This window comes from Cavia porcellus, unplaced genomic scaffold (genome assembly GCF_034190915.1).
Source record: "Cavia porcellus strain 051 isolate PalLab524CR breed Dunkin Hartley unplaced genomic scaffold, mCavPor4.1 scaffold_9, whole genome shotgun sequence".
NCBI classification, from domain to species: Eukaryota; Metazoa; Chordata; class Mammalia; order Rodentia; family Caviidae; genus Cavia; species Cavia porcellus.
In genome coordinates, this window is record NW_026947492.1 from 91,894,888 (window position 1) to 91,966,976 (window position 72,089).

General features: G+C 40.1%; 1 pseudogene; it reads right to left on the reverse strand.

Annotated features, from left to right (window-relative positions):
- Positions 1-5,759: 5,759 nt before the first annotated feature.
- Positions 5,760-37,862, reverse strand: LOC100730496 (glyceraldehyde-3-phosphate dehydrogenase-like; annotated as a pseudogene).
- Between the last annotated feature and the right edge of the window lie 34,227 nt (positions 37,863-72,089).

Below are 72,089 nucleotides of genomic sequence, written 5' to 3' on the forward strand. Positions count from 1 at the left end.
GCACTGCCCATGTGACCAAGGTTGGGAATGGGCTATTCATGGTTCAGTCTTTCTCATGAACATTTGCTATCTGTCTTGCAGGAGAAGATTCTCAACGTTGAGAAAATAAATAAGCTAAGCCACTATGTCCTGCATTCCCTGAGGATAGGCAGGCAGAATTTGCAGCGCCCCATGGCTGAACACTCCTTGGCCCCACCCTCTGCATCCTGACTTTATTAGGAAGGTTTCATACACTGAAAAGATGAAAACCATCCCAGTGGAGCATGTGACTAGGATACTGGACACATGTGTAACTACCTGGACATGGGGCTGTTTCAACCCAACTCAGAATAGCTTGGGACTTAGAAGGGATGGAGAAGAGGTGGAGACAACTAAGCAAACAGCTCTTTAGCTTACTCTCCTTTCTTTTAGCAAGATCTCTACCTCATCCCCAATGCAAGCCCTCTCAGTACACTGTCTACTCTCTCGCCCCAGAAAACAAAGGTCCTACAAGAAATGCAGGTGCCCCAGGTGGCAGCGAATAAATATAATCTCCAACCTGAGGAATATTTTGAGATCTGGTTCCACTTGACAGAGTGGCCGGATGAGAATGAAAGGTGAGGACCAGGCAGGAATTGTGGGAAAGCCCAGCCTGGGGGGATTCTTTCTGGATGACAATTGCACAGAGCCCATAGCTATGGCTCCACTGCTGTCCACAGGCCCTGTTGCACAATTACTGCTGCCTGTGGCAGCAGGACTTAGAATGCTGGGCAGGCACGGGTAGAAAGCCATGAATCAGGGCTCTTGAGAAGCTCACAAATACTTCTCTGTACTGCAGCTACCATGTGTCCTGCCTTTGGGAGCCCGGACGCTAGCAGGCCAGTAACACACTGGAAACCAAAAAACAGATCATAAACCTCAGAAGCAACCCACTGACTGGGCCAGCAGGGGCAGTTGGCCTCAACACTCCTTGACATCTGGGCTATATGTGCCCTGGACATAGAGAGCTGGTGTTCATTTCCAGCTTCATCCTGACCAGCCTTGAGCAGAACAAGTCATCTCACTATTCTGTTCCTCAAGGCCAAATTGTGGTAAATCCCATTTGCCTTTCCAATGCCTTTTTTTCTTATGTACTGTTATCTATAGCTGCTCTATGCTTCTGTAGTTCCTTAGTGTTTTATTTAATATAGACATGGTACACATTGTGTTTTACTTTGTGAATTTTTTCACTGTAGGTCATATTAGCAGGCCATTACCTATGAATATTTCATTCCCTGCTATTTTATGTGAGAGTCTATCTGTCTCCTATCCATCTATACCACAGTCATGATATACCTTCATGATCTGAGGCTATTTTATATCCTGAAAGAAAGCCCATTGTGTGGAGCATCCTTTGCTGTGGTTCCAGATACTCTGTGATGTTTCATCAGAGAGGTTTCATGAACCAAATCTGATGTTTGTCTGACTCTGTTCTACAGATGCCTGCATGGGTTCCAGTCTCTCAGCTGCCTTTTCAGTGTTTCCCGGTTCCTGACATTTTATCACTACAGATTGGTTAAATTCTTCAAGAACACAACCCAGATTTCCACTGCCAAACAATATCATCAAAGAAAAAGCATAAATAATAATTATTATGCTAGACCAAACATTTATCACACCCTATCAAGCCTGAAGAAAAAATATTTGCAAATTTATTTTAGGAAGCACACTGCCTTAGTACCTAAGCCAGACAATGGTGAATGGCAAAATTTAAAGCCAGTATCCCCCACAATCATACATGCAAAAATCCTAAACACAATACCAACAAGATAAGCCTCACAATGTAGTACCAGGATGATCTACATGATCATGTGGAGTTTAACCCTGTGATGCAGTGATATCTGAATACATTCACAGGAAAGATGAGCAACAAATTAAAGGAAAAAAGGAATACACACCACATGATCATCTCAACCAGTGCAGAAGGAACATGTCATATCATTAAGTATCCTTAATCCTTAAGGTAGACACATACTCTAAACATCTTTGTCATGGAAATGTAAGTTAGTGCAGTAAAGGTCATTATCACAGCCCACAGCTGGTATCACACTAATGGGGAAAAGCTGAAGGCCTGTAACTTAAAGTGAGAAAAAGGTAAAGATACTCACCCTCACCACTGCTACTCAATGTAGTACCATGAAATGCAAGTTGGAACAATGAGGCAAGAAGAAGAAAAGTCAACCAGAAGATAGGCTGTCACTCTTTCCAGACACACTCAAAAGCTATCAGAGCAGACTGAGTAGCAGGACACAAGCAATATACAATAGTAGCATGTCTTTACACATGCAATGAAGAAAAAGTCAAGATTGCAATCTCACTTCTGAGCCAAAAAAAATAAAAGAAAGCCTTTCCAGAAGGATTTTTCCTGGATTCAGGAGCCACTGTGGCTTCAGGGTTTGTACAGAGCAAGCCATGCCACACAGAGTGCAACCACAATGCAGAATGCACCTGTCAAGGAAAGCAGGCAGGCAGGCAGGCAGGGAGGATACAAAGCAGTGGGAGACATATCCTACATACTTAACCTACTGTCCACTGTGGACAGTCTACTTTTTGGTGCCTCTTTCAGGGTATTGTGGTCACCACAATATTTAAATCTCTGAGCCTCATGTTTACTGGGCTCTTTCTGTCCAAGAGCCTGAAAGTCAAGTGCAAACACATTCCCTGTCTTGGTAGGAGGTTCTCCACCCTACAAGCTAGTGGGAAGTTTACATTTTGGTTTTCTTTTCTGTTTTTTTGTTGTGTTTCTTCTTTTCATGTAGGGAGAGAGGATGATAGGGTAAACAAGAACCTTGAGACCAGTAATTTCCAAAGTGGCCCTTGTCCAGTGCTGACATCAGAACAGGTACTGACGGGACCATTTCTCTATTCCTATGGACCGCCCCAGCCTCCTTGACCCTGATGAGGAGGCAGTGTGTGCTGCTTTGTTCATTCTGGGCTCACCTTGCCCTGTTTTAATCACCATGTCTTCACAGAAATACAGCACCTGACTTTCACACTTAAAAGAGGACAAATTGGCATTGGCCCACAGTTTCAGAAGTTCAGCCCATGATTGGCTGGCTCCAAGGCAGAAACAGAAGGGCAAGAGGATGTGGCCTGGACGAAAGCTACTCAGGTCACAGTGGATAGGAAGCTCTGACAGAAAGGAGAGCCAGGGATGGAGCTTCTTCCTTCCAAGTCCCAACCCCAGTGAACTGAGATCAGACCAGGCTCACCTCTCCTCACATCACACATTGTGCATAAATTCACTGGTGTCTGAAATAAAGTGCTGATCCTAGATGAAGTCATGAATAAATCCCATTTAGTGCATCACTGGGAGATAAACACATTCATGAGTAAATGATACAAATGCAAAAATCTGGAGACTCGACCTGCTAATCACAAAACCGTGCTGGTATGAGGCAAGGAGTGATACCAAAAGCAGGTCACCCCTAGGTCCCCTGAGAGGCAGCACTCTTGGTAAACATCCCCAAGTTTTACCAGGGAGGGTCTCAGTCAACAGAAGCAGCCCTCAGGTCCTCATCTATTGGATCATTTAGCTGATGATGAACAAATGACCCCAACCTAATGACTATCCAAGTTACCTCTCGAAATTTCTCACTGAAAATGAAAAATGAGTGCTTCTCTTTGCAATGGTGACTTAAGTGAGCTAAAACAGATTTACTGAATTTAAAACATACTGGTAAATAAGAGCAGAGAACTGCCCATTGGCTTACTTGGTGAAAAGCCCTAGGTTTGGCATGTTATACTCACATCATTTAACTCACTTACTTGTGAAAGATGGTGTATAACTTGACCCTTTGTGTTTTGTCTGTCTGTCATCTTCACATGACAGATAAGGAAACAAGGTTTTAAGGATGTAGTGACCTTGTTCCAATACCAAGGCAGGGGACCAAGCTAAGGATCATTAGATTCTAAAGCCTGCTGACCATTTTGCTGGCCTGCCACAGGCACTGGGACATGGGGAAGTACCGAACATGTTGCCACCAAGGCATCCCTAACCTCCTCCCTAAAGCTGATGTGGAGAAGATTGAAATTGGTGGAGCAAAGCCTAGCAGCAAAGCACAGCCACTCTGGAACCTCCAATCAGCACTCCTGGAAATAATGACTGAGTGACGAAAAAATTAAAATGTGGAACTTCAGGGCTCAGGAGGGAGAGAAAAACTGGAAACTACAGTAGAATTGGAGAAAAGGAGTACAATGCAGAGGAAAGAATGAAGCAGTCTGCAAAGATCACCCTGGCTTCTGGTGGGGGGACCTATCTACTCATACAAAGTGAGCCCAGAGAAAGTTGGCAGACCCAGGGAGACACAGTGCACCAGGCGTGCAGTACTAGTCCAGGGCTGGTAGCTCTGCAGTGTGAACCAGCAAGGACATACAGGTCCCAACCAGGAGAATAGCCAGCAGTGTCCCATGGCCCTGTCTCCCAGCACAGGAGTCTACACAAGGATCCCTGGGGGCACAGGGCATCCCACGGCTTTCACAATGCCTCTTCTACACATTGATCAGCCATGCCTAGTCCCCAGGCCCCTGCTCTTTGATTGGGCCCAGCCACTCAGGATATACATGTGGGATTTCAGCAGTCCTCTGGGGCAGGGCCGGTATAGCCCAAGGACCACAGAGGATTCTGTGCCAGTGCCACCTGCCATGCAAGGCAAGCCAACTTGGGCAGGGAGTGGTGAGCACTGTGCCTTCTGGTTGCTCTGCATGTTCCTGTCCCTAACCCAGCCTCAGCAGGGTACACTGCTATGCTCTGCTGTCCCCTTGTGGCCTGGCAAACAGCACCAGGAGGGTGATCCTGGGGCGATGTGTGGGGTGTCTCACCAATTCCTGGGTAGGGAATGGGTAGGTGCCTTCCTTTGGTCATCAGGTTTCCCCAGGTTAAAAGGGGAGCAGAGGTGTTGACCTTTGACAGAATTAGGGTGCCCAAACCCAGGAAGTTATGCTGCACCCAGGTCTGCAGCCTGGAGGGGACCCTTGCCATTCGAGTGATGACACTGCCAGGACATCCTTCCCAGGTCTGGTCCATGCCAGGGCTCTGCTATCGTGCAGCTCCTCCTGGAAGGCCCGTGCTGCTGCCATGCCCAGGGGTCACAGCGAGGCTCAGGAGCTCTCCAGGCACTGTCTTGATTCGGCCCTGCCCACCAAGGTGCTGGGTGAGAGCCCAGATGGTGAGCTCTGCCCTGTGCTGCCTGCCTGAGCCTCTGGCGCCTCTGCTATGTGCAGCGATGCTCGGGTCAGGTCGGTGGAAATGGGGTTGAGAGGACTCGAGTTTTGCAATAGGTCCAGGACTGGGAGGTCCTGTTCCTTGGGACCCTGGCCTGGTGAGTTTAGCGGGCCCCTCCCCCGTCCCTGCTTGAGAGACAGATGCAGTGTCTCCTGGTCGTGGAGGTAGGAGGTGGAGCTAGGACTCCCTAGGCGCTTTCCCTTAGGGGAGGGATGGTCCCCGAATCCTGTATGCGTGGGTGGGTGAGACCTGCCTGGGTGCTGATCATTGGTGCACTGCCCCTCTAGGGAAGGAACCCGTGTCAGGGTGGGTGCGGGATGGTCTGAAATCCGTGCCCCCATTAGCCCCAGCTGCACCCCCGCCAGCGCCCACACCCGCATCACCGGGAATCAAAACAGGGCTCTGGGACAGGAGGGATCCCCGATTCTGGTAATTTGAGGCAGCTCCAGGAGGAAAGGTGGGAAGCTCATAGTGTGGGTGTGCCCCGGGGTGACTGCAGAGGGCGACAGTAGGGGCGTCAGGGCGAGTGTCCAGGACTGTATGCCACTGTGTTCCTCTGGACAGAGAGCCTCTGGGGCACTGCAAGCCAATGTGGAGTCTGCTTGAGCATCCGCAGTCCTGGCCGACACGTGCGCCTCCTCGTGACGGTGCAGGCACACCGCACGCCGTCCCTAGCAGCACCTGGGGAACTCAGCATGTCCAGGATACAGAAGACCAGGGAAGGCGACCGCTCGCGCACAAGCCGCCTTCAACACTAGGACCACGACGACACCGCCAGGCCAAGAGTGCAGGTGACCACGCGGGGAGGAAACCAGGACCAGTGTTGCCTGGCAAATCACCCGCAACCTGTCATCTTATCCAGGATCCCACCTGAGGCCTCTAGGATCCAAATAGCAGCTCTGCTGAGGGACCTGGGAGGGTTCAGACCACCAAAAAGCACAGCGTCCCGGATCTAGGGAGAGGCCGCTTGAGATCAGCTCTTGTGGGTGCGGAGCTTAGAGGCCCAGGAGACATCTGAGCAAGGGTAAATGCAGGGTGTCGGGATGGCCGGAGGAATAAATAATTCAGTAACTGAGTTGGCACGAAGCTCCCTTGCAGAGCACTCCTGAGTGGGTGACAGGAGTCCTCCGCCCTCTGGGGGGCCTAAAGCAACTTGGACCCTGTGGGCTATGCCAGCTGAGCATTTCCTTCATTTCCCTGAACAGCTAAAACTCTTCCAAAGAAAAAGTTTGTTAAATATTTTAAAGACCTGAAATTAGCAAACAAAAGTTCATGGTAGGATTTCTAGGGTCACTAAGAAAGGAAAGAATCCGGATATATCACTCCCAACTGGAAGAAAATTAAATTTCAGATGTGGTGGTGCATGACAGCATCCCAGATCTCGGATGCCCAGCAGGAGAATCACTGTGATTTCGTGGTCACTCTGGGCTACATAGCCAGATCCTTTCACAGAAAGAAAGAAAGAAAGAAAGAAAGAAAGAAAGAAAGAAAGAAAGAAAGAAAGAAAGAAAGAAAGAAAGAAAGAAAGAAAGAAAAAGAAAGAAAGAATAAATTAAATTAAATTACGAAAGAGATGAAAAGTGAAGTAACTTACTTCTGAAAAAATAACATTTCAAGCCTGCTTAGAGAAAGCAAGACAGAAAGAAGCCAGAAGAAGGAGGTAGGAGTAAGCACCACTATACAAACATGTATTCTCTTTTTGCTCTGCATCCTCCTAAAATCTCAGCAGAAGATAATATCTTAAAAGGCCCAAGGCAAGAGTGTGAGGTGGATGCGGGATCAGGCATCCCCCAAAGCCCACAGACCAGAGTGAGCATGGACTGAGCATCTGAGGTCCCCAGCAACCTCTGCCGGGATCTCTGTGCAGGGCTCTGCTGCCCTAGGATGGCCTCTTTGTGTCACTATGCACCCTGTCTGCCCCAACTGAGCTCCAGGGCTGTGAGCCCCTCCTCCCACCTCCAGGTTCCACTCAGGTTCCACTCAGATATAGGCTTATATCTCAGTTCCCAAAGCCTCAGGCACTCCCAGATTGGCTTTGGGAGGCGATTGGGTCCTGGGCTTGGTACTCATGAGGGACTGGCCCACTAAAGAGTTCACAAAGTGCCATTACTTCTAATGGCACTAGTAGGACAGGTCTGAGGAAACAAATCACCATGTGCTGGGTCCAAGGACATCATCTACCTCCCTTCCCTCTCTTGACCCTGTGCTTCCTGTGTGCCAGTCCCCTCTGCCATGCTGTTCTGCCTGGGTACCTCCCACAGCAGACTGGAATCTTTGCAAATTCTGACCTGAGATAAACTGCTCCTCTGTTAACTTGCCTGTGCTTAGTATCGTATCTCAGCAACTGTTTTACCCTCCTCACAGCCCTGCACCTGACATCTGAACAGATGCCACCTCTGATCTTTTGAAACTTCTGGAGAAACACCAGGAACGAGCCTCACTTGAGTCCTGGACAGGCTGAGGCAGTTGCGTGAGTGGGGCTCCCTGGGTACAGTATCCTCAAGGAGGTCCTAGGAGCTTCCCTGCCAGACCTGTGCCCCCTTGACCTGATGGCAAGTACCCACTTGAGCCACATTACAGCTGCTGACTCAAGAAGACCCCTTAGTCCCTAATCTTTTTAGAGAGGCTTGATCAGTCTGGGACACCAAGCCTTCCACAGCTCTCATGTCAGCCTCATCCTGCAGACAGTGAAGGAAAATCCTCACCAAGGATATTCCACAGGAAGGGGCAGTGACATCTGCAGTGATGTCCCAACTCCCTTTTGAGGTCTCATTGAGCTGTGCTGGGGGCTCTCACATCTTGGAGGCCATGCAGACCATGAGGTCCACAACCCTGCTTCTGTAGCTGAACTCACTACCAAACCAGGAAATGAGCTTGACAAAGGGGTCAGTGAGGGCAATGCCCGCCCCAGCATCAAAGGTGGAAGAGTGAGTGTCACTGCTGAAGTCACAGGACACAACCCCATTGTAGCCCAGGATGCCTTTGAGGGGGCCATCCAATACCTTCTTCACCACCTTGATGTCATCCTGTATGGCTGCTTTCTCAGGCAGCAGGTCAGATCATGACCAACAAGTTGGGGGAGGGTACATGGGCTATCACTTGAGCTTCCGTTGAGCTCTGGGATGACCTTGCTCATGGCCTTAGCAGTGCCAGTGGAGTTGGTGATGATGTTCTGGGCAGCCCTGCAGCTGTCAAACCAAAGCTTCCCAGCGTCCACAGTCTTCTGGGTGGCAACGATGGCATAGACTGTGGTCATGAGACCCTTCACAATGCCAAAGTTGCCATGAATTTTCAGGTTTTGGCCAGTGGGGCTAAGCAGTTGGTGGTACAAGAAACATTGCTGGCAGTCTTGAGGGATTGCTGTACTTCTCATGATTCACACCCAATACAGACGTGGGGGCATTGGAAGAAGAAGCAGAGATGATGACCCTTTAGCCTCAGCCTTCAAGTGAGCCCCATCCTTAACCAGGGTGGAGAACACATTGGAGGACTCCACCACATATTCAGCACCAGCATCACTAACTGGATGTTGGTGAGAATGCTAGTCTGTCTTAGAGGTTAATCTACTACCTCATGCTGTAATCTTGCATACTCCTTGTGTGAAGCTTATGTGTATTCCCATATCCTATTTTGAGGAGATTTTTGATTGAGTTGAAATTTTGTGCTCAGTCTAGAGTGGTGTATAATATTAAAAGAGAGGAAGCAGGGGCTGGGGATTTAGCTCAGCGGCATAAGCGGCTGCCTTGCAAGCAGGCAGTCATGAGTTCGATCCCCGGTACCAATAAAAAAAGGAAAAAGACACCAAAGAGAGAGAGAGAGAGAGAGAGAGAGAGAGAGAGAGAGAGAGAAGAAGCAAATAGATTTAAAAGAGTTTAATGTAATGCAAGTACAGAAGGAGTGACCATGAAGAAGGCTATGTGACTCTGCAGACAAAGGGTGGGTGTTGTCTTCTATAGGTTTAGATGTGGGAAGGGCTGTGGGGAGTAATTTAAAGCTAATTCATTTTGTGAGAGTGCAGCGGATTGTATAAATCTTTACACATATGAGCTTTGGAAGGAAGAAGCCATAGGGGCTTCTTGGAAGAAGGAGATAAGCACCATGATGATTTAGCATTGTACTTTCACCATGATCATTGGCCAAATACCAGGCAGGTCCCTATGAATGCTCAAAGACATATGCTGTGTGAGAACAGCCTGGTTGGCCAGTACTATCTTTTGGCTCAAGGGCCAGCCACTATCCTGAAAGGCTCTATAGTGATCATCAAGGCATCATTTTACAACTCTATTTCCTTAGACCAAGAGCAGATACACCACAAATATGACAATGACCTGAGCTTGTCTAAGGTGAGAGCAGAGTAGCATCTGCACAGGGGAGAACTCAGAATGGCTAGGGTGATCCCAGAACCAACATCCAAGGAAAGGGATTCTGCTGGGTGCTGCCCTGGGACTTGAATACAAGAATTACATGCAGTTCCATGCTCCAGGCAACTTGGCCTCCATTATCCTCCTTGGCAGTTTGAATAGGTACTAATTTCCAAATTGTATATTTGTAGAACTATTTGCTTTACAAACCATGAGTATTTGGGCTTAGTGTCACTTTGTATAAAACTAATTGCTCTGGGTTTTTAACTAATTGCTTCATAGAATATTAAATCCCAATGTCCTTCCAAACCTTCAATATAAAGATTTAAACTCTTATCAGGAAGGTTACAAAATGAGCGAATGTTACACAAAGAGAGTTTTCCAAGGCTGTCATAACACAGTGGCACAGGTGGTGGCTTTCACAACAGAAATGTGTTTGGTCCCAACTCCAGAAGCCACACGTTGAGATGCTTGCTGGAAAGATTTTTTTCTGAGGCCACGCTGCCATCTTCCATCTGTTGTATCCTTGAGGGAACTGAGGATAATTAATCCCCAAATTTCCCTTAACACAATATAATGGAAAACAGTGGTGCTGCTCCAGGCAAAAGGGCTTTCCTAGAAGTTTGTCCATGCACTGTCTTCTTTTTGGGGAGGAAGAAGGCTTCCCCTAATGATTATCTTCAAAGAAATTCATACAAGCCAAAGATCATTCTCAGTTGTGACATAGGTGCCACTGAGGAGCCACTTGCTGTAAATAAGCTTTTTTTTTTTTTAAGAGTCTTTGTTAGTAGCACAGGCTTGCTTTGAACTCACTATGTAGCCATGGCTGGCCTCGATTTTGCAGCAATCTTCCTGCCTTAGCTTCCCAGTGATGAGATTATAGGAAGGCACCACCAGGTCCTGCTCTTTAGAAGCTTGGTTTTCTCATCTCTCCAGTGGGATGTATTTGAGACTTGATAGGTCAATGTTTTTCATTTAATTTATTAATAGAGCCAAGTGCTGCTGTTCTACACCTAGGAAATATCTTAAAGGCACCTTGAAGATATTAATTTCATTCTCTGCCCCTCATGTTGAATTTTACATGGAAAGCTTAGAATCTTTTTCACCATGGACACTTATGTCCTCTACATGCACAAACACAGAGAGTTGAGTCCTCCTTGTCTGTGTTCCAGGTTCCAAACCTCTGTTGGTTAGGTGTTGCTCCTGACCTTATGCCTCCCCTTGTCTCTAGTGTGAGAAAGAACCCAAGCTAAACCTAGCGGAGGCTGGCATGATGCGTATTTAAAGTCCTGGCACAGAGTACAAGCTGGCGCAGTATCTGGTGCTATACTTCCATGACATCATGGAAGGAACCATCTTACCCCCACACCTGCACCCGCCTGGCTCACTATGAGACTGCAACATGTCTCAGATCCTCTAGACATGCTCTTCAGTGTGTGTCTGTCCCCATCACAGCACAGTGGTAACACTATGCATACTGTGTTCTGGTAATGCTCTACAGCTCTTTGGGCCTCCATGGACCTCACTGAAATGTGAAAGCCCCTGAAAGGCTCATCCTCATCCCATTTTAAATTCCTAGCTATGCTGGTCTTCTTCCTCTCTGATCCACCCATCTGAACCCACAGCAACAGGGTGCCTAGTGTGGAGCTATGATGAGAAAACCTGAAGTCAGCTCTGTTTGGAGAGTGGTCCTGAGTGCTCAGGTGTGTGGAGTTCGGGGGCCACTTCTTTCAGATAGAAAGTTCAATAGGAAGCTGAAGCCCATAGTGTCTGAATGTCTTGCTGGACAGGGTTGGCACTGTTAAAACACAGAGAACTCGGGATGGAGTAGGACTGTCCTCTAGACAGAGAGAGGCAAGAACAGAGACTCGGGTACACAGTGAGGTGGCTTAGAAAGGTAGTGTGGAAGGAGAGGCAAGGCCTCTGAGTCTTCTGCTCGTTCGTTTCTCCCCAGCACCATCTCTTTCTTTTTGGGGACCTGGCCTAGATGGTGCTATGTCTTGTACACTGCAAGATGTAAATGAAAGGGGCCTAGACATGAACCAACTTCTCTAGAGCAGATATGATAAGGGCTGAACATTTTATCATTGCTCAACTAGACGATCCAGAGCCCAACAAGCAGCAACAGATAGTATGGCGCACCAGTCTGGAAGATTTCCTAGGGATTTGGTTGGGCACTAGAATTCCCAACAATATAGGCATGGGTTTTCTGTGCATGTAAGGTCTCTAATGGCCCTGAGCCTTCCTTCCTCTAACTCCTGCTTCATATCTAGGGCAAGATGACCCCACTCTGCAGCCAGAGCACTGGAAAAAGAGTAACATGAGAGAAGCAAAAGCAGCTACACAGCAATTCTCACTGTTGTCTATGACCAAGGAGACATGTTCCATGCAAAAGATGCTCTTGGCCTTCCTTCCACACTGCAGGCAGAGCAGCTGACTCTGATGGATAAGGAGAGTAGCAGAACCAGGCAAGACATAGGCACAGCATGTCCTCTGGTAATGAACATCTTAGTCCAGCCATTCCCTGACATTTTGGATCTTTCAGTTTAGCAAGGAGAAAATATGCAGAAGGTTGCAGATGTCCTCATGTCAATATAGAAAATGAAGATGGGGATGCTGCCAATACCAATTTCACAAAATGACTAAGAATTTCAATTAAATTTGACAAACAGAAACCAGGGTGAGAGCCGGGCCCAATGGTAAAGGAGGGTGTCCACAGAGCTACAGGCAAGTGTATGTGTCACCTAGCCAGCATCCCAGAAGACCTGGCCAGCCTTACCAATTTGCAAGCATTTGAAGTACATGAGATTCTGCAGCAGACACTCAAACAGACCCCCTATTCATAGCTGTCACAGAAAATTTGTCATCGATGTGGAAAAAGAATAGAGTCCCTGGGAGTTGGGAAATAAAACAATATCTCAGAATTAACAGGAATAAGAAGTCCTTTCTTGATGGAAATTTGTGAGGATGGCCTGGGTGAAAAATGCCACTGATTTGCAGATCAGAACCAGCACTGAAAAGACAGCAATGGGAAAGAAGCAAAATCCAGCTCCACAGCACTTCTTCCTCTAGTCTGTGACCAAGGAGACCTGATCAATGCAGAAGGTCATCCTGAGTTGATCATCTCTACCATGCAGAGAGCAAATGCCAACTGCCTGCAGAAGTCTCTGACTGAATCTACAGCTTCCTGATTTCCAGTTCAGATCACAGCCACCTGCCTGTCACCAGATGAAACCACAGACTCTAGCCGGGGTAGGTTCAGCTCCTGCAACATTGTTTTCCTCCACAGGAGTTGCTCAAGAAGACTTGACTGCCTGGGCCCCATCTGAGCCCAGAGAGACAAGTGGGAAGACAATATCTGGCATCCACTGTTTAGGCCCATTGCACAATTTCATCATGTGGCCAGTTGTGTGATGACCATCTGTGTTGGGGATCCCAGCATGAAAGCTGAAGACAGGATCCAGCTGAGCACTGGATCAAATTGGCCAGGGCAAGCTGTGACCGGGAACTGGAAGTTTCCTCTGGAGAGCTACACATTGCCCTTCCTTAATCAGCAGTTGGCACTGAAGGTTTTTTCTAAGATGTACAATTCTTCAGCTCTCCTCTCTTGGACCCCTCACCCAGACTCATTCATGTGTCATGCAGCACAGAGGGTTTGGTGATCTAATCTGAGCTTCTTTGAGGTTAACTAAAAGCTTTCTCACTGAGAGTGCTGTCACTGGGGCCTAGTTAGTCCCCTCTATGGCTCTCTGAGCTTCATCTCATCTAAGAGGGAGAAAGGCAGCTGAGGCCACTGAAACTGGAACAGGCTGATCTCAAACTGCCCCATTCTCAGACACAAATGTCTTTTTCCTTCCTTTCTGGAGCTAGACGTGCCTAAGGCTCAAGAACTCACTGCCCACCATCATCTCTGCTCTGCAAGCATGGCAGTTCCTCAGCTAATCATGATGTGGGGAAAAGTATCCAGGTGGGCCTGCCTTTCTCCACAAGCACAGCAGTGAAGACATTAGCCAAGTCTCTTATACTAGATCTGTCCTATGTCCCCTGAATAGCTCTGAAAGGACACTTAGGGAAGGAGAAATGTGGATTTTGGATCCCTAGGCCTCCCTATGATCTCAGGCAAGCTTTCTGACTCAAGACAAAGTCTGCTCAACTTCTGAGCACAGCTGCTGGCGAAGAGACTTTTAGCTCCTCACTAGACACTAATAGAACCCTTTGTCCAACTGAAGCCCTAACTGTCAAAACTGTCAAAACAGCTGCTCAGCTGAAATGGGAAGGGGCCTGGGCCATCCAATGAAAACTCCCAGCACAGGTCCTTGGCTCCATTAGTTTTCAGATGAAACCCATTAGAAAATTTCACACAGGCAGTTTATATCCTTTAAATTCTCACATGAAAGGAAATTCAACTCCTACATCTCCCCATTATGCTAAAATTTCTCTTTCACCATGTCTCAACAAAATTTCCCAAAAATGCCTAAAGATGTCTACCAAGGACTGAAATGAGCAGGAATCTGCTCATGAAAACCAATTAGGGATAAGACTTAGGGTGAATGCTCTTAGGAGAGGAAGGGGTAGTGTTGGGAGGCATTTGTGTTTCTTTTCTTTCTTACTGAAAATTTACTTAACTAATTCAAGCTGTTCCTCTCCTGGAATGATTGGTAGATCATTTTGTCCTTGGTTAGGCCAAGTATGAGACTGGTATGGGGGTTTCATCAGGCCCTGGTACTGAGATTTAATAATGTCAAAGGGCAGTCCAGAGGGTTTCAAAGCTGGCAGAATGAGCAGGTCTCTGGCTTCCTTGCTGGCCCCTCCTGCTGCCAGGTAGCTCCCCCCGTGCTGTTCAGGGTGTGTGGTGAGGTTTCCTTGTTTCAGCAAAGAAAGTTGATAAGGAAATTGGGGTTTGTTCATCTTCAGTATCTATTTGTGCTCTGGCATAAGAGGACGACGCCCAATCTGTCACAGAAACAGGTACATCAGGGAAACTCTGTAGGACAGGTGGTCTCAGGGAAGTTCAGTTCACATCACAGTGATTTTTACTTGAGCCTGATCTTTGGGTTTACTGTCACTCCCCAGTGGTCCCTTTGCACACTCTACTGATCATTCTTAGGGTTCTCATGTCATTGCCGTGGGTAATAACCTTATTTTCAGAAGTATTATTAGAAGTATCTTGAAGGCTTATATATTCCCAATGGATCCTAACTGACCAGGTCTCAGACAACATTGCTCAAAGAATTTCTTAACTCTTTTAGAATTGGCACATTGGGAGACCATTTGTAAGCAGATGAAACAGAAAGCTCTGTGTGAGGAAAACCCCCGGGGGTATTTCTATGGAGAAGGGATATATTGGGCATGACTTACAATCTAACTTGTGGGGCAAAGACTCCAGAGAGACTGTGGCAAACAGGGTCCACTGCCCTGTACCCTTGTCTCCTTTGGCCGTATAGCTTAAGATGTCACCATACAAACCAGAACAAGTTCCTGAAAGAGCTTCAATCAGACTGGATTATGGGCAGAGATGGGAATGAGAACATGTATTAGTTACTTATTTCTAAAACCAACTATAGGACATGCAAAGTTAAAGGATGAAAGGTTTAATTTTAACTCATAATTTGTAGAGTTTTCAATCCACAGGAAGCTAGTTCCTAAGGTAGGGTGGCATGGCACAGAGTCATGGAAAACAAAAATAATCCATGGCAGAGAAGGCAGGAAGCAGAGAGCCTGCCTTCCATCTTTCCTTTCATATTACATACAGGACCCAAGCCTGTTGTGTGGTACCACTCTCACCAGTAGAGGAGTAGGGGGGTTCTGTGTTTAGTAAATGCTTTCAGCCACACCCAAAATTATGCAAAACCAATTCATGGACTAATCCAGTGTCACAAACCCTTAATCTCTGTATCACAGTTCCTAACCCAGCATTGTGCACCCATGATCCAGCCACCTCTCAAAAGCCCCAATTATGAGTGCATGAGGTTTGGGGGGTGCTTTGGAGAAACTGAATCAACAGCAGCCAGGAACTTGGAAAAAGAAATTTTATTTACTGCCAGCTGACCTGAGAGGAGGAGGCTCTAAAGTCTGAGGTACTGATTACAAAAACTGTGTCTCTTTTACAGGGAGGAAGCAAGTTAAAAACAACTAAGATAAGCATAGCAAAAGGGATGATAGAGTGGTTATTGGCAGTGAGCACAGCTTTATGCCACAAAGCTGTTTTTAGCATATTTTTTTTTATTTAAGAGGAAAAAGAGAAAAACACAAAACAAACCAAAGCGGCGTAAGGGTACATGCAATACAGAACTACAAAACAAAACAAAACAAAAAAACATAACAGTAAGAAATTACCTGCTAGTAGATTACACACTATCTTCTTGAAAATAGTTCCTCAAATCACAGTATCAAAGAACACAAGGTGGACATTCAAACAGGGAGACTGCAAACAGCTGTGTTCAATGTTCCAAAAACATTGATAAAGTCAGCTATTTAACACCCCCAAACACACTTGCTGTTATATCCGTTAGAGCTCTTTTTCTTTTTTTTTTCCCTCTCTTTTTTACAACAAAATTTACACATCTTGGATTTTATTACTCCTTAGTGCTTATTACTTTCTTTGGGGGGAGGAAGAATACAGTCAAATATGGCAAAACAAAGCTGTCAGTCAATACCAAGGATAGACATAGCACATGGTGTAGAACAGAGTACAAGTTTATCAACAATGGTTATCAACGTTGTCCCTTGTTTCCTTAAAAAGAATTGTCTATCTTATTAGATATTATAAAGTTGGACAAAACAGTAGAGAACAAGACCAATAAAACTTAGGCATTGTAAACATTACAGGACTTCCAAAGAAGACAATAGTCAAACCAGAATGGGTATCTTAGTGAATCTTATTGTCTTCAAAGTAGTTGCTATGTCTTCAAACTTGATACTATCATATAGAATGGAACAGAGTCTAATCAGTCAAAACAAGATCGTGGGAGTACTACAGGACTTCAAAACAAGTTAATAGGAAATCGAAAAGAGTTACTATTTATATATCCTAATTTTTTTGAATTTTTTCTTTAATTAAGACAAACATAAGAAATGACTAAATAATTTTTTTTGAAACAATAAGGGGGAGATTGAGATAAAACAGGACATAACAATATAACAATAGAGGTCACAGCATGACTGTTTCAATAACCTAGTACTTCACCACCTTATAACCTGACTTAATAGTAGTTACCATAGTGTCTTTTTCCTTGAAATATTTGGGTAAAACTTCATATACTCTAGCTTCAAATATTTTCATATCAAGAAGCCCAGAATAAAGCCTTTCTAATTAATGAGTGAAAACTTTATAAGGCTTCAAGGCCACCTAATGGGGAATCATGATTACCACATATTTTTATATATTTGAATCATTATTTACATTAGGGAAACTATTCGGTATTCACACATGCGAGATTGATTTATTTCACTAATGAGTATGGTCTCAAGATGCGCCCATTTATTGATAAATATCTCAATGTGATCCTTCTTTATAGCTGAATAATACTCCATTGTATAGAAATACCACAACTTTTTTTTTTTTTTTTATTTAAGAGGAAAAAGAGAAAAACACAAAACAAACCAAAGCGGCGTAAGGGTACACGCAATACAGAACTACAAAACAAAACAAAACAAAACAAAACAAAAAACCATAACAGTAAGAAATTACCTGCTAGTAGATTACACACTATTTTCTTGGAAATAGTTCCTCAAATCACAGTATCAAAGAACACAAGGTGGACATTCAAACAGGGAGACTGCAAACAGCTGTGTTCAATGTTCCAAAAACATTGATAAAGTCAGCTATTTAACACCCCCAAACACACTTGCTGTTATATCCGTTAGAGCTCCTTTTCTTTTTTTTTTTTTTCCCTCTCTTTTTTACAACAAAATTTACACATCTTGGATTTTATTACTCCTTAGTGCTTATTACTTTCTTTGGGGGGGGGAAGAATACAGTCAAATATGGCAAAACAAAGCTGTCAGTCAATACCAAGGATAGACGTAGCATATGGTGTAGAACAGAGTACAAGTTTATCAAAAATGGTTATCAACGTTGTCCCTTGTTTCCTTAAAAAGAATTGTCTATCTTATTAGATATTATAAAGTTGGACAAAACAGTAGAGAACAAGACCAATAAAACTTAGGCATTGTAAACATTACAGGACTTCCAAAGAAGACAATAGTCAAACCAGAATGGGTATCTTAGTGAATCTTATTGTCTTCAAAGTAGTTGCCTATGTCTTCAAACTTGATACTATCATATAGAATGGAACAGAGTCTAATCAGTCAAAACAAGATCGTGGGAGTACTACAGGACTTCAAAACAAGTTAATAGGAAATCGAAAAGAGTTACTATTTATATATCCTAATTTTTTTTTGAATTTTTTCTTTAATTAAGACAAACATAAGAAATGACTAAATAATTTTTTTTGAAACAATAAGGGGAAGATTGAGATAAAACAGGACATAACAATATAACAATAGAGGTCACAGCATGACTGTTTCAATAACCTAGTACTTCACCACCTTATAACCTGACTTAATAGTAGTTACCATAGTGTCTTTTTCCTTGAAATATTTGGGTAAAACTTCATATACTCTAGCTTCAAATATTTTCATATCAAGAAGCCCAGAATAAAGCCTTTCTAATTAATGAGTGAAAACTTTATAAGGCTTCAAGGCCACCTAATGGGGAATCATGATTACCACATATTTTTATATATTTGAATCATTACTTACATTAGGGAAACTATTCGGTATTCACACATGCGAGATTGATTTATTTCACTTATGAGTATGGTCTCAAGCTGTGCCCATTTATTGATAAATATCTCAATGTGATCCTTCTTTATAGCTGAATAATACTCCATTGTATAGAAATACCACAACTTTTTTATCCATTCCTCAGTTGATGGGCACTTGGGTTGTTTCCAACATCTGGCGATTACAAATTGTGCTGCTATAAACATAGGTGCGCATATATCACTGTGGTATGATGCTTTCAGTTCTTCTGGGAATATGCCTAGAAGTGGAATAGCTGGAATAAATGGGATTTCCAGTCCCAACTTTTTGAGAAATCTCCAGACAGATCTCCACAAAGGCTGTACCAGTCTACACTCCCACCAGCAGTGCAGGAGAGTTCCTTTTTCCCCACAGCCTCTCCAGCATTTGTTGTCGGTTTTCTTGATCCTGGCCATTCTTTCAGGAGTGAGATGGTATCTCAGTGTGGTTTTAATTTGCATTTCTCTAATGACCAATGATGATGAGCATTTTTTCATGTATTTATTTGCCATTTGCATTTCTTCATCTGAGAATTGCATATTCATCTCAGATGCCCATTTTTGGATTGGATCTTTGAATTTCGGAGGTCTGAGTTTCTTTAATTCTTTATATGTTTTAGACAAGAGGCCCTTGTCTGAGAGAGAGTTCACTAAAATCTTTTCCCAGTTTGTGGGTTTTCTTTTCACTATGCTGGAGATTTCTTTTGACATGCAGAAACTTTTTAATAAGAAGTGGTCCCAGTTATTGATTCTGGGAAGTATTTCCCGTGCGGTTTGAGTCCTGTTCATGAATTCTTTACCTACTCCTATGTCTCCAAGGTTTCTACCTATTTTGTCTTCCAATAGATTTAGTGTTTCTGTTTTAATATTCAGATCTTTGACCCATTTACATTTTAATTTAGTACATGGTGATAGACATGGGTCTAGCTTTAGTTTTCGGCAAATGGAGAGCCAGTTTTTCCAGCACCATTTATTAAAGAGACTGTCGTTCTTCCAGTGAACCTGCTTGGCTCCTTTATCAAAAATAAGGTGGTTGAGTGTGTTCGTAGTTGTGGTTGTATCTTCTAATCTATTCCACTGATCTTCAGCTCTGATTTGATTCCAATGCCATGTTGATTTTACTACTGTTGCTTTGTAGTATAACTTCAAGTCAGGGATTGTGATGCCTCCTGCTTTGTCTTTGCTGCTTAGAATTGCCTTTGCGATTCTAGGTCTCTTCTGGTTCCAGATGAAATTTAGGAGTGATTTCTCTAGATCTATAAGGTATGTTGATGGTATTTCTATTGGGATTGCATTGAATCTGTATAAGAGTTTTGGGAGAATGGCCATTTTCACAATGTTTGTTCTTCCTATCCATGAGCAAGGGATGTCTTTCCATTTTCTGAGATCATCTTCAATTTCCTTTTTCAGTGTATTATAATTTTCACTGTATAAGTCTTTCACTTCTTTCGTAAGAGTAATTCCTAAATATTTCATTTTTTTGCTTGCTAATGTGAATAGTCCAGTTTCTCTTATTTCCCTCTCTGTAATTTTGTTGTTCATGTATAGGAATGCTATTGATTTCTGAGTATTGATTTTGTATCCAGCCACATTACTGAATTTATTTATTGTATCTAAGAGTATTTCAATGGAGTTTAGGGGGTCTTCTATGTAGAGTATCATGTCATCTGCAAACAATGATAATTTAACTTCTTCTTTTCCTATCTTTACCCCTTTTATTTCTCTTTCTTGCCTAATTGCTCTGGCTAGTACTTCCAGTACTATATTAAATAGGAGTGGTGATAAAGGACATCCTTGTCTTGTGCCCGATTTTAAAGTAAAGGCTTTCAATTTTTGGCCATTTAGTATGATGCTGGCTGTTGGTTTGTCATAAATGGCCTTTATTATATTGAGGTAAAGACCATTTATTCCAATTTTCTGTAAAGTTCTTATCATGAATAAGTGTTGGACCTTATCGAAGGCTTTTTCTGCATCTATAGAGATGATCATGTGATTCTTATTTTTGGCTTTATTGATATGGTGGATTACATTTATTGATTTGTGTATGTTGAACCATCCTTGCATTCCTGGGATGAATCCCACCTGGTCATGGTGTATAATCTTCTTGATGATTTGCTGGATCCTATTTGCCAATATTTTATTGAGGATTTTTGCATCTGTGTTCATTAGGGAGATCGGTCTATAGTTCTCTTTTATAGTTGGGTCTTTCTCAGGTTTTGGTACTAGAGTAATATTTGCTTCCAGGAATGACTTAGGAAGGATTGCTTCCCTTTCAATTTCATTGAATAGTTTGAGGAGTGTCGGCATTAGGTCTTCTTTATATTTCTTGTAGAATTCTGCAGTGAATCCATCTGGGCCTGGGCTCTTCTTGGTGGGCAAGGACCCAATTACATTCTCAATTTCATTAGCAGAGATTGGGTTATTCAACAGTTTTATATCCTCTTGATCTAGCTTTGGTACTTCATATGCTTCTAAGAATCTGTCTATTTCTTCTGTGTTATCAAACTTTTGAGAGTAGAGGTTTTCGAAATAGGTGTTGATGATCCTCTGTATTTCTATTGGGTCTGTAGTGATTTCACCTTTTTCATTTCTTATTGCATGAATTTGAGCTTTTTCTTTCCTTTTTTTAATAAGGTTGGCTAGGGGCTTATCGATTTTATTTATTCTTTCAAAGAACCAACTGTTTGATTCGTTGATTCTTTGGATTGTTTTCTTAGTCTCTATTGCATTGATTTCTGCTCTGATTCTTATAATTTCCTCTCTTCTTTTGGCTTTGGGCTTGACTTGCTCTTCTTTTTCTAGCTGTTTGAGGTGTAGCATCAAGTTATTTACTTGTATTCGTTCTGTTTTCCTGATGTGGGAACTCAGTGCAATAAATTTTCCTCTCAGAACGGCTTTCATTGCATCCCACAGATTCCGGTAAGTTGTATCTGCATTTTCATTTTCTTTTAGGTATTGTTTAATTTCTTCTTTAATTTCTTCTGTGACCCACTGATTACTCAAGAGTGTGTTATTTAGTTTCCATGTGTTTGCGGAATTTTTGCAGTATCCTTTGTCATTAATTTCTAATTTCAGAGCGCTATGATCCGATAATATGCAAGGGATGATTTCAACTCTTTTGCATTTGCTTAAATATGTTCTGTGAGCTAATATATTGTCTATTTTAGAAAATGATCCATGTACTGCTGAGAAGAATGTGTATTCTGATGTTGTTGGGTGGAACATTCTGTATATGTCTATCAAACCCATTTGTTCACAGGTGTGATTCAGTTCTGTTGTTTCTTTGCTCATTTTCTGTCTGGTTGATCTGTCCCTTGGTGTCAGTGGTGTATTAAGGTCTCCTGTTACAATTGTGTTACTGATAATTTGAGTTTTCATTTCTGTTAATAATTGTTTTATATAACTGGGTGCTCTGGAGTTTGGTGCGTATATATTTAAGATAGTTATCTCTTCCTCTTGGAGTTTTCCCCTTACGAGTATGTAGTGACCTTCTTTGTCCTTTATGGTCATTGTTGGTTTAAAGTTCACGTTGTCTGCAAACAGAATGGCTACTCCTGCCTTTTTTTGGATTCCTGCTGCATGAAGAATTGTTTTCCATCCTTTGACTTTCAGTCTGTGAGTATCTTTCTGGGTTAGATGGGTTTCCTGTAAACAGCATATGGTTGGATTTTGTTTCTTGATCCATTCTGCTAGTCTGTTTCTTTTGATTGGTGCATTGAGACCATTTACATTAATGGTTATTACTGTTAAATGCTGGTTAATTGTAGGAATGTTATCTCTCTGCTGTTGCATCTTTATCTTTCGGTTCTGTTTAATTATTTGCTTTGCTTAGTGGTTTTTTCCTTTGTGTATCTAAACTGTCTTTCAATATTTTTTGCAGGGTTGGTTTGGTGTTCATGAAGTTCTTCAGCTGTTCTTTGTCATGGAAGTATCGTATTGCACCATCTATTTTGAATGATAGTTTTGCAGGATATATCAGTCTTGGTTGGAAATCATTTTGCTTTAGGATCTGGAATACTTCACTCCATGCTCTTCTTGACTTTATCGTTTGTGCTGAGAAGTCTGCTGTGATTCTGATAGGTTTTCCTTTATAAGTGATTTGTCTTTTCTCTCTGACAGCTTTTAATAATCTATTCTTGTGTTGGATTTTGGGATGGTGACTATTATATGTCTGGGTGTAGTTTTATTTTGGTTATGACTGTTTGGAGTTCTATATGCTTCACTGATCCTGATGTCAGTTTCTGATCTCATGCTTGGGAAATTTTCAGCTATTACTTCTCTAAATATCCTCCTGACATCCTTCATGTTGTCTCCCTCTCTTTCATTAATCCCTATCATTCTTATGTTATTCTTCTTTGCATCGTCTTGCAGTTGTTGAATTGTTGTTTCCTGGTTCCTTGTTATTTTCAAAAGATCTTTCCTTTCCTGTTCACTAGCTGCAATCCTGTCTTCAAGGTCTGAAATTCTATCTTCACTTTCATTAAGGCGGTTTTTACAATTTTCAGTGGAGTTTTTTATTTCCTGTATATCTCTGTGCATCTGCATTATGTATTCTGTTTGTTTCTTATATTGCTCGTCTAGGGATTCTATCTTTTTGTTTAGTTCCTCCAATTTTTTATCTGTGTTTTCTTTAGATATATTTAGAATCTCTTTCATTTCTTTTATCATTTCTTCTTTTATCTGGGAGATTATTTCGAGTTTGAATTTCTTTAAAGCTTCCTGGAGTTGCTTGTCAATTTCAGTGGCTATTGTGTCCAATATATGAGGTGGATGGGATATATTTTCTTCTATATACATCGCTCCTAGGGTTTCTTGAGATGGGCTGGAGGTTTGAGGTTGTAATTTGGTCTTTCGTTTTGTCATTTTCCTATATTTCTGTGTTTCAAGTGTTACTTGAAAGCTTCCTCAGGATCTGTTGAAAATCCCCTTCTATGTTTGGAGCTACTGGGACTCTGGCGCCGCGCTACTCCAAGCCATTAGGCCTACAGAACCAGTGGCCCTCCTCTGCCTGCTCAGAACTCCACAGTTCCAGACAAGCTGGGCCTCAGGGACACTGTGCGCCCACCTGCCCCTCGGAAGCTCCACAGTTCTTCAATCGCAGCCGGGTTAGGGTACTCACCACAGGCCGCAGTGCTTCAGGAACCTGTGGACCCTCCCTGGTTGCAGAGATATCCAGAGTCCTCCAGACACGCAGAGAGCCCAGTGAGGGCACCCCAGATCTGCCCAGCTCCTCCTCTGCAGACCTGTGGCCAGGCGCGGCAGCTAAACAGGCTGGGCTAGGCTGGTAGTGTGGGCCAGCCCACCTATAGGGAGCTCAGCAGGTCTCCAAATGAAGCCGGGAATGGGGAGGCTGATGTGGAAGCCTCAAACCCACCTCTCTCCTTCACTGCACCTGGAAGCCTGAGGGAACTCCAGCAGTCTGGGCGCAGAAATCCAGAGTCCTCCAGACACGCAGAGAGGCCAGTGAGGGCACCCCAGATCTGCCCAGCTCCTCCTCTGCAGACCTATGGCCAGGCGCGGCAGCTAAACAGGCTGGGCTAGGCTGGTAGTGTGGGCCAGCCCACCTATCGGGAGCTCAGCAGGTCTCCAAATGAAGCCGGGAATGGGGAGGCTGATGTGGAAGCCTCAAACCCACCTCTCTCCTTCACTGCACCTGGAAGCCTGAGGGAACTCCAGCAGTCTGGGCACAGAAATCCAGAGTCCTCCAGACACGCAGAGAGGCCAGTGAGGGCACCCCAGATCTGCCCAGCTCCTCCTCTGCAGACCTGTGGCCAGGCGCGGCAGCTAAACAGGCTGGGTTAGGCTGGTAGTGTGGGCCAGCCCACCTATTGGGAGCTCAGCAGGTCTCCAAATGAAGCCGGGAATGGGGAGGCTGATGTGGAAGCCTTAAACCCACCTCTCTCCTTCACTGCACCTGGAAGCCTGAGGGAACTCCAGCAGTCTGGGCGCAGAAATCCAGAGTCCTCCAGACACGCAGAGAGGCCAGTGAGGGCACCCCAGATCTGCCCAGCTCCTCCTCTGCAGACCTATGGCCAGGCACGGCTCGTGATTCAGTTCTGTTATTTCTTTGCTCATTTTCTGTCTGGTTGATCTGTCCCTTGGTGTCAGTGGTGTATTAAGGTCTCCTGTTACAATTGTGTTACTGGTAATGTGAGTTTTCATTTCTGTTAATAATTGTTTTATATAACTGAGTGCTCTGGAGTTTGGTGCGTATATATTTAAGATAGTTATCTCTTCCTCTTGGAGTTTTCCCCTTACGAGTATGTAGTGACCTTCTTTGTCCTTTATGGTCATTGTTGGTTTAAAGTTCACGTTGTCTGCAAACAGAATGGCTACTCCTGCCTTTTTTTGGATTCCTGCTGCATGAAGAATTGTTTTCCATCCTTTGACTTTCAGTCTGTGAGTATCTTTCTGGGTTAGATGGGTTTCCTGTAAACAGCATATGGTTGGATTTTGTTTCTTGATCCATTCTGCTAGTCTGTTTCTTTTGATTGGTGCATTGAGACCATTTACATTAATGGTTATTACTGTTAAATGCTGGTTAATTGTAGGAATTTTATCTCTCTGCTGTTGCATCTTTATCTTTCTGTTCTGTTTAATTATTTGCTTTGCTTAGTGGTTTTTTCCTTTGTGTATCTAAACTGTCTTTCAATATTTTTTGCAGGGTTGGTTTGGTGTTCATGAAGTTCTTCAGCTGTTCTTTGTCATGGAAGTATCGTATTGCACCATCTATTTTGAATGATAGTTTTGCAGGATATATCAGTCTTGGTTGGAAATCATTTTGCTTTAGGATCTGGAATACTTCACTCCATGCTCGTCTTGACTTTATCGTTTGTGCTGAGAAGTCTGCTGTGATTCTGATAGGTTTTCCTTTATAAGTGATCTGTCTTTTCTCTCTGACAGCTTTTAATAATCTATTCTTGTGTTGTATTTCTGGGATGGTGATTATTATATGTCTGGGTGTAGTTTTATTTTGGTTATGACTGTTTGGAGTTCTATATGATTCACTGATCCTGATGTCAGTTTCTGATCTCATGCTTGGGAAATTTTCAGCTATTACTTCTCTAAATATCCTCCTGACATCCTTCATGTTGTCTCCCTCTCTTTCATTAATCCCTATCTTTCTTATGTTATTCTTCTTTGCATCGTCTTACAGTTGTTGAATTGTTGTTTCCTGGTTCCTTGTTATTTTCAAAAGATCTTTCCTTTCCTGTTCACTAGCTGCAATCCTGTCTTCAAGGTCTGAAATTGTATCTTCACTTTCATTAAGGCAGTTTTTACAACTTTCAGTGGAGTTTTTTATTTCCTGTATATCTCTGTGCATCTGCATTATGTATTCTGTTTGTTTCTTATATTGCTCGTCTAGGGATTCTATCTTTTTGTTTAGTTCCTCCAATTTTTTATCTGTGTTTTCTTTAGATATATTTAGAATCTCTTTCATTTCTTTTATCATTTCTTCTTTTATCTGGGAGATTATTTCGAGTTTGAATTTCTTTAAAGCTTCCTGGAGTTGCTTGTCAATTTCAGTGGCTATTGTGTCCGATATATGAGGTGGATGGGATATATTTTCTTCTATATACATCGCTCCTAGGGTTTCTTGAGATGGGCTGGAGGTTTGAGGTTGTAATTTGGTCTTTCGTTTTGTCATTTTCCTATATTTCTGTGTTTCAAGTGTTATTTGAAAGCTACCTCAGGATCTGTTGAAAATCCCCTTCTATGTTTGGAGCTACTGAGACTCTGGCGCCGCGCTACCCCAAGCCATTAGGCCTACAGAACCAGTGGCCCTCCTCTGCCTGCTCAGAACTCCGCAGTTCCAGACAAGCTGGGCCTCAGGGACACTGTGCGCCCACCTGCCCCTTGGAAGCTCCACAGTTCTTCAATCGCAGCCGGGTTAGGGTACTCACCACAGGCCGCAGTGCTTCAGGAACCTGTGGACCCTCCCTGGTTGCAGAGATATCCACAGTCCTCCAGACACATGGAGAGGCCGATGCAGGCACCCCAAATCTGCCCAGCTCCTCCTCTGCAGACCTATGGTCAGGCGCGGCAGCTAAACAGGCTGGGCTAGGCTGGTAGTGTGGGCCAGCCCACCTATCGGGAGCTCAGCAGGTCTCCAAATGAAGCCGGAATGGGGAGGCTGATGTGGAAGCCTCAAACCCACCTCTCCCCTTCACTGCACCTGGAAGCCTGAGGGAACTCCAGCAGTCTGTGTGCAGATATCCAGAGTCCTCCAGACACGCAGAGAGGCCGGTGAGGGCACCCCAGATCTGCCCAGCTCCTCCTCTGCAGACCTATTGCAATATGAATTTCTGTCTTTCCAATTTTCTTGTCTTTTAAATGAAATTATGTTTTAAAAGGGAAAACAGTAGGATTTCTGCAATTACTGTAACTATGTATTCTGTAGCCATAAAGAAATTAGTTTAGGTTAATTTTATTAAATGCTGTCTTTACTATGGAAGAAAATAACAGATCAATTACCACTCTAGAGAGTATATCTAAAAACTAGTGATTTGTGATCATTGTTGTACAATTATACATGTTAGATAAAAGAAGCAAACGCCAAAATTTATTTTTCTTCCCATCAGGTAAATACATATTTTATATTTATTTATATTAAATTTATGAGTGACATGATGATGGATATGATGAGCAGTGTATATTCTTCCATTCTTAAATTCAGATACTACAAACAACCAGCTGTTTTTCTTGGTAATGGTTTCGTGTGTCTCAGAATTGAAAGCACTCACTTTTATGTGTTATACTATAGTTTTAGACAAATCTTCAAAGGTAGTAACATCATAGGTCACTAAACATGGGGGAGAAAAATATGCAGAAAAATAAAGCAGCATTTTCTCTGCTTATAGAGAGTACTACAGATAGTAGTTCCTTATTTGCATTTTCACTGGATATAAAGAATGTTCATCTTCAGTGAAATTGCATAGATGTGAATGCCTTATTATTTTTGATCATCCATAAGGCACTCACTCAATTACTTTCATAGGATATTTAAATATTGCACGTTTCATATTCCCCAGCCTCTGTGAGCTGAATATGTTAAAAACAAATAAGTGTTCATCTGGATGAAGCAGGGAACCAACTGTTTTGCACATGAACTATCATAAGTATTTGTGTCTATTTTCACATGATCAAATTTTCTGGCATATTAGATAACTTTGTATTTTGAGAGTCTCTTTTTACCACTGGAAAATAGTTTTCTGGAGTCCTTCCATGTGGCTATTCAGCACTCTTCTTGCTACCCACAGATATATCTAACAGCTTCTTCACCCCCCCCCTTTCAATTTCAGTGCTTCATTCTTTTATGCCTGCAAGTGTATGAAAAATTATTTCCTCATGGCTCTTACAGATTACCAATGTGGGCCAAGTGAATTAACATTACTAAATGGATATTGCATACTCATATTGTGATACATTGGCTTCTGAAATGTGTTTAGTCACACACGTTTTGTTTTGAAATTTTTAAGTGACTCAGCAATTATCTATAGACACATAAAATCCTGCTACCTCTCTGTTACTTTCTTCAAACTACTGAGCTCATCAAAGAAAACAATAATTAGTTTTATTTACCCTAACAGATCAGTAGTTTTAATCTCAAAATAATCAGGAATATCTTTCAAACACAAAAAGACATACATTCTGTGGATCTGACTCTAGACCACTCTTCCTCATGGAAAAATTCTGTATCATTTGGGATTATGAAAGGGAATTTGTTAGCTTGTGTAAATCTATTCATAAACTGTGGTATACCCTGAATGGATCTAAATCCATAATGCCCATCTCTGCCTGGGCGGACTTTCACAGTGTGATGACATTTGTTCGAATCTGTTTCATCACTCGCATTCTTAAGATTCAAGGGACAAGTTCAGAGCATTTGCCCTCAGATGGTCCAGTTTCACAGTTGTTGATGGGGCTCCTTGGAGCTGAATGTTGATTCTCGGGTGCTTTTTCTCTTAGCGTAGAATCTAACTTGCTACAATCAGAGACCTGGCACTTTTCTCATGTTCTCTTGGAGATAGAGCCTCATCTAATTCTGCCTTTAAATCAATACATATATTGAATATCCTTCACAAAAACCAATGCAATCAAATTATGTATGTAGGAATGACTTAATTTGTGAGATAAAAAGTACGTCCAAGAATTGCACAAGTGTACCAATTGGGGTGATAGCTGTGAGAAGCAATGAGAAGAATCCATGCTGGCAGTGTATGTGGCTACTGGGCTATCTGAAAGACTTTCTGAGAGAGTGGATTAAGGAAATGAGGGAAAGAATGGAACTATGACTGATCCTGGGATTTGGGCAAGGTCAACTGTACAGTGTTACCATGGATTATTATCATGGACCTGAAGCAAGACTAGAGGACAAATGTTGAATGGGTAACAAGTATGGGGTGGATATAGTAAATGTGAGGTATCCCCAGCTAGATAACCATGAGAAGGCAGAGTGGACACTCATAGGTAAGAGCCTGGAGTTTAGAGCTGGCAATAAAATTTAAGATATTAATAGTAGACTTATCAGAGCACACATTAAGTTACTGTAAGAGATCACTGACAGACTAAATACTGACAGATAAGTGGCCTCTGCTGAGTTTATCTCTTCCTACTCCAAATCCAGGCTGCATCCTTCTGTCAAATTCTTTTAGCCTGAGGAAGCTTCAGAACTTGAGAACTTTATCAGCAGTGTCCCAAGCCTACTAGCCTCAGTTGGATCGGGTGAGCAAAAGAACTTGGTAGTAGATGGAACAAGAGAGCCGTGATCAGCTGGGATTTTGAGGTAGGTAGTACTCCTTTTGTCATGAGGAAAATCTTCAAACACTCTTCAGCAGCCTGTCGGAGTTGGGAGATGACTGTGATTAAAAGAAATTGAAGACCAAGGCTTACTATGATCTAAAGTGACTTTAGGAGAACAAAACGGAATTTGCTGTTCTTCATACTAATGAAGCCTTTTAATGCAGAGTTTTAAAGTAATAATTCAGTAATAATTGAGTTTTCAGGTCCCAGATCATGTCCACTACTCTTGGGTGGTGTGCATCTCTCTGTAGTTTTGTTCACTTCCCTAGAAGTTAGAGTTCTTATAAATATGCACGTTTGCATATGCTGAGCAGTCTTCAACATGATGGACTCACAGATTTGGCGAATAGATGTATTCATTAAATCTTGGGATGCCTTTCATTCCCTGGTTAAAAATCTGAATTTGGATTCATATTTCTAATTTCACCAGTCTTAGCTCTGAATAGCCATTTAATTCAGATGTCACTCCTTCTAAGAAATCTTCCCAGGACCACCCCAAATTAAGGACTCTTTTAGGCTTTGTAAATACACGTTTACCCAGATTTCATTTGGAAAAGAACAAACCAAAAAGCAATAAAACAGAAAGTCACAGAGTGGTTTTAGTCTGTTTATATTGTTTAATTTCAACATACATGAAGGTATGCACAGATATTTTGAAGAGAACAATAGTCATTATGGCAACCATTGTTGATTTTCCTATTGTTTGGTTTTAAAGTCCAGTAATGCCATCATTACTCTGTTCTGATCAGTTTTAAGCTATTTTGTTTTGCATGAATTCATTGTGTGTGAAGATATAGACAACTATTTAGAAGAAAAGAAGACACATTATGGTAGCCACTGTAGATCTTCTGTTGTCTTGCTTTGAAACCTGTCACTTACATTGTTTCTTCTGATCTGCTTTATTCTGATTTGTTCTGTTTAGTTTTCAATTTTAAAAATAGAACAGAAAATCAGGCCTCCTCCTGCTGGCCACCAGCACCAGGAGATTCCTTTCTGTGGTCAGGCACTGTGGGCAGAGAGAGCCAGCAGACCAACCTTTGCCTTCTGGCCCACTGAGAGTAGAAGCCTTGCTTCCTGCGGGCAGCCAGTGGGAACAGGGATATTCAGCCAGGTAAAGCCTATGCCCCCTCCCTCCCAGGCCACCATAAGAGGCCCTTGCTTCTTTGGGCAGCCATCACCCACTGGAAGAATCAGACAAACACACCCCCTCTGCTCCCGCCACCATCACAGATATTCCGGTACAGACCTGCAGCCTGAGAGGAGCAGCCCCATCATCATACAGCCCAGGCTTTTGTGGAAGCTTCAAGATAGCTGCACAGGTCTGGATAAGCCCACTCCATGCCCTGATACCTCCCTGTAAACCCAGGGTCCAAGGAACCCCGGTGCCTGTCCCATTGCCCTACACAATGTATGGGCAGCCAACGTGGGAAGTCCCTATAGCCCCACAATCTGCTTGTTGGAAGGAACCCAGGAGAATGTCAAGATGAAGGAGCAAAAGGGAATCTCAGACCTCCAGCCCACAAAGAATAAGTCTAGGAACCATACAAATGAAAGAAATTGGAAGTTGTACACCTGAAATTTCTGAAAAGACAGCAACTAAAGAAACAAATTCGTGAGGATGGAAAAGTAATCAGAAATATCTCAGATAAAACAACAAATTACAAACACAATGAAAGAAATGCTATGCATATCTAAAGAGGACATAGATTAAAAATAAGACCATTGGAAAATGCTGGAAACCTTGAATGAACAATACAGGAAAGAACTATAATGTATAAAGAAGATAAAAAGAGATGTGTAGACAATTAAAAACTGAAATGACAAAACTGCATGAAAGAAGCCAAGGACAGACTTTCAGACCCTGAAGACAGGATTGCAGCTGGGGATCATGAAAGGAACCAAGAAATAATAATTCAAGAGGTGTGAAATGATGCAAAGAAAAATAATGTAAGACAGATAGGTGTCAGAAAAAAGGCAGGGGTCAACACAAATGATGTAAAAAGATTATCTACAGAAGTAAAAGCAGGAAAGTTTCCAAGCTTAAAGAAAAGGACTTTCAATAAAGTAAGAGACGCATATAGAACTCCAGCTAGGCATAACCAAAATAAATCTATACCAAGACATATAATAAGCAAGATAACAGAAATTTAGCACAATAACAGAATGTTAATGGATGTTAGAGGAAAAAAACAGATCACCTATAAAGAAAAACCCATCAGAATCATGGCAGACTCAACACAAACTATCAAATCAGGAAGAGCACAGAGTTCAGTGCTCCAACTCCTGAAAGGAAACAATTTCCAACCCAGATTGATGTACCCTGCAGAACTATCTTTCAAAATTTAGAAGTAAGGCACTTCCATGATAAAGAGTAACTGAAGTAATTCACAACAGGGAGCTGTTGAAACTGATGATTGATCACATGTGGGGCAAAAGCAAGACCAACCCTGAAAACACAGAGAGCTCAAAACAAGCCACATAAGCTGTTTTGAAGCTGTTCCAGCTCCAAGAGGACAAGGAGCCCAGGCCAATCAGGAAAATAGTGGGACTGAAATTGACGTTCTCTTTTGGAGTGTATGGAATATATAAATAAACATGCCCCAGTGATTGAGCAATTCCTTTCCTCCCATCAGGAGAATAAAAGTTCCACCTGACCCCAGCTTTGTCTCTTCTCTATTTTCTGATCCTCTCACAGTCCACCCCAAGAATCTCAAGAGCCACACTGGTCATGGAAATTCATGATCACAAAACCAACTTTACACACAGTGCTGATGGATATCCTAGAAAGAGATAAAGATGACCACAGTTCCAGAAACAGTACCAGAGGGGAATCAACAAGCAGGGCAGGCAACTGAATGGAGGGATATAGTGCTGAACCAATGGACTGAGGACACCATGAGATGTGCCACTGAGTGTTAGTTGTAACCATTATTCTAGATGGCCTCAAGTCACCAATAAAAAGCAACACAGGCAGAGTGGTTGGGAGTTAGGATTCATCAATATGATGTAAACAAGAAACACATGTGACTCAAAAGGAAACTCATGGAATGAAGAACAGAGGAGACAAGGCAATGCTGCTTTCAATGGGGCCCACAAAGAAGCAGGGGTTGCTTGCCCATCAACCACTGAATGGATGAGGAAGATATGGTACTTTTTATACAATGGAAACTTCTCAGCTACTATCTCAAGGCTCTTGTAGGTAAATGGACGCACCTGTGATATCATGCTCACAGATGCAGTATTTTAGAATCACATGGGTGAACATTGGGTTGTTTTCATGCATACAAAAACTGAATCAGTGAGATACAAAATGTACGATAGATATTGCAAAAGTGAAAGAAGAGGAAAGAGCTAAAATAGAAGATAGCATCCATTTTTAATTTCCTATTAAGTTGTTTTGAAGTTCTGTATTATTTTCATTGTTTGGTTTGGTTTCATTCTGTTTTGTTTTATTTGATTCTACTGCATCTGATGGCACGAGTGGTTACCTTGAAGATAACAAAATATATTATGATACCGGGTGTTAATCTCCTATTAATTCCTTTTTCAAGTTCTGTATCACTTTCATTTTTTGTTTTGATTGGTTTTACTTTATTGTTTTGTTTGATTTAATTATGTCTGATAAAATGACAGATATTTTAAAGATACAACATGCAGTAAAACAGCCAGTATTGATTTCCTGTTATCTTTACTTGATGTCCTCTATTGCTTTCAATGTTTTGTTTGGTTTGGTTTTATTCTGCTTTATTTTGTTCAGCCTTATTCCCTTTAAAATTAAATAAAGAAATAAATAAATAAATAAAAGAAAATGAGTTGGTGTGCAAATGACACTGCTATAGAACCTTTGGGAAATTTCAAGGATCATTTGAAGGCGTGAAGAAAATGTTTTCTTGAGGGGCTGGGGATTTAGCTCAGCGGCATAAGCACCTGCCTTGCAAGCAGGCGGTCGTGAGTTCGATCCCTGGTACCGATAAAAATGAAAAAGACAAAAAAAAAAATGTTTTCTTGAAATACCACCACATTAAGTTTGTGCATGTACTTAAATAAGGGTTTTGTGTAAAAAAAATCCTCTTATCTTTGTTAACAAACTTTTATGACTGTAAAGTATGCCTTGAACGAATAACCTTTTATTCCAAGTGTGATTACTGTTTTCAGGCTTTTAAGCTTCCAAATTATGTTGCAATGTTTTCCACTTTAAATGGCTGCCAAGTATCCCTTTGTGCTCATGGACACTAAACAGAACTTCAGTGAAAGAAATCTGAGTTACAGACAATTACTTGACTCTTCCTTCTTTTACCAAGAATATGTTCCCTAATCTTTGGACTGTGATCCAAGCCAGCTTCATGTGGTCCTTGTTGAATCCATTTTTACCACTTAATTCTTGCTTTAGCAGCATGGTGTCATTATACCTTACTGCACCAATATTATGAAATGCAGGACTGTATTTTCTATGAGCATACTAAGATGCTTTATGAAGAGCCAAGAGGAATATTTCTCCCAGATGTTCCATATTATTTTTGTGAGATCTTCACTATCTACCATATTGTTTCTTGTTTTATCCCAAATAGTCGTGTATGTCTTCGCATACAGAGAATTCATACAAAACTGAATAGTATTTGGAAGGCAATTTCGGTCTTCAAAATCAAGGAGTAGGGAAATCACAAATGGCTGTTATAGAGTCTCTCATTCTCTTCAAAATAGCTGTCCATACTTTCATGTATATTGAAATTCAACAAAACAAAACAGGCAGGGGGTAAGGGATTGTTTGGTTTTATGGTGCTCCAGGTCCCAGCATGGCATGGGTCCAGTAAATGCCAGTGACTCCCATCCTGGGCCAATGCATCCTGCCACGCTCACAGCTGCTCACTGGGGGGGGGGGCTTGCTTGGTTTCCAAGCACTCCAGGTCCCAGCATGGTGTGGGTCCCAGTAAATGCCGGTGGCTCTCTTCCTAGGCCACCAGAGTTTGCCATGCTCACAGATGCTCACCAGTGGGCAAGGGACTGCTTGGTTTCTTGGCCCTCCACGTTCCAGCATGGCTTTGGTCCCAGTAAATGCCAGTGGCTTCCGTCCTGGGCTGCCAGAGCCTGCCACATTCAGGAGTAAGAACATTTGGTGTATTTAGACTATTTGTCATCTGTACAAAAGAATTCTGTCATTTGCAGTAATGTGGAGGGAACTCATGTAAAGTAAAAGAAGACAAGCATAGAAAGTCAAATACTACATATTTTCACTCTTTTGTAATACCTTCAAATTTCTAGCTCATAGAAGAAAAGAGTAGATTAGTGGCCACAAGAGAATGAGGAGATGAGGGGAGATGGACAATGAAAAGAGGTAGACAATGGATAGCAAACTAACTGAATGGAAGAATTAGTTCTGGTGCTCTAGAGCAAAGTAGGTAACTACAGTATTTATCATTCATTTTAAAATAATTAAAAGAATCCAAATGTACCCAACACAGAGAAATGATGTTCATTACTATGATTTGATTACTATACCCTGAATAGATGTATTAGCATAGTATTCTCTACCCTTATGGATAAATCTTGCACTATTTGATTTTTAAGTTCATGAAAACTTCAGTTTGTTTGCCTATTATTTTCTCATTTCACATCAGGCTCTTGAAATCCAAGAGCTAAATTCATATTCCAGGACTTCAAGTCTAGTTAGCCCATTGGATCCCTTTTGGGACTTGTCCACCCCTGCAAGTTAACATAACCTTTAACTCTGATTCCTACTTGGTCAGTTTCCTTTGCTCACTTTATTTTATGCGTATGCATTTTAGCATCTATGCTACCAGCATCACTGAGCACATACATAAGGAAAACTGAATGTTTTACTCATCCTCTACCTGAAAATGATACTAGGTAGAATTATTTCTGGAATGAAACTCTGGCTCATCATCTGGAAAAACTTCTTTATTCCAGTTCATTATCATATCATTTTTTTTTGTCTTTTTCCTTTTTATCGGTACCAGGGATCGAACTCACGGCTGCCTGCTTGCAAGGCAGGCGCTTATGCCGCTGAGCTAAACCTCCAGCCCCGATCATATCATTTTTAATACAATTATATACTTAAACAGTCCTTTCATGAGTCTATGCACTAGCTGCCTTCAGCTGGTTTTAATTTCTGAAAGTATCTTCCACTTACATGTCCCACTATGCCAATGCTGCAACACACTCCTAGAAGGGAGGTAAGTTTTCCTATTTATCTGCATGGATGTATATTTGTGGAATGATATTCTCTTTTGAAATTATCTAAATATTGCATATTTGAATCAATGATAAAATTAATTTTTAGCCTTTATCTTTAGCTGATTATGTCAATTTTATTGATGTTGCTTTTTATACTTTCAAATTTGCTTGTGACCCCATTAGTTTGTCATTTTTAATGACATTTTCCCTATAGAAATAAAAAATTGAAAATTAGAGTGTTTATTCTATAAAGAAACATTCTTTTCATTTTTGCCCCAAAATATGTTGAACGTGCTATTTCAACATTTTAAAGACATCTGACATTTAAATTTTCATTCATCACCTTATTTTTGTATTGGATTTAATTACAAAATTTCAGTGTATTAAACTTTTGGGTACAGAACAACTTGTATTTTTAAGAGCACTAAAAGTTTTGGGACTTTGTTTGTTTGTTGTATTTGAAACATGCTTTTACTGTGAAGTTCAGCACAAGAACATGGTAGAGGACATTTATTCAAGGCATGACAAATAGGAATCAGACAATCTTCAGAGAAGAGCTGGAAAGAAAGATTAATCTTTGGGTAAGCCAACAATGATGTGCCTCTTATGATGCCCTCTTAAGAGCAAGTCGTGTGTAAAATCCTGTAATACAGTCACCTTTTCAACATATGATTGCATGAGATTTTACAAGTGTACCTTATCTTAAACCATAGCAGTATTTCCCTGACTCCCAAAAGAGTTGTATTTTTTTATGTAAAATGCAGTTACTCCATCTCTTGGAGTTGTCAAAGTCTTAACAGTTTTAATACTGTTCACATCTATGAGAATAAGGCACACTCTAGTAATGAGATTCTGTAAAAATCAAAAAAGTTTTAAACATTTTTGACATGATGGAACATGGTAATCATTTCCATTCTAAAAGGAAGAAAAAGAGATTTAAAACCAGTGGGACAAAAGCAAGACTGAAATCCAGCGAGGCAAACATTAAATTCTATAGATCCATGTCTAGTGCCTGGAGCATGTAGTTATAAGGGGCTCCAGACACCCAAACACTGAGGTTACAATACCTAGAGGATGGTACTGCCTTTGGACAGGTAGAACCTGAGACTCACAAAGAGGTATTTATATCAAAGTCACAAAGCTAGGATTTAAACCGAAATTAGAAAGATTTCAGACTGTTTCCATTCCACGGATCCTTCAAAGTGCCCTACAGAGAACATTGGGAACCAAAGGAAGCCCCAACCTGATTGCCTAGAGGGTGGTAAGACACAGGCACAAATCTGCCTCAGTACTGAGCTGTGCTGAGCAGAGCCCTGAACATGCTGAGCACCTCTGCATCTACTCCAGAGGGAGGGAAATATAATCTATGCCATCCCTCCTGCCTACCATTTACCTGCTACCCACAACACTCTGTGGTGTGGCCCACTTGACCCATCAGGTGAGAAGCCTCTGCCATGTGGTACAGGCACATCCTGGTACCTAAGGCTCCAGCCTTTTCCCGGGTATTGATAAGTTGATCTGCCTTGCAGTTCCCATAGTTCCAAGGGGCAAAGGTTGGGGCCTGGGCTGAGTATGGAAACTGCCCTCCTAAGCATTCCAGAGGGTCAGCAGGTGCTGCTCCTTCTCACCTGCAGGAGACAGGAAGCCAGGTGAAGAGAGCAGCCCTGTAAGCAGGCACAGGGTTTGGCACAGGGATGGCAGCCACATCCCAAGTGCAAGCCTGGTTCTTGGAGCTATCACACATACAAAATATATATTTGTTCAATGAATGAATGAAAAGGCATACCTGTAATGCCACTGCTTGTTAGGTAAGATAAGGCAGGAGGATTGGGAATTCAAGACCAGTTTGGGCTGCATAGTGAGATCCTCTCTCAGAAAAAAGAAGAAAAAGTGAAGTATGGAGGGCCACTGGGGTCGCACCTTAGAAAGAAGACAATTTGCTTCTTGTGTGGCTCACCTTTGCCTTCTGTGTACTGACATGTACAGAGCTAGTTAGGAAATTATCCCTCAACTGGCTTTAAGCAATGTAAATGGATCTAGCCAAGGTGCTGATATGTAGCCTTTGAAGCAATGGGACAGAACTATGATGCCCCACCTATAGTTCCCTACCACTAAGCCTGAGCTCGGCTGAGAGATGCTGGGCTGAGCACTGAGAGTGAGCCTTGAGAAAGAGACCATGAAGTCCCAGGGCAGAAAGGCCAGACATCAGGGCTGAAGCAGCTGACCCGAACCACAAGATATCCCTCAAACTGTGTTATGGATATTCCTCCACACTTAGAGATCACCTGTTACCAGAACCTGGAACTCTTTCTGCACACCTCTCTCTGCATATTGCACAAGTACCACTGTGTCTCCAAACTCAGTACTGCACAGCTCACAGCACTCACCATTCTCATGGTCACTCAATCCTGAGCCACTCTCCTTTTCAAGAATGAATAAAAGTCTAGCGTGGTTAGCCATTGTTGGACAGCACCTAGGACCCACTTTGTTCCCCACAACTGAAGAAATTTCTTTTCTCTTTATTCTCCCCCTGCCTTGCACTGGAAGTGCTAGATTGGAATTTACTTATTTCCAATAACTCAATTCCAATAACTTTTCCCTGGAATTAAAAATATAAACTACTCTGGACCTTGAGGAGGCCCAGATGGCCCCTGTTGCAGAAGGAAGAAAAGGGAAAGGAAAAATAAGAAAAGTGGAGAACAGGGGAGCAGCTAGCTTCCAACTTTTTAAAAGGATCCTCTGCTTCAGAGCCACATAAGTTGAGGATTTCAACGTGCCCATGGGCAAATGGCATGAGCATTTGCCTCACATTGCCCAGCAACATCTGTTTCCTAGGGGCTCAGTGACAGATTGCTGGATTCATTAGTGCAGAAGATCTCAGAGCAGATAAACAGACTCAGACCAGAAAGAATTCTCTTCAAAGCTCCCAAGGACTTTTCTCCTTACTCTCAACAGCACATGGCTTTGTCTCCTTTCCATTAGCAAGACACAAGGTCAGAGGTGACTCCACACAATCCCTTAGCCACCACATCTCCCCCACCTAAGTCCTTCTGTCTCACTCTCTGCCTGCCATCCTGCCCCTGCCTTGTCACAGGCCATCCCACCCCCAACCCCTTGCTTCTATGTTTCTGTGCTATCTTTCTCCTGACACTTCTCCAGTAGCCTACAAAAATACTCTGTCATTTTTCACCTCACTTAAAAATAAAAACAAAATTCAGCAGGGTATGATGGTGCTCACTGTAGTTCCATCCCTTAGGGAGGCCGAGGAAAGAAGACTCTGAGTTATTAAGTCCTGCTTGGGAAACAGCTAAGGAGTGGTATCAGAGCCCTTGCCCAGCATCCACAGAGCCCACATTTGATCCCCAGCATAAAGAAGGAAGGAGAACTGGAGAAGTAGCAGTTTGACTGCATACCACTGAAAGAAAAGAAAATGAATCTCATGGAGATACTCTTAGAAATGGGGAAACAAATGAGCATGACCACTTAAGAAAATGATAGATCCATCCCTTTTTTCTGAAAAGTGATGATTTTTTTTACAATTTTTAATTTTTATTAATACCAGTTTGTAGCTCATGATGATCATATGCATCAAGGATCTATGTGCATCACACATCTTTTTTACCCTCTTCCCTTCTCATGAAAGGTGATAACTAAAGAACAGGGGGCAAATGTTTTGCTTCTCCTTGAGGAACAACCTTTCAAAATGATCCATTAATGCTGAGGATGGAAAAGTCTTCTTTACTGAATATTTCCATGCAAAAAACGATGAAGGAATCAAGGAACTTGGTGATCTCCATTTCATTAGCATTGAAATAAAACAATTGATTCAGACAGCAAATATCAAAGCACAGTAAAACCATCAGGGGAAATGTTGCCAAATGAAATAGTCATGAGATGCCAAAGTGTCATCCATTGATCAATCTGTGAATCACAAAAAGCAGAAGCAACCTTGAATGTGAAGAAGCAGCTGTGATGTAACATGAAGTGTGTGGCACTGTTCATGTTACAAAGGTACCAAAAATTCTTCACTCTAGGGAGCAGGACCACAAAACCAGCCCATGAACATGGGGCTGGAGTTGGCAGCATGCAAGGTCTGAGAGGAAGAACTGGCCCAATAGGGACAGGCGAGGGAGCAGGATATGGACAGGAGAGCTTGCACTGCACCCTCAGGACTATACCCATATTCCCTCCCCCATTAGACCAGGATTGAAAGTGTGGCCCATTAGGAGGGAATGCCTTTGAAGTACACAGACCTCTCTTGTGATCTCAGAGAGGAATCCAGGGGACAGATCTTGAAGAGGCCACTCAGTCCTGCTGCACGACTTCAGATACATGGGCACTTCATAGTGTCTTGCTCTGTGAGAATGGAGAATTGGACTGGGGATCACTTGCAGGGCTTCCTGATCCCCATACTTTACAGTTTTTGCTCCAGAGGACCCCTTTACAATCACTGATGGAAAAATAGGCCTAGACCCAGCTCTCCTTTTAACCATGCCCTTACCCTAAAAGTAGCTCTTACCGAGAAGCTAAATGTAACCTATTTCTGATCCTTACCCTAAACTAAGTTAAACATAGAGGGGAACCTAACTCTGTTAACACAAGTAGAAATTTCTTCTTCCTTAGTACTCAAGTAATAACACTAGCCCTAGATATAATCACAGACCTAGTCCCAAACCTAAACGAGTATGAATGGTAAACAAAAGCAGTAAATAATACTAGAAGAACCTTAGTCCTCATAAAAGCCAACACATAAGGTAACATTAAGCATAAGCCTAACATTAAGCCTGATGGAACAGTAACTCTAATTCTAATTCTAATCTAAGTGGAACCCAAAAACTAACACAAAATTTAACCTCAACCCTAACACCATAGATGGAAGAAAACTACTCTGCTTTAAGTCTTAGCATTACCAAAACCTGAACCTGAGCTTCAACTCTAATAAAAAGAATAACCCTAAGCCTAATGCTAATCCTAATCCTAAACTTAATCCTAATCCAAATCATAACCCTAAATTGTAGAAAGCTGGTCCTATTCCTATCTCTACCACTAAAACTTTTCTCAATACATATCCCTATCCTGAAACCTACCCTTAACCATGTGCCTATCCCTAGCCTTATCCCTATCCTAGCCATACCCAAATCCCTATTCCTATCCCTACTATCATCCCTATCCCTATTCCTACCCCCAACCCTACACCACCCCTATACCTTTCTTTATCCCTATCTCTAACCCTACCTCCATCCCTATCCCTATTCTTAACCATAAGCCTATCTCCATACCTATCCTTATCCCTATCACTGGTCCTAATCCTACCCCCTTACCCATATCCCTGTGCCTATCCCCATCTCTAGCATTAGCACTCTCCTTATCACTTATTCTATCCATATTCCAAGCTTCATCATATCTAAGTATAACCCTAACATAGCACCAATGTTATTGGTTAATAACATAATACTAATGTTATTAGGTTGATGATTATTAAGTTACTAAACAGATGCTGGTAGAACTCTATACCTAGAAGAAACTATACTCCTAACACTATATAGAACACTAAACCTAACTTGAACCATGGAGGAGCCACAGGATTAGTCCTAGCCATAACTTTATATTGAACCATAATCCTAAAGTATGCTGCAGGCCTAAATATAATCCTGGTTGAATGCTAAAACTAGCTATAGCAAAACCCCAAAACTGGTGGTAAACTAACCCTAACCCTAGCCCTAACCTTAGCGATATAAATAGACATAGACCTTGCTTTAGCCCTAACTCTACCCAAAGAGTAATCCTAATACTCATTATTGATGAGCCCTTAATCCTAGCCATAGTTCTACATCTACTCTTAAACCTAGCACTAGTCCTAGACTTTCCCTAACACAAACCCTAACCCCACTCTCATATCTGTGGGAAGTTTTAAACACTAAAAATAATACCATCATTCACTATATTGCTGGTAAAATCCTAGGTTTAACCCTGTATCTATCCCTAAATCTATTCTTAAACCTAACTCGAACCTTAAGGCCAATCCTGCCATGGTAGAAGAATAAACTTAAACCTAAAACTAACCTTATCCCTAAACCATAAACATGAAGGCAATTAACCTTAATGATAAAATAATCCTATGACTAAATCTGATAGAATCATAACTTTAAGACATCTCAATACTTTATCAAACACAAAACAATCACTTTTGAAAACATCACTAAACATATTCCTAAGCCATATAGAGTAATCTAAACACTAACTACAACTCTGACCCTAACTAAAAGCAACCATTAGCTTAACTAATTTTGGAGGAACCCTAATTCTAACTCTTAACACTGACTCTAAATATAAGCCACACTTTAGCCTAGGAGAAAAATATGGCTCTAGCTCGAGCCCCAGACCTAACTTTACCCAAGTGATACCTCATGCCCTAAAGCTTACCATAACTGTAACCATAATTGCAACACAGAGAGAACTCAAGCAAGGACCCTAGATGTACCCCTGCTCTTATCCAAGCACTAACACTACAAACTAATCCAAACAATAATCTTATTTCTAGTGAATCTTAAACATAATGTAAATCCAAACCTTAAATCTGCTGGAGTCCTAACCTTAAACCTTATAATTCTTCCTATCTGTACATGTAACTCCAAGCCTAACTCTAAACAAATCCTAATGCTAACACTGGTGGAAACTAAATCCTAACCCTAGTATCAAATCCTACACCGAGCCTCAGCATTACCCTTAGCCTTTATCTTAGCTTTAGCTCTAGCACCACCTCCAGGCATAGCTGTGGTCTGAAAACTACACATAACCCTGCATCTAATAGTAAAACTGTCTGATATCTAACGATATCCTTTTCTCTTTTTTAATGATGAAAAGAACAAAAACAATTATACAGAATTTCAAAACAAAATGATGGGAGATTAACATTGTTTGATAGTATAATCCTAACAAACCCTGGTGGAATCTCAGCCCTAGCCCAGGGTGTACTAGCTACAAGCCTAACACTAAACCTCATCGTAACAATAAGCATAAAACTAATCCCCTGTTGCAACCAAACTCTGCCCTGAAAACCAACTGTAGACATAGATGAGCATTAGACTTAGCACTACCACTAACCATAAAGCTATCAATAGGCCTGGCCATAGACCTAAGTCTAGGCCTAGCCTTATGCCTAACTTTACAGCTAACTCTACCATGCCAACATCATAAACCTAACACTAAACCTAAACCTAATCCTAAACCTAAAACTAAATTGAATCTACACCCAACACTAACACTACCCTTAGCGTTAACCCTAAAGTTAAACTAATATTGACATGGCAGAGACATAGACATAGTCCTAGATATCCCTGTCCCTAAAACCACATCTGTAATCATACTTAGCCCTAGATCAAGGCGTATTCCTGGTGATACATTAACCCTTTGCCTAATATAATCTCAAAATAAGGAAAACCAAACCATAATCCTACTGGAAAATTAAACTTAACCTGAAAATTAAAAATAACCTAAATATTTAATTTTTCTTCTGTGATGCCCCTCAGCAATCCCAACCTGCCTTGGAGACAGCTTATTGCAGACTATTGAACCTTCTACAAACTGACCTGACTTAAAGCTTCTCTCCTTTAACATATGACTGATGAGTATTTTGACTCAACAACATAAAACTAATTTCAGGGTACAGGTAGCTCTCTGGGGAAGTGTACTATAGACATTATCCTGCCCTGACCCCTCAGCCTCTGAACTGCTCCCCAAGGTGGAGACAGTTACTTGAGTTCAGCCATGGTTGCAGCCACAGGCAGAGTCAGAGTACTGTTTAGAAAGAAACATAAGAGGCAGTGATTCAGCATCCTGAGAGGAACACTCAGAGGGAAAGGAGTTTAATCCAAATCTGAAAACCTCCCCAGACCTCCCCAGACCTCAAGGAAAAGCCTCACTTAGGTCTCCCCATCTTAGTCCCCAGGGAGAACACAGGGCTCTAGAAACCAAACTCCATGAGAGAGGAAAAGAGACTCTGGAGAGGGCACAGTTCTATGGGAAGGAGGATGGGGTGAACACAGGGGAAGACAGCAGGCAAAAGGGGAAAGGCACAAACCTGAAATGATGCCACCAGTGACAGATGCTCCTGTGGAAGGGACACCACCAGGTGACATGGTGTCAACAGCAGAGGTAGTGCAAGAGCAACACTGCCTTTGTGAGCCTGCACAGGAGAAAGCAGGTTTCAGGGAGTTAATAAGGGGCTTGATGGATTCACTGCTAAATTCTACAGGAAATTTAGAGAGGACCTAATACCAACAAGGCTGAAACTCTTTAGTGACACTGAAAGGGAACCAATACTTCTAAAATCATTCCTGGAGGCAAGTATTACCCTGAAATTAAACCAGCGCAAGATCCAGCCAAAAAAGGAAGCTACCAACTAATCTCGCTAATGAACACAGAAGCAAAAGTCCTTAATAAGATCCTGGCAAACAAAATGCAGCAAGTCACCAAGAAGATTGCATTCTATGACCAAGTAAGATTCATCCTAGACATACAATGGTGATTCAACATACAATTCAATAAAAGTAACACTTCATATTGACAAAGCCAAAGGCAAAAATTACCTGCTCATCCAAATAGACACAGAAAATAGACACATTATACAAAGTGCAAAACCCACTCATAATAAATTCCCAACAGAAAACTGAAATAGATGGTGTTTACCTCAATGTGATAAAACTCATTTAGGAAAAATCAAACTAAAAAGTAAAAACTAGAACCTTTCATTCTAACATCAGTAATACATCAAGCATGTCCACTGTCACCACTCCTGTTCGATACAGTTCTGGAAAGATTTGCCACAGCATTAGACAAGGTATGGAAATAAAAGGAATAAGGATAGGAAAGGAAAGTTAAGATTATTGTTATTGGAAGATGACAAGGTCCTCTACATAGAAGACCTCAAGCTTCCACCAAAAGAGTAACAGAATTAATAACCAAATTGAGTAATGTACCTGGCTTCAAAATCAACACTCAAAAGTAAATAGAAATCCTGGACAGAAACAACAAACTTAATGAAATAGGAATTAGGAAACACACACCCTTCACAATACAAATCAATCTAACAAAAGACTTGTCCACTGAAAATTACAGTACTCTAAAAAGGGAGATCAAAAAGTTACTAGAAAGTAGAAAGATATACCTTGCACATGGTAGGAAGAATCAACCTAGTGAAGATTTCCTCCTCAAAACTTATACAAATTTAATGCAATCCCAATAAAATACCATTTGCATATCTCACAGAACTAGAGACAACATTCCTAAAATTAATCTGAAACCAGAAGAGACTTACAATAGCAAAAGCAATTCTTGGCAGTAAGGGCAAGGCAGGGGATCCTCAAACCCTGAGTTCAAATTTTACTACAAAGGTAGTGTGATTTAAAAAAAAACAGACCTGAGGATCAATAAAACAGATTAGAAGCTGCAGACACAACTCTAAACACACTCAGCCATTGTTTGGTGAATGTACTGGTGACTGAACTCAGAACTTTGAGCTTGCCCTGCAAATGCTTATGCCTCTGAGCTCGATGCCCCACCCAAGTCACCACATTTTTGACAAAAGAGCCAAACACATTTACTGAAAAAAAAAAGATATACTCTTTAATAAATGGTTCTGGACATACAGGCTTTCAATATAGCAAAGACTAAAATTAGACCCACATCTATTACGATGCGCTAAACTAAAATCAAAATGGATCAAACACCTAAGTCTTCAAAAAGAAAACAGCAAACCTGGGAGAAGAGAGAATAGGCAGAACTCTTGAAAACATATGTGCAAGCAAAGATTTCATGAAGTAAACCTCAATCACACAGGCAACAATACAAAGAATCAATAACTGGGAATGCATTCTATTAAAAGCATTTTGCACAACAAAAGAAAGCACCAACAAAGTAAAAAGACAAACCACAGAGTGGAAAAAATTTTAGCAGGTTGCGCTTCAGACAAAGGACTGATATCAAAACATATAAAGAATGGGGAAAAAAATGAGACACCCCAAATTCAAAAGCCCAATCCAAAAATTTATGGGACATTTCATACACTTATTTGCCATTGTTATTTCTTCATCTGAAGAAATGAATCTGAAGACACACAATGGCAAATAAAGTATGAAAAAACTAACAACACAGGTTTTAGAGAGATGCAAATTTTACAAATGTTGAGATTCTGTCCCACTCCAGAAAGCAAGGCTAGCATGAATAAATCAACCAATAACAAATGCTAAAAGAGCTGTGGGAAAAGGGAACCTTTCTCCACTGTTGGTGGTAGTAGACTGGTGCAGGTGCTGTGGAAATCAGTATGGGGAGTCCTCACAGAAACAAGGATTAGAGTTCCCATTTGATCCAGCTATTCTCCTTCTTCACATCTTTGCATATAATTTAAAACATCATACCACATTGAAATTTTGCACTCATGTTTATAACAGCACAGTTTGTAAGAGCTCAGTCATGGAAACAACCCATGTGAAGGCATAGTTAGCAAGGGCACAGTGAAAGAACAGCAGACTTATAGACATGTTATAGCAACAGTTAAGAATCAGATAGAGGCCTCTTCCTCTCCTCTTGCCACTTCTCACATTAATCATACTGCTAAATTCAGTCAGCCTTGACCATCTGAGTCTAGCTGCTTTTGTTCTGATAATGTACTGGGTCAATTTGACTCTGTCCAGCTCATGTTTTTCTTTAGCTCAAACAGTATGTATTCTTTCCAACTTGCTTCAAGGACTTTGTTTGGGACAGAGTGGCCCCATCAAGGTCCCTTTAACTTCACTGGCTCCACTGCAACTCCCTCCATGTCCCCAGGATGGCCCTGCATTATGATACACAATTCCTTTTAAGTAAATCTATTTGGAACCAGCTTACTTGACAATATGTGACTTAATTCATGTAACCAATCATGGATTAACCTACTATCTGCTTTGCACTTCCTGCTTGCAAACTGTATTTAAACTGAACTCTAAGCTGATTCATACCTGGTGATTTTGAACCCTAGCCTTCCAGTATCAGATGAATAAGTGTTGCTTTTTAGACTCCTTGGTGTAAAGAGTCTTCTGTTCAGTGTGGTATTGGTTTTTATACAGCACCCAAATGCCCATCGACTAAATAATGCATTAAGATGCTGTGGAGCTTTTTATATGACAGAATATTTGAGGCACTTCTAGGTAAAGCAAAGTTACTTGAGACCATACTCCTAAGTGAAATAAGTTAGACTCACATGTGGAAAATTACATTGTCTTTGGTATGCAAAACTGAAAGACTAAATAAGGACCAAAATGTACAATAGATATTGTGAAATGGGAAGAAATTGTTCAAAAGAAAAGAACTAGGATGGGAGAAGAGGGAAATGAAGGAAGGGAAAAGGAAAAACATAATTTAAAAAAGGTTAAAGTGGAAACAAGCTTTGTAAATGGGGAGAGAAAGATTGGTTGAAGGGAGTATAGGGAACTGGGAAGAACAGAGAAATCAAAATATGTCATGCACAAATTCTCTATGATAAATATGATCATTATGTATATATCTAAAATGTACCAATAAATTCAGTTACACAACAGATTAAAAATAAATTTTGCAAGTGTACATAAATTTTCTCTCCTCCCCTTCCCTCTTTCCTCTCTGCTCCTTTCTCTCCCCCCTCCTTCTTTCTTTCTTTTTTTGGAGTACAGGATATCAAGCCCAGCAGCTAACCACTGATGTATAACACTCACAGAATTAAGACATCCATAGTTTTCAAATGCAGAATTCCCAATCAGTAGCTGACACTTTCATGATCCTCTTTGTCATTGAGCCCCCAATCCCAGCAATCTGGTCACCCCAAAACTTACTTCCTCAAGTGAATGACAGTCATCAGCAGTCACACTGGGTCACACTGCAAGATCACCAAATCTGTCCTTTACTTGCAACTCTCTCAACTGTGGAATGGAAAAGCAGTAATGTTCATGAAAATGATCAGCCCCTGTGTTCACATCCTTCTCTGCACAATCTTTACAAAATACGTGTATGCACGTTATCTGCTGCAGAGCCACCCACAACCTTACAAGGTGTTGTAATGATCACTTAATGACTGAGAAAATGATCTGTGAATAGTTAAAAAGGAGGACGAGGAGAAGGAGAAACAAAGGCCAGCAGGCACAGTGGTGTAAGTCCCTAATCCAAGATAGTGAGAAGGCTGGGACAGCAGGAGTTCAGAGCACCAAGTGGCAAGCATCCTCATGAATGACCACCAGAGTTACCCAAGCCGTGGAAGGTGGGGCATGGCCTTGAGCACAGGGGCTGTGAGGGCCCTGATGGGACACTGATGCTTTGTCTCCAGGATCCTCATGGGTGGCCCAGATTTTGATAATGCAGCAGCAATCAGGAAGCTTGCAACCAAAATATGCAATCCTGTACAATTTACATTTTTGAAGAGTCTGAACAGTATAGATGGTGTAACATCTTTAGTGGTCCTGTAGAATTCACCAGTTGATCCATCATGTCATGAACAAGTTTTACTTGACAGATTCATTACTGTCTCAACTTTATTGCTTTGTATTGGGGTAAATATTTTTGTATCTTCTTAAATTGATTTTGGTAATTTTCATGAGTCTAGGAATCTGTTTATTCTTCAAATTTTCTACTTTATTGGGAGACAATTTCTCAAAATAATTACTACCTTCTGAATTGCAGAGGTATGGGTTGTGACACCAACTCTAATTGCATGGATGTGAGTCCTTTCTTTCTCTTGGTAAGTTAGGCTGTAGGTTTTTCTATTTTGTTTGTTCTTCTCAAGATACAGATCTTCCATTTGTTGATACTTTGTATCACGTTTTTAGTCTCAAGTTTGTTGATCTCTACTCTGAACAATAGAATTTCTTTCCTTAAATTTGGTTTTGGTCTAGGTTACTTTTATTGCTTAAATATCTTAAGATTTATCATAGGTCTACTAATTTTAGTCTGCAACATTTTCTTAATGTAAAAATTAATTAAAATTAACTTCCCTGTTAGGAGTCTTTTATACTTGCTCAGATATTGTGGAGTAGTGTTCAGGAATTGTCATTAAGTTCCAGAAATACTTTCATTTCATTCTCAATTTTATTTTCTGTGATCCAACAGCTTCCATATTTTCTGCAGTTTTCTGTACCACTGATTTTTTTATTTCATCGAACAGTGGTCTCATAATACCCACGGGGTGATTTTGATTCTTTTGTATTTATTTAAGCATGTTTTGGGAACATGAATATGACCTATTCAGAGAAAGTTCTATGTGCTATAGATGAAAATGTGCATTGTGGTGCTGTAGGATGTAATACTCTGTACACATCTACTAAGTCCAAATGTTCAAGGATGTGATTTAGATTTGCGGTTTCCTTATTGATTTTTGTTAGTTGATCTCTTTGAAAAGCAGAATGCTAAGCTCTCTCTTTATGATTGTGCTGGTATTACTTAGATCCTTTTAGGATTACATGTATTTGTTTTAAGAAAATAGGTGCTCACCTATTTGATGCATAAAAATTAATCATTATTACCTCTTCTTGTAAGATTGTTCCCACAACTAGTAGGTAGGGACATTCTTAGTGTTTTCTAATCAGTTTGGCTTGACATTTACCATATGTGAAATTAAAATTGTTATCCCTGCTTGTTTTAGGGGCCATGGTATGTGAAATGTTTTTTTTTTCTATCCATGAATATCTTTTTAAGTTAGATGAGTTCCTTGAATAAAACAGACTGCTGGGTTTTGCTTTTTGATCCAGTTTGCCAGTCTATATCTTTGAACTGGGGACTTAAGGTCATTAACATTGACAGATATTTCTGAGACGTGCTGATTATTTATGATCATTGCACTCCTTCTCTCTTGATGATTCTTGTTTTTCTTCTCCTGTTATTTTTATCTTTCTGTGTATCCACTGACCTTGCATGGCATTTTCATTTCATCATGATTTTTAGCTTCATTGGTTTTATCATTCTGTTTAGATTAATCTTGGGTATTTTCTGGAGTGCTGGTTTCATACCCATATATCTCTTCAGCTGGCCTTTCTCAGGAAATGTCTTCCTTTCTTCATCTTTTCTGAATACAGTGATTGAGACAGGAATATACTTCATTTTAGGGCCTGACATTCTCACTCATTGCCCTTTTTCTAGCCTTTAAAGTTCTGTTGAGAAGTCTGCTGTAATTCTAACTGGTTTAACTTTATGTATTTTCTTTTCATCTCTGGCTCCTTTTAAAATTGTTTTTATGTAGAATGCCTGGAAATTTAATCAAGATATGTCTCTGGGTGCGTTGGTGCATGCTTATAATCTGACCACTCAGGAGGCTGAGGCAGGAGAATGGCAATGAGTTTGGGGCCAGCCTGGGCTGCATGGTGAGTTCAAAGCAGGATGAACTATATAGTGTGACCGTGTCCCAAAAACACAAGGAATTCTTTGCTATTTCATTTTTCTGGCAGCTACTGTGAATGGTATTATGTTCATAATTTCCTTCTCATACTATTCAGTGTTGGTGTACTCAGATGCTAATGTTTTTTGCCTGTTGCTCTTCTTTCCTGCTACTTTGTTTATAAATTCTGAGAGTATTTGCTAGAGATCTTTGAGTCTTCTACATAGAATATCGTGCTATCAGCATGGAGATTTCTCAAACAACTAAAACTAGAAATTTCATACAAACCAGCTCTCTCCCTGGTAGGTATCTTCCCTCCAAAGTTGAAGTCATCATGTACAGTAAAACACGCATACCAATGTTTATTACTGCCAAAATATAATAGCAAAATCCTAGAAGCAGACTATATACCTAACAGATGACAATTAGATAAATAAATATGTTGTAATATCCATATTTAACTGTTCCAAAAATTGATTCTGAATTACATGTAGAAGTAAAATTTTAAAAATTTTAAACCACCACAATACGAACAACAGCAACAGTAAGACGTGTGTTGGTGACTTTCTATTTTACTTATCTGGTATTATGTATGCTGAACACTTTTTAATGTTTGAGTTTTCTGCTATGAATTCTTTTGATATACTAGTAACTGCATCTGAATTGTCTTTTAGCTTCCTCGAACAATTAGATTGGTCTTTGTACGTCATTTAGTAGCTGTTGGATTGTCTTTACTTGTGCTTGCATTTTTTGTGCTTCTTGACATAGTTCTCTATGATTAACCACTTTGTTCTGAATTTCAGACATTTTGCTTTCACACTGGTCATTTCTGAAATTTTTAATGCCTATGTTTTGTTTCAGATTTCTCAGTCTGATACCTTTTTGAGGATGGAACCTCCTGTTGATTGTGTCATTGTAGACTTGATTGATTTGGCCAACTCTTTCAATTTTGATTTACTTACCCTGTATCCACTTTAGATAGTTTCAGTGCTATTTCAGTGGAATTTTGTTCTATTTCCTCTTAGAGAAAAATCTATTTTCTTCATATTTTCTACAAATGTTTCATAGAGTTCTGCTCCCTGATTTCCTCTCCATTTGTGTCCCCTTGTTCTGCTTCAGGAGACATTGAAGATTTTCAGGATCTTCTGTTGTCTTGTCAAGTTACTGTGTACATATATTGATTTTTTTAAAAAAAAATAATGTTCCAGGCAATCTAGATAATGAAATAGAGGAAAAATCAGTTGTTATCCACTGCAATGTTAGCTTAGCTATAGTAGTAAATTCAGTCACATCAATGGCATCAAATGCAAACTAACTATTGAGCAATCCTAGAAACAATATGAATATTCCTTAACCAGATCTAAGAGGGCTATAATTTTATTGAGGATAATTAGACCACTTGCACAGTAGTATATAAAACTTCAGAAAACTAGTCAGCAGTGTCAGAGTCCCAAAATTCCAGTAGACCAGATGGAAAAGCTTTTGGAGAACATGTTTCTGAACTACGACTTGAATCCACTTATTTATCACAAAGTACCAACACTGCCCACAGATGCAGTCACTGGATGCTCTGCTGCTGTTGTGATAGCTCGTGAATTTGATCACTAACAGGGCTCTGCATGCCTTCTATGGCACATAAGCCTTAGGTTCAACACCACTGCACTAAAATAACTACCTTGTCCTTCAAAATCACTCCCTCTACTGATTTCAACCTCCAATCCTGGCCTCCATTAATGGCATACAAGGACCTGTGGCATTTTTGCTCTGATGATGGCCCTCCGAATGGAGTCCCAGGAGATCTCCACATATCAGCCTCTATTTCCAAGCCTGTATCTCAAAATATATTCTTATCATAGTATCTTCTCACCTGGAAATGTGGCACAGTAACCTTCATCTCTAAAGTAAATTCTCCCCCAGGGTGTTTGTCTGATCTTTGGTGATATAAATCCGAAGTTTGTCATCTTTGTTGTCTTTTGCTGAGGTAACTCCAGAAGCAGATCCAGGAATATTAACTTGGGGTAGGGTGATCAGGTCAGTTGGTCTGTTCCTGCCTGCTGGACCATGTACAGGTCTTGGGTGGTGTTGATGGCTGGAGCAAGACACTCAGGACTATCTATCATATGCTGAGTCCTGTAAGGTTGAGTGTGCACAGGCCACTAGAAATAGCCGTGTCTGAGAATGAGTAACTAAGCCTAACTTAACTTATATCTATAACTACTACCATAACCATAAACATAACTTACTAGTCATTAAACTTAACCATAATACAAGCCTAGAACTAACCTTAACCAGAACCATAAAACTAATCCAACCCACAAGTGGAACCTAGGCCTGCTCACTATATGGACCTTAGTCATAACCTTTCCTCTATTCCTAAATTTGGGCCTCATCCCAAACATAAGGGTAATCCTAAATATTAGAGGAGCTAAGTACAGTGTCAGCCCTGCAAACAGTTTGAGCAGTAGTCATATCACTAATCGTACCAACTAACCAAAAATACTTTCTTGGCCCTAGCTTAGCACTAGCACTAAACCTAACTCTGAACTTACCTTAGCCCTAACATTGGTGGAAACCTAATGGCAACCCTAATCTTAACAATTACAGTAAGGCTGACTTTCGTGGAAGACTAATCCATGCCCTAGCACTAACCCTAAATCTTATCCTGAGCCTGAACCTGGTGGAAATCTTACCTAAAACGAAACACTGAAGATAACTCTATTCCCAACAGGAGATTTAGCACTATCCATAATCCTAGGCATAGCTCTAGCAGTAAAGCTACCTGGTAAAACACTAACCATAACACTGAACATTCCTTGACCCTAACACTTAATCAAATCCACAAGGTACTCTAGTGGTTCCCCTTGTTTAATCCTAGGCCTAACATTAAAACAACTCTTAACTTTACCCTTAACGTTAACCCCAACCAAGACCTTCCTGGAACACTAACCAGGTTTTTCTGAAAAATCCTACACCAAAGCTCAACAATAACCCCTTTGGAACCCTCAAGATAGAACTAATTCAAAACTTAACCCTAATTCTATTGATAAACTAACAGGTTTAGCACCAAACTCAATCCTACTCTAATCATGGTGGAAATCTAGCCCGGACCCTAACCGTAACTCTAACTGGAACACTGATGGAAATCTAGTCTTATCTTTAACAGTATCTCTAACACTAATTCTAAATCTAAGTCTGATAAAACCCTAGTCCTACACCTCACTTTGGCCATATTGCTAGTCATAGCCATAATCTTGGTCCCAGGTCTATCTTGAAACTAGTACTAACACTAAGGGAAAGCCAACCCAGATCAGACATTTAAATCTACTTTTTTTTCATTCCAAGAATTAAGATAGTAATCTCACACTTGCCATGCAGGTGGTTATGCTACTGAGCCAAATACTTGGCCCATAACATTAAATCTTAACTCTAAATTTAAACCTAAAACCTCAAACCTCAAAATTACTATAACACTATACATAAACTTGAGTTTAACTCTGACCCTGTCACTAACTATATCTATGTTCTATGAAAAACTTGGTGGAAATAGAATCTTTACCATAATCCTAACTCTAACCTAAAACCTAAAACTAACTCTAAACATTGTCTCTAACACTAACACCAAGCCTAACCCTAGTCCTATCTGTAAAACTCACCTTCAGCACAAACACCAACACTAAAGCTAATCGTTCTCTAACCATGTTGGAAACCTAGATTTTTCCCAATTCTTATGATTAGACTCAGGCTTAACACTAACTTTGCATACAACTAATGGAATCATGGTTGAAGCAGTGACCCTGGCATTAACATTAAACAAATCCTAGCTCTAATCTTAGTAGGAGACTAATTATACCAAAGCAGTAACACTACCATTATGCTAGTAGAACCATAGTACCACTGCTAGAGCTACACCGAGCTTGAGCTTTAGCTGTAGCCCTAGACCTAATCATAACATAAAGGAGGTAGTTCTAAGAGTAACCTTATCTAACACTAACTCTAAAGTTCACCCTAATCCAAGGACAGTGACAGAAAATCTTTTGATCATAAGTAAACTGCAAACTACTACCCGCTTATTTTTCACATTGAGCTAACAATGAAACTAATCCTGAATACAGACATTTTAGTTTAGAAAAAAAATAGTCATACATTATCACATTTTGTTCTAAAAGAAAAACAAGTGACATGTGTGCTATTGGTCTGTGAACACCAGTTTAGGGGAACATTAATTCTACTATAAACCTAACCAAAACCATAACTATAACTTTGTAGACATCTAGCCATGCACTTAGCTATATCTCAAGCTCTAATTTAAGTCTCAGATTAAGACCTAACCACAATCTTAAACCTAAACATCATAGAACACCATATTCAACACTAAACAGAAGGTTATATCTGGTTGAACCCTAACCCTAGTTCTAGCACGAGCACTAATACAGACCCAACACAAAACCATGGTGACCTGACACTAAGACTTAGAACTAACACTAAGTCTGAAACTAAACCTAAACCTAAACCTATACCTAAAGAATTTCAAGATGGAACCCTAACTCTAAACCTAGCCATTTGCACATTGCAACTCTAGCTTTGGCCATACACATACTGCTTTGTCTAGATACATGTCTAGCCAAAAAAACTAACTGTAAAACAAAGCTGAGATCTACACCTATCCCTAACACTAATTGGTACAGCTAGCTCTAACCCTAAACATTACCTGAACAATAACTATTATAAAACACTAAACATAACATTAAAACACAGACCTCCAAGTATCTCTAACACTAATACTAACACTGACAAGAGTCTAGTTTGATCCATATTTCTAATTCTAGTCCTTGTGCTAGACCTAGAACTAAAACTGACCCTTACTCTAGGCATATCCCTAATCCTGGAGCTATTACCAAAATTAACACTAACCTTAATGCTAACACTAACTCTGGTAGGACCCTAACTCTAGCTCTTACATTACCTCAACATTAAATTACCCTGTATCTGAAGACATGCTAAACATAATAATGAGATCTCTAAACCTAACATAAGCTATTCTCATCTAACCTGAACCCTGGAAGAATTCTAAACAAAAAGTTAATTATAACCCTACTCCTAAATTCAGCCTGTCCTAGCCTTTGCCCAAACTATTCAAGCTCTACAACACAGATGCAGAAGTCAGCAACTTTTGTAAACAAATGATCTTGCACACCTATGATAGCAGTCAGGACATCTGGAACCTGCCTTTCCAACACTGAAGAAATGTAGTTCTTCAAAAGTAGCTTTCTCCAAGAAGGACATTGAGAGGCAGGTTATACCTTTGTCAGTCCGCAAATGGTCATACAGGCCAAATCCCTCTCATGGGGGATCTGACTCAAAGTGCTTACAATCTAAAGCTTACTTGTACACTGATATTTGGGAGAACAAACTAAGTATCAATATACACTACAAATATTCTTTTCTGTTGCTACATGCTTATGCAGCCCTCTGGAAAGAAAAGGGCTTGCTAACTAATAAGCAATCAGCTACAAAGCATTGAAAAAGAATTCCACATTTCCTAGAGGCAGTATATCTTCTCAAATAGGTCACTCTTCAGCATTGTATGGGACACCAAAGAGACACGTCTAAACTCTCTTTAGAAAATCAAAAGGCTGACAGGGAGGCAGAAGGTCAGCCTCACACTTCTTAAAACCTTTGTTTTATTCACAGTTTCTGGGGAACCATGAAAATCTGTCTATATTATCCAGGAAGTAAAAGGGACTTAAGCATAGGGGGAAATTAAAAAGGGACTCTTGTGATATTTAGAAAGTAAATGTGCTTCCTGAAGGGTCACCATGAAAGACTATACAAAATACTTGATGATACTTTTTGTAAGTGAAGAGATGCTAGAGTGGAATTGGTTGTTGAAATTTTCAGAGGATAAGGATTGGCCATAACCACCTGAAAAGTCTGCAAAACTTGTCCACACTGTGCCTCAAAGACCCTTCCAAATTCCAAACACTGTGGTTTTAGTTTAGAAAAAACAATTCATATATTAGTATGTTCTAACTTGAAGTAAATCAAACAGCACACACATGCCATAATTTTGTCACCACTGGCTTAGTGAAAACTGAACTCTACCATAACCATAACTATAACCATATCCATAACCATAACCATAAATATTAATACAGCTATGACTTTGTAAAACTCTAGCTATAGATTTATCTCTAGCCCAAGACCTACCCCTAAATTGAGCCACATACCTAAACCACCCATTACACACACCCTAAAATGAACCCATAGTGAACTGTATAAACCAGGTAAAATCCCCAGCCTAGCAATAATGCAGCACTAGACCTCGCACCAACCAAATACAAAACATGAATGAAACCCTAATCATAAAACTAAGCAAAAACCTAACCTTAAAGCTAGTGAGACTATCACTAGGTCTATGCTAACACAGGACCTAAACATAACCTTAACCCTTAACCTAAACCCAAAACTGAAATTAAATTTTCCTAAATCTTAACCAAAACCTGACACTCACACTGGTGAAATATAAAATCAAACCCAAACTTGAAAGTGAACCCTTTTCCTAATCCTGGCTTAGTACCACCACTAGCCCTTTTTAAAAGGCCAAAAATATTAAACATAACCCTAAACCTAAATTTAATGCAACCACTAATCAAGGCAATAGCCCTAGGTGTAACCTAAAATTTTATCTTAGTGCTAACTCTCATGGAATGCAAAAATCTAACATTAAACCTAATTTTAAATCTAACAATAAACCTATTTCTACACTATCCCTTATCCTGGTGGACCTGTAAACCTAACCCCACACCTTAAGCTTAATACTAATATGAGCCCTATTTTTGACAGAAATCTAGGACAAGTTAGTGCTAGAGCTAAACCTGACTTAAAGCTAACACAAGCATTATGCCTATTGCCACACTTAACATTAACACTAAAATTAACATGAAATTTGGTGGAAACCTATCCCTAAACCCAAATCTAACATTAAACCTTTAACCCTAAAAATGGTATTAATTCAAAAACTAACATTAATCCTATCACTAACCTGCCTGCAATCCTGATTGAACACTAAACCTAAATTTCTTAATAAATATAACTCAGATTTAATACTAAGTCTATTTTATCCTTAATCCTAACACTAGTTCTATCCATAGTCCTACCCCTAACACTAAGATTAAACCAAACCCGAGCAAAAACACTACACTAAATTTAATCCTACCTTAATCATGGTGGAAACGTAGGTTTATCCATATTTTTCTTATTCCTCAGCCTAGCATTAACTCTAAATATAATCATGGTGGAATCATAATGATGACTCTAATGCTGACATTATCCCAAAGCTTAAACCTAACCAAACCATATTCCAAAGGATAATATTCATACAGGTGAAAAAAGGCTAAAACAACCCAGACACTAACACTGAAACTAACCTTACCACTAACACAAATGATAAAACTAAAATTACCTCTAACAATTAACCTTTCATCTAATCCTAACCCTAACCACAGTAGATTGCTAAATAAAACACTAATCCTAGTTCTACGCCAACGTAAGCTTACCTACCATTCAATCATTATATCTGAACCTAACACTTATAATATGACACTTTACCTTTACTGGAAGGATAAACATTCCCTAGTCCTAACCCTAGACTTTGACCAAGAAACAGTCCTAACCCTAACTGCAACACAAAACTCAATTGAAAGTCCACTCAAAATCTCTAACCCCAAAAGAACCCTAAACCTCATCCTACACATAATGAAACAAACTCTGGGGAAGACAAGTGCTAACCCTAACACCAGCACTGCCATTAGCTCTAAACCTAACCCTAACCCTAATCCCAACCATAACCCTAAACCAACCCTAAACATACTTAAAACGAGGAAGCTAAGGCATGGTAAAGGCTACCTAGGAATTTAGGCATCACCTGTTAATTAGAACATTCCAAGAGGGCATGACAGAATTACAAAATGCCACAATACATGCACAGAACAGGTCCCAAAATCTTGCATGTGCACTTCTCATGAGAACTCCAGCAGATTTGTTAACAGGAAGGCCCAAACACGACACAAATGTGGGAAATAAAAAAACAAACATCTGTGATTGAGGTCTCACTGCTGTGTGCTGTCATGCTATCCTTGCCTTATTGTACACACTGTACTCATTTTGTTTCTTACTTTTGCTTGGACCAAGCTCACCCTTAAGAGCCCGTCTTTGTCTATCTTTAAGAAATGCAGAAACTTATTATCATTTATGCTGGTTTTGAACAATTCTTTGACCAGGAGAGAACCTAGAAAGCATCTCTAAAAGGAGATTCCAGGTTTTATCCTTCCTCTCTCCTCCTCTTTTTTCTCCTATCCTCCCCTTGCTTCTCTCCTGTCTTCTCTCCATCTCTTCTCTTCTTCTCCTCTCTTCCTTCCTCACCATCCTCACACTTTTCTAATGGCACCAGGAGTGATTTCCTTCTTTCTCCATCATTTAAGAAATTTGCTGGCGGTCCCACTTTAAATCAAAATGTCCACCTAGCGATACTTGAGTCTAACAAGGGATGCTTCATGGGTGTGATTTTGAATTCTTTCTTCTGCATGCAGTGCCATATGAAAGACCCAAGACCTAGTTCTCTATAAAGTTCCCACAATGAGCCATAGGACATCATAAACAGCACCCTACAGATTCCACCAATCTCACCACTAGGCCATATCCTTTGTCAGTGGGAAAGGTTTGAGCCTGCCAACTTTAAAAAAAAAGAATATCTACTACTACAACATATTTTGTGTCTAGCAAGAACTAGAGAATGACAAGAAATGGGAACAGGATGGCACTGTAAATTTTGATACACTATTATATCATTTTTGTTTAAAGCATAGACAGTTGAGAGAAATGCTTTCTGCTATGAATTTTGCGACACTTATCTCAGGAAAACCCCAAGGAACTATGCTCCGTGGAATAACGCCTGGGCAATATAGCTATATTTTTGATGTTGCTGTCCTCAGATCTTCACCTGTTGCTCATCTTCTTAATGAAGACAACAGTTCAGGAAGGTCTTCTTGAATCTCTCCTCATAATCTTCAGGCCAATAAACCAGTCTCCTACCTGTCATGGGACTCATGAACTCCTTTAGAGCCCAGCGTCCCAGAGAAATTCAGTATCCTCACCTGCGCATTCATGTTCCTCAGACAGCTGTGCACACTGCAAGATGTACCCACTCTTAGGCATCATCAGACATACACTGACAGCTCAAAGAGCCATACGTGATGCTATGAGTGTCCTTATTTCTCTGACTCACAAGTTGTGCTGCTCTGTCTCTAGAGGTGACTACTTTAATCCCAGGACTTTATTTAATTTGCAGACATCCAACAATGAAAAGAAGGGCTGGTTGATTTTCAAAGCATCCAAGCAAGATTGTACATGAGTTTCAAAGTTTGAGCCTCACATTTGACACATTATGGAAAGATGTACAATATAAAAGGAGAAAGACAAAGTATCCTACAAGAGGCTAAGAACTCTGCAAGGGAACCATATGCTTCATCAAGATTAAGAAATGTCGTGCAGAAGCTCTTCTCACTTCAATGCTGTGAATATACTAGAGAGGTCTAAAACTGTCTGAGATGATAGTTGCTCTTACAAAGGGAATACAAAGGTGCAATAAGAAACCTATTAATTATCATAAATTAAACAGGGCAATATAGGGCAAAGAGGAAACATTCGCTGTCTTCCATGGCTGATGAAAAGCAGCATTTTATAAATATACAAACACAAATCAATTTTCTAAGAGATTTCAAAGTACTACCCAGATATCATTTTATTTACCAGTCAAGCATAGATATTCTGCATAAATAACAGAAACTCCCATGAGAACCCATCATGCTTATGATCCAATTGCTAGACATATTGCTTGTGGTCGTCAGTTAGGACCTCAGATGATGGTGAAAACACAGAGGCCAGAATTATAGCTGTCATCATTGGCTAAGTATCAAATGTACCCAAAACATCTGACAGAAAACCTAAGTACAACTGAGGAAAGAGTTCCTATATTACCTGCAAGAAGACAGGACACTGGGCATTTGATTGTAGCAGGTCAACTCCTGGGGACTGCTCCATGAGTCTCATGACTCTGGAGTGGTGATCTCCTTGATTCAGAGAGGGACAGGACATGTAAAACCTTTGCTTCCTACTCTGGTAAACACTGAAAGGGTCTAGGTGAAGCTGTAATACGTCTCTCGGTGGCCATCACAATCTCCTCTCAGGAAACCAGGATCACACTAGATGTCACAGGTGAACCAATACAATTACAAATTGATATATAGGAGGACAAAATCTTTCTCTGGAAATCTCTCTTCTAGATCTATAGCCATAATTGGGGTGAGGGGAACCTCTAGTCTGAGATTCTTTATTCCAGCTCTGACTTGTCAGTTGGAACTCCACATGCTTTAGCAAGAGGATTTATTTGTCCCCCAGTGTCCCACTTCCTTTCTAGGAAGAAATTTAATTAAACAGTGGGAGTAACATAAATTCCAGCCAAAGCCAAAATGGGTTTTACCTATTGGGATTGCACCAGTTCTCTCCAAACTAATTAGGAAATGAATAAATTCTACTACACAGTAAAAGAGAATGCCTCATAGGAAAAATTCATCTATGCCTGTAGATATCAAACTAAAAACCACTCCAGGAAATTCCCTAACTAACATCAGGATCCAGTCAAAGAAGAGTCAACCATAGAGTAATTTCTCAAATCAGCTTTTGGTGACATAGTCACTTCCCTTGCAATACTCCCACTTTCCCTTTGTAAAGCCCCCATGAAGATTCAGCATGGTAAAAGACCTCTTTCATTAATGCAGCTGTCATCTCAATGCATCCTCTGGAGGTAGAGCCATACTCAATTCTCTCTCAAGTTCCAGGTTACACAAATCTGTTCTCAAATTATTTCTGTTTTATTCTCCTTCAACCAGACACCCAGAATCTTTTTGATTTCAAGGGGAAAAAAACCCCCAATTTCAAAGAAGCATAATAGCATGCTTGGGCAGTTTTCCTACAAGTGTTCAGAGATCACCCTCTCCTTTTTGATCATGCATTGTCAAAAAGATTAAAGGCACATAGAACTTAAACAGAAAAACATTCTGTATAATATACATGGCATTGTAATCTGCAGCGTAAGTGCCAAGTCACCTAAAAGAAATCATATACAAACTTTTGGTGTTCTACCTAGGAAAGATATGTCTCACAGGAAACAGCTCAGATATCTCATCAGAAAGTTCAATATTTAGCTGTGCTGCTGGAGGAGGTTTAGGGCCTGCCTGGGCCATTCCTGGTGAGCTTTGAATCCAGGGAGCTTCGCTGCCTGAGGAGATGGGTTCCTGTACAATATCTGAACCCTAGGAGAGTTTGAGTTCCTTGCACCCAGTGGTCAGGGATCCAGCCCGCTTGCAGCCACGCTGGACAGGGCTCTGCAGGTTTCAGGCCTGCCTGGGCCACGCCCAGTGATCTTCTTTCAATCCAGGGAGCTGTGCTGCCAGAGAAGTTCCAGGAGCATAGGACATAGGAGATGAATTCCAACTTCCCAGGGAAAGCTTTGGAACAACACTTGAAATGTGGAAATATAGGAAAATGACAAATGAAAGACCAAAATGCAATTTCAAAAATCCAGCCCATTCTAAGAATGTCTAGGAGTCATGTATATAGAACAAAATATATGCCATACACCTGAAATGTCTGAAATAATAACAACTGAAATAAAGTAGCAACTCTGGGAAGCTTTAAAGGAATTCAAACTAGAAATAATCTCCCAGGTAAAAGAAGAAATGATAAAAGTAATGAAAGAGATGCTTAACATATATAAAGAAGATACAGTTAAAAAATTAGAGGAACAGAACAAAAAGAATCCCTGGATGATCAATATAAGAAACACACAGAATACACGAAACAGATTCAAAGAGATATACAGGAAATCAAAAATCCATTGAAAGTTGTAAAAACCACCTAAACAAAAGTGAAGACAGAATTTTAGACTTCGAAGTCAAGATTGCAGCTAGTGAGCAGAAAACGAATGATCTTTGAAAAATAACAAGGAATTAGGAAATGCCAATTCAACGGTTGCAAGATAATGCAAAGAAAAACAACATAATACTGATAGGGGTAAATGAAAATGAAGGGGACAAAACAAATTATATCAAGAGGCTATTTACAGAAGCAATAGCTGAAAATTTCCCAAACGTAAGAATGGAAACTGACATTAGGATTAGTGAAGCATTCAGAACTCCAAATAGCCATAATCAAAATGAAACTATACCCAGACTTATAATAATCACCATCCTAACTAACCCAACATAAGTATAGAATACTAAAAGCTGTTAAGAGACAAAAGACAGAGCACCTATAAAGGAAAACCTATCATAACCACAGCAGACTTCTCAACACAAACAATGCAGTCAAGAAGAACACGCAGTGAAGAATTTCAGATCCTAAAGGAAAATGATTTCCAACTTAGACTGATGTACCCTGTGAAACTGTCCTTGAAATAGATGGAGAAATAAGATACTTCCATGACAAAGAACAGCTGAAGAACTTCATGATCACAAAGCCAACCCTGCAAATAGTACTAAAAGTCAGTTTAGATACACATAGGAGAAAACCACTAAGCAAGGCAGACAATTAAACAGAATGGAAAGATAAAGATACAACAGCAGAAAGATAACATGTCAACAATAAATTAATATATAACAGTTATAAACATTCATGTAAATGGTGTCAGTTCACCAATTAAAAGAAACAGACTGGAAGAATAGATCAAGAAACAACATCCAAACATATGCTGTCTACAAGAAACCCATCTAACCCAAAAGGAAAAACACAGACTGAAAGCCAAAAGATAGCAGACAATACGTCATGCAACATACATCAGGAACTGAAAAAAAAGTAAGGGTAGCTATTCTGTTTGCAGACAATGTGAACTTTAAACCAAGAATGATCGTAAGAGATAAAGGAGGTCACTACATACTGGTTAGGGGAAAACTTCAAGAGGAAGAGATAACAATCTGAAATATATATGCACCAAATTCCAGAGCACCTAGTTATATAAAACAAGTATTAACAGAAATAAAAAACCAAATTAGCTGGTTGGATCATTGAACACAGCTGTTTGCAATCTCACTGTTTGAATGTCCACTTTGTATGCTTTGATACTGTGACTTGAGCAACTATCTCTAAGATGATAATATGTAATCTATTAACTGGTGATTTACTGGTTTTTTTTTTTTTTTTTTTTTTTTGTAGTTCTGTATTACGTGTACCCTTACACCGCTTTGTTTTGTTTTGTTTTTCTCTTTTTCCTTTTAAATAAAATTTAAAAAAAAACAAATTAGCAGTAACATAACTAAAACAGGAGAACTTAACCATTGACCATGCCATTGACTCCAAGGGACAGATCAACCAGACAGAAAATCAGCAAAGAAATAACAGAACTGAATCACACCTGTGAACAAATGGACTTAATAGACATATACAGAGTGTTCCATCAAACAACATTGGAATATACATTCTTCTCAGCAGTACATGGGACACTCTCTAAAACAGATCATATACTAGCCCACAGAACATATTTAAATAAATGCAAAAAAGTTGAAATAATCCAATGAATGTTATCATATCATAACAACATGAAACTAGAAATTAATAATAAAAGAAACTGTAAAAATGCCACAAACACATGGAATTTGAATAATAAACTGCTGAACAATCAGTGGATCACAGGGGAAATCAAAGAAGTATTGGGTTTTGTCCTAGATCTTTTATCTTCCAAATGAGTGTATTGCAGAGGTTAAATAAAAAGGGACAAATTGCATGACTTTTAGGGCTCTAGGAGGGTCAAAACCCTATAATTAAGCTCGAGGCTTCGAGGGTAAAGACTAAGGGTTCTCTGGATCAGTCCACTTATATTAGGACCAAGGACAAAGGGCAGAGAACTGAGGAAAGTGCAGGCAATGAGCAGGACCTTGGGAGTCACTTCAATGATGTCTCCAACTAATGAATCAACTCAATTTACTAGTACTGTCTTATCATGAAGACATGAAGATACAACAGCAGAAAGATAACATGTCAACAATAAATTAATATATAACAGTTATAAACATTCATGTAAATGGTGTCAGTTCACCAATTAAAAGAAACAGACTGGAAGAATAGATCAAGAAACAACATCCAATCTTTGCAGCTGCAGTCTCTACCTTGTTAATTGGGGTTGGAGCCAGAGTGTCGGCAGCTGTGGCCTTACCTTGCCCTTTGAGGTATCTCTGGCCACACAGGCCACTACAGGCCTCAGCCATAACCAGTGATGCATAGAGGTTTACTTACTATGAATCAGTTCCTGTCCAGGCAATGGGCCTAGGCCGAGGACAGACTCACAGACAAACATAGAAAGCCAATTAATAAAATTTAAATCCTGCTCAGAGCTGCTTTATAGTGGTCTCCAACAACTCCTCCCTTTTCTTTTGTAAAAACAGCTGGAACAGGGTGAGGCATGGTGAATGTTGTCTAGGATTTGCCAGGACCGTTTTGGCTCTGTTTTGACAGACTATGAATAGAATAAGGAGAAACACACAGATTACTCTAAGAATATCAACATAAAGACAGAAATGTGGGGGCTGGGGATTTAGCTCAGCAGCATAAGCTCCTGCCTTGCAAGCAGGCAGTCGTGAGTTCAATCCCCGGTACCGATAAAAAGGAAAAAGACAAAAAAAAAAAAAAGACAGAAATGTGCCTTTAGACAGTTAAATGGATTTAATTGATCTAAAGCATCAGAAAATTTGTCTCAATCTTGAATTTGTTCATCAAATTTTTGGTTTCTTGGGACATTGACAATACTTCCTTTTGAAGTGCATCAATATCTATAGTAATATTTTGATGGATAGCTCTTTGTATATTTTTTTATATCTTCTCAAGGATGTATAGATTTGTTACAAGGCAAGTGAGTTTTGTAGAAACAAGTGGCTTTGTAATGGCACAATTTAGGAAGTTAAGTCGAGATTATGATAAATCTTAGAGAATCTGTCCAAGTAATGGGTCTGCGTAATGGTGGATTAGGGACATAAATTTATTATTTACTTCTGAGATAGGTGTCATATATATAGGTACTGCCAGCAGGGCCATTAAGGCAACTAAATGATTTTTAGGGGTTGGTGGAATCCCCCTTCTTATGACTATATTTCTAGCCTCATGGATCATTGCTTGGATGTTGTTTTATTGGATAACTTGTCTTTTTTTTTATCTCTTGGGGGAGCTGGAGGTTGGTTTTTTGGCTAATTGACAGGTTTTTTTGGGCCCAGAATGGTGGAGCTATCACTGAAGGCTGTTTTTAGCATTGGTTGTGTTTTTCACCAATGTTGTGTATATCTTGTGGATCTTTTACCTATTAAGACACAAGCATAACATTGCTTTTACGTTATTAGCTGTATTGATCTTTTTAAGTTTAAATTAAGCATGGAAAATGTAAAACTTGGTCTATATGTGGGAAAAATAAAAATGTTTAAAAAAGTAATCTTCTTGATCAATTATGATGAGAGACTAGTCTCTAGTAACTGTAGTTGGATTTGGCAGTCTTGGCTGTAGCATCCCTATAGGAAGTAAGGTGGCATTTATAGCTCTAAAAACTTGTAACAACTTCCATTTGCCTGACTTTTTTGGAATATCAAAGACAGGAGTGTTTTAAGGGCTGAGCTTTTGAAATGGCCCTACACTAATTGTTTTTTAACTAATTTGTGTAATTGAGTTAGCTTCTCCTTTTTAAGGGGCCACTGATCTAACCAAACAGGCTCCTTTGTTTTCCATTGTAAAGGTAGAGCTGTTTTGGGGGGAAAGCAAAATGGCCGTTGTCAAAAATCCTGTTGATACTTGTCTGTCATCTTTAGGAGTAATCTTAACAGGCTCTTTGATTTTTTGTGAGTTTTTTTTAATTCTTTGCCTTTTTGAATGTACCATTTTAATCATTTTTTAATTTTAGTATTTGAATCTATTTGTTCAGTTTTAATTAGAACTTGTTTGTTTAGATTTAAAATTAGAATTGCTAGTCAGCACTAATTTTTACTTTTGTAATAAATCTCTTCCCTACAAGTTAACTGGAATAGGGTTAGGTCAAAAGAAAGCCTTTTGTTGGTTTGATCCCTCATAAGGCAAAGGTGAGGCACTCTATAAAATGTGTTGAGGGGTCCCCAGTGTGATAAGGGAGTTGGGGACTCTTTTTGATGGCCACGGGGCAGGCCATTGTTTTAATGTAATTACAGACACATCTGCAACAGCTTCTATCAGACCCTTGAGGCATTTCCCATTAATTTTTGTAAAACACATAGGCCTGTTTTTAGTCACTTTCTGTGTAAAATAAATTTTGCTTTCTATAGTTTTGCTCTGAGGGTCTTGCTGCCTCCTGAGCTGCCTATACTTTACAAAAGAAGGCTTTTCTATAGGTACAAAAATCAACTGTGCCACATAGTCTTCCTGTTCAAAAATCTAGAAATCCATAGCACATGCAAGAACTTGTATTTTATCTCTACAAGCACCATGAATTACACTAGGCACAAGTTACTCCTTTTAAATTTAGATTAGCCTTTTCCAGCACAAGACCAACTGTTCCTTTAGGTTGGGGACCCCAAATTTTTGTCCCAGAAAGCATTTTCTGATTTATTGCTGGATGTGGATTGGGACCCATCTTATTTTTATGAGCCTGCTCCAAGACAAGAGGTTTTAGCTTTACATCAAAATACAGGAATTGAGCAGGAGACAGGCACATTCATGCCAAATGTTTGATATCATAAGGTGTCAATTGATATGTATCCAAAACATTTTATAAGAGTCTCATAGTAAATGGACTTTGGATTCGATTGTTAACTAAACTTTGTTTAAGATTTTTTAGCAGTTGTATTTTAAAAGGCTTATGAATAAAATACTTCTGGTTATTATCATATGTTATAATTTTAACTGGGAAGCAAGCAGGGAGGGTATTATTTGCTCTCTTTGTGGCTGTCTCTTTTCATATTACCTTAAGTTTTTGGATAGAGCCCTATGAGATATTTTTTGTAAAGGCTCAGGCTCCTGCTGAGGTCCCTCTAGGGATTTTTGTCTTGGTGGCAGACACCTCAGCAGGGAGCTCTCTTTTTGTGTGTCTCAATCAGAGCCTGTAGACTGTGAGCTCTTTAAAACTGACCTGAACAGATTTTAAGTTGAGAACCTCTCAGGGGAAATGATTTGTATATCAATCTCTATAGTGCCTGTTTGAAGAAACCATGGATTATATTTAGTTACATCTGAAACCTTTTGCCCCATACTGTACTCCCAGAAAAAATAGTTTTTCACAGCGGGATGACTTACCCAGGTTTTCTCTTCTCTCTTTCTCTCTCTCTCTCTCTCTCTCTCTCTCTCTCTCTCTCTCTCTCTCTTTTCTCCAGGCATCCCTGGCAAATTTTTTGTCCTGTGAAGGCCTCCTCTGTATCTAAAACTTTTTACTCAGTGCAAACTTACTTGTTTAGGCTACAAATTTTCAGTCTATAAGTAAGTCCCTGTTTGGGCACCACTTATTCAGTTTTGTCCTAGATCCCTGATCTCCCAAATGAATGTATGGTGGAGGTTAAATAAAGAGAGACAAATTGTATGATTTTTAGACATCTAGGAGCATCGAAACCCTTTAATTAAGCTCGAGGCTTTGCACAGAAAGACAAAGGATTCTCTAGGTCAGTCCACTTATATTAAGCCCAAGGACAAAGGGCAAAAATCTGAGAAAAGTACACACAATGAGCAAAACCTTCGGAGTCACTTTAAAGATGTCTCCAAATAATAAATCAAGTCAATTTAGTAGCACTGTCCTGTCATAAAAACATGGTAAAAGTGAGACTACAGGAGTAATCTTTACAGCTGCACTCTCTACCTTGTTAACTGTGGTTAGAGCCGGAGTGTCCGCAGCTGCAGCCTTATCTTGACCTTTAAGATATCTCTGGCCTCACAGGCCACTACAGGCCTCAGCCAATAACAGTGATTCATAGAGGTTTACTTACTATCAACCAGCTCCCGTAGCCAGACAAGAGGGCTATGTATAATAAAGACTCACAGGTAAACATATAAAGACAATCAGTAAAATTTAAATCCTGCTCAGAGCTTCTTTATACTGGTTGCCAGTAAGAAGAAATTAAACAATGCCTACAAGCAAATAAAAATACAAATACAGCTTACCGGAATCTGTGCGATGCAATAAAAGCAGTCCTTGGAGTATAATTTATCACACTGAGTTCCCATATCAGGAAAACACAATGAATGCAAATAAACAACCTGATGCTACACCTCAAACATCTAGAAAAAGAAGAGAAGTCAAGACCAAAGCCAAAACAAGAGAGGAAATTACAAAAATCAGAGCAGAAATTAATGCAATAGAGACAAAGAAAACAATCCAAAGAATCAATGAATCAAAGAGTTGGTTCTTTGAAAGAATAAATAAAATTGATAAGCCTCTAGCCAACCTTATTTTTAAAAAGGAAGAAAAAGCTCAAATTCATGCAATAAGGAATGAAAAGGCAAAATCACTATAGACCATGTGGAAATACAGAAGATCATCAACACCTGTTTCAAAAAATTTACTCTCATAGGTTTGATAATACAGAAGAAATGGACAGATTCTTAGAAATATATGAAGTACCAAAAACTGGGTCAAGAAGATGTAAAATTGATTAATAACCCAATTTCTATTAGTGAACCTGAAAATATATTTAAGTCCTTATTACAAAGAAGAGCCCAGGCCCAGACAGATTACTGCAGAATTCAACAAAAAACACAAAGACGACTTAATGCCAACACTCCTCAAACTCTCCAATGAAATTGAAAGGGAAGTAACTCTTCCTAAGTCATTCCTGGAAGCAAATATTACTCTAGTACCAAAAACTGAGAAAGACCCAACTTAAAAACACAACTACAGGCCAATCTCCCTAATGAACACAGATGCAAAAATCCTCAATAAAATATTGGCAAACAGGATGCAACAAATCATCAAGAAGATTATACACCAGTACCAAATGGGATTCACCCAAGGCAATGCAGGGATGGTTCAGCATACGTAAGTCAATAATTGTAATCCACCGTATCAATAAAGCTAAAAGTAAGAATCACATGATTATTTCTATAAATGCAGTAAAACTTTTGACAAGGTCCAACATTCATTTTTGATAAGACCCTTACAGAAAATAGGAATAGATGGTCTTTACCTCAATACGATAAAGGTGATCTATAACAAACCAAGAGCCAGCATCATATTAAATGGCCAAATACTGAAGGTCTTTACCTTAAAATCAGGCACAAGACAAGGATGTCCCTTATCATCGCTCTTATTCAACATAGTACTGGAAATACTAGCCAGAGCAATTGGACAAGAGAGGGAAATAAAAGGGGGAAAGACAGGAAAAGAGGAAGTTAAATCATCATTATTTGCAGACGAAGTGATATTCTATACAGAAGACCCACCAAAACCCCATTGAAAGACTCCTAGATATAATAAATTCAGCAATGTAGCTGGATACAAAATCAATACTCAAAAAACAATAGCATTTCTATACACTAACAACAAAATTACAGAGACCAAAATAAGAGAAGCCACAACCTTCACACTAGCATCCAAGAAAATGAAATGCTTAGGAATCAATCTCACAAAAGAAGTAAAAGATCTATACAGGGGAAATTATAATTCACTGAAAAAATAAATTGTAGAGGATCTCAGAAAATGGAAAAACATCCCTTGTTCATGGATAGGAAGAACAGATATTGTGAAAATGGCCATTCTCCCAAAATTTCTATACAGATTCAATGCAATCTCAATGAATATATCATCAACATACCTCATAAATCTAGAGAAATCACTCCTAAAGTTCATCTGGAATCAAATGAGACCAAGAATAGCAAAGGCAATTCTAAGCAGCAAAGGCAAGGCAGGAGGTTATCACAATCCCTGACTTGAAGTTATACTATAAAGCAACTATAGTAAAATCAACATGGTACTGGAATAAAAACAGAGCTGAAGATTAATGGAATAGATTAGAAGATACAATCACAACTACCAACACACTCAACCACCTTATCTTTGATAAAGGGGCCAAATATGTACACTGGAAGAATGACAGTCTCTTTAGTAAATTTTGCTGGAAAAACTGGTTCTCCATATGCCATAAACTAAAACTAGATCCATGCCTATCTCTGTATATTAAATGAAAATCTAAGTGGATCAAAGATCTGAATATTAAAACAGACACACTAAATCTATTGGAAGACAAAGTAGGTAAAAATCTTTAAGACATAGGGCTAGGTAAAGAATTCATGAACAGGAATCAAACTGCATAGGAAACACATCCCAGAATCAATAACTGATATTGCATCTTATTAAAATGTTGCTGCATTTCAAAAGCAATTTCTTGCATAGTGACAAGAAAACCCACAAATTTGGGAATAAAATCTTAGTGAACTGTCCATCAGACGAAGGACTTCAGTCTAAAACATAAAAAGAATTTTTAAAAAATCAGACCCCTGATATTCAAGGACCCGATCCAAAAATGGGCATGAAGAAATAAAAATGGCAAATAAATACATGAAAAAATGATCATCATCATTAGTCATTAGAAAAATGCAAATTAAAGTGATTCCATCTCACTCCTGAAAGATGGCCAGGATCAGGAAAGCTACCAACAACAAATAATGGAGAGGCTGTAGGGAAAAAGGAACTCTTCTGCACTGTTGGTGGGAGTATAGACTGGTGCAACCATTGTGGAGGTCAGTCTGGAGATTCCTCAAAAAGCTGAGTTGGAGGTCATATTTGACCAAGCTGTTCAACTTCTAGGCATATTCCCAGAATAACTGAAAACATCATACCACAGTGATATATATGCACCCATGTTTATAGCAGCACAATTTGTAATAGCCAGATCTGGGAAACAACTTAAGTGTCCATCAACTGAGGAATGAATAAAAAAGTTGTGGTATTTTTATACAATGGAATATTATTCAGCTATCAAGAATCATCAATAAGTGGATGCCACTTGAGACCATACTCATTAGTGAAAAAAATCAAACTCACATGTATAAATACCATATAGTCTACCTAGTATAAGAAATGGTAAGAGTACATAAGAGATTATGGTAATTGTGATTTTCCACTGCATTGCTTTGAAGCCTTGTAATGATTTCACTCATTAGTTAGAATGGGTTTATCCTGGTTTGTTTGATTTTATTATCTGTGATAGTATAAACAGTTATTTTGAAGAAAACAAGTGATTATAATAGCCATTGCTGATTTAATATCATCTTACTTTGAAGTCCTAAAATGCTTTTGTCCTTCTGTTTCCATTATTTCTATCATGTTGTATATTATTGGATTGTATTATGTGTGATAGTATAAATAAATTTTCTGTGGAAAATGAGATAATAGAGTAGCCATTGTTCATTTTCTGTCATTTGGTTCTGAATGCCCTGTAATATTTTCATTCTCTTGAATGGTTTTATAATATTTTGTTATGTTTGATACTATTGTTAATGAAGTTATATTCAACTATTTCAAAGAAAGAGACATTATGGTAGTTACTGTTAATGAAGGGTTGTCTTCTGGTGGAATACTGTGTTTCTTACATTGTTTTGTTCTGATCTGCTTTGTTATGTCCTGTTTTGTGTTAATCTCTTTAAAATAAAAGCACCAGTGGGGAAAAAAAAAGAAAGTTCAATATTTCAGGTACGTTCTTATGCCTGAGGAACAACAGCTGTCTTCACACCAAACTCAGGCTAGCTGTACTCTCGGGCATTCTACCACCAAACAACAGCCTTGCTCCTCCAAGAGATGGCTGACTTCTGCTACATATGGATTTCTACATTTGGACTGATTGCAAAATCTTTCTATAAAGCTGTCAAAGGTCCTGAGACTGTTCCATGAGAAGTCACTGATGATGTGTTTAGAGAAATAAAACATGCCCTTACTAAGGCTGCATTTTTCCCAAGAAAATCCTTCTTGCTCCACATATCAGACAAGAAAGGAATTTCTTTCAGTGTCTTGACCCAAAGGCTAGGAAGGCTAGGATGAAAACTCTGCCCACTAGCATACATTTTAAAAATGGTGGAGTGGTTGCTGCAGAGCAACCCATCTGAAAGGAGTAGGAGCTTCAGCTGTCAAAACAAAACAAAATGAAACACTATCTTGGGGACCATAATTAAAAGTCCTGATTCTCCATCAGGTCAGTGTTATACTTGAGCTGAAAGGTCATTTGTAGTTAACACGGAAACAGCTTGCCAAATAACAGGCCATTTTTGTAGTCACTCTTGAG